At 42.4% G+C, this 72,089-nt stretch overlaps 5 protein-coding genes across 5 annotated transcripts; all 5 read right to left on the reverse strand.

Annotated features, from left to right (window-relative positions):
- Positions 1-11,850: 11,850 nt before the first annotated feature.
- foxc1a (forkhead box C1a) lies at positions 11,851-14,202 on the reverse strand. The gene has a single exon (XM_080777779.1). The coding sequence runs from the start codon at positions 13,871-13,873 to the stop codon at positions 12,335-12,337; it is 1,539 nt and encodes a 512-aa protein (XP_080633905.1). The 5' UTR covers positions 13,874-14,202; the 3' UTR covers positions 11,851-12,334.
- A 4,253-nt stretch (positions 14,203-18,455) lies between these two features.
- Positions 18,456-18,863, reverse strand: LOC308326232 (small ribosomal subunit protein eS17-like; the record flags this gene model as incomplete). Its single annotated transcript, XM_080779040.1, has 1 exon — positions 18,456-18,863. One exon carries the CDS (start codon positions 18,861-18,863, stop codon positions 18,456-18,458), a length of 408 nt encoding a protein of 135 aa, XP_080635166.1.
- A 4,405-nt stretch (positions 18,864-23,268) lies between these two features.
- Positions 23,269-24,114, reverse strand: LOC308326233 (DNA repair protein complementing XP-A cells homolog; the record flags this gene model as incomplete). The annotated part of the gene is made up of 1 exon (XM_080779041.1): positions 23,269-24,114. One exon carries the CDS (start codon positions 24,112-24,114, stop codon positions 23,269-23,271), a length of 846 nt encoding a protein of 281 aa, XP_080635167.1.
- Positions 24,115-35,368: 11,254 nt separating this feature from the next.
- Positions 35,369-37,763, reverse strand: foxf2a (forkhead box F2a; the record flags this gene model as incomplete). Its single annotated transcript, XM_080779042.1, has 2 exons — positions 36,425-37,763; positions 35,369-35,421 (listed from the first exon to the last, which is right to left on the reverse strand). Exons 1-2 carry the CDS (start codon positions 37,377-37,379, stop codon positions 35,369-35,371), a joined length of 1,008 nt encoding a protein of 335 aa, XP_080635168.1. The 5' UTR covers positions 37,380-37,763.
- A 2,460-nt stretch (positions 37,764-40,223) lies between these two features.
- foxq1a (forkhead box Q1a) lies at positions 40,224-42,611 on the reverse strand. The gene has a single exon (XM_080778714.1). The coding sequence runs from the start codon at positions 42,370-42,372 to the stop codon at positions 41,401-41,403; it is 972 nt and encodes a 323-aa protein (XP_080634840.1). The 5' UTR covers positions 42,373-42,611; the 3' UTR covers positions 40,224-41,400.
- Positions 42,612-72,089: the final 29,478 nt, after the last annotated feature.

Genomic DNA, 72,089 nt, shown 5'->3' on the forward strand with positions numbered 1-72,089 from the left:
GTCCACTGACACTGGCTCTGACAGGCGACACTTGAGACTCATCTTGAATCTTCTTTGAAAACCTGCCGTTTCCCACGCTTTAGTGTGTGTGTGTGTGTGTGTGTGTGTGTGTGTGTGTGTGTGTGTGTGTGTGTGTGTGTGTGGCCATGCGTTTGTGCTTGTTTGTGTGTGTTTATAAGAAAGGTTAACACAGGGATTTTGCTGTGTGTGTGTGTGTGTGTGTGTGTGTGTGTGTGTGTGTGTGTGTGTGTGTGTGTGTGTGTGTGTGTGTGTGTGTGTGTGTGTGTGTGTGTGTGTGTGTGTGTGTGTGTGTGCGCGCACAGGGCGTCACACACTTTTCAAGAAGGAAGGTATGGACGTTTCCGTTTTATTGCATTTCTCTTATTATTCTTATTTTCCCCAGTATTTCCATGGTATTATATAAGAACAGGATCTGTATCCACTTGAGGTTAGCGCTACATGGTGAAGCCGGTCCACATGATGATTTAATTCATGCAGTATACCATCTGGTCATAATTCCTGTTGGGTTCTATCAAGCATATTGCTTCAGTGCATGTTCTCTGGTCACTGGCTCGCAAACCGTTCCATGTCAAGGACCCCCAAAATGTGTATGTATTTGGCCACTTGAAGGATTTTTCCAAAATTCTTCAAGATTTTATAACTTTTTCAAAAAATAGCAGATCTACAAGCTCACAACGCAACGGTTTGTGAGCTTGTCGATCAGCTATTGTCGAATAGCCATATACCATAACATTGTGTTAAAGTGCTTAAACTGATTTTAATGCTGTATCAACCAATTTAGGACCCCCTGGAACCGCCCCAAGGACCCCTGGTGGGTCCCCGGACCCTTCTTTGAGAACCACCGTAGCCAGTAGAATGTTCAAATTGTTGTGTTTTTAATGAATGTTATTCTTTTAACCGGGTTTGAGTTTGTGTTTTACCTTGCACCTGAATTCCACCAGGAATCAGTGCGTGCGTGCGTGCGTGCGTGCGTGCGTGTGTGTGTGTGTGTGTGTGTGTGTGTGTGTGTAAACCTCCCAGCTTCAGCAGGTAAATCCCTGCTTCCTGCCATTCCAGTTGCAAGAACTGATCATAATCTGGTTGGAAACACGGAGCATTCATGAGTGCAAGGCTGTCACTCCAGCAAAGCTTCCTCCTTGCTCCTTATAATTTAAGGCCCCATTTAGACTGCAGTCACCTCCAGTCTAATCCCATTCGAATCTGATTCATTTCTCAAATCTGATCTTTTGGCTGGAACGTTCACACTTCATTTGCATGCGACAGATCTCCTGAAATCAGATCTGAGTCCGGATTCCATGTGACTTGTTTGTGTTTAGACTTTTTTAAACAAATCAGATTCAAATCTGGATGTGGCACAAATCTGATTCACTAGGCTGGATTTGGCTGCCTGTGTAAATGGGGCCTTAGTCTCCATGGTCTCTCTCTCCCTCTCTCTCTCTTGTTCTCTTGCATCATCATCATCATCATCATCATCATCATCTCTGATACACACACACACATGCGTGTGCCCGGATCTCCGCTTTGTTCTATATACTTTTACTTTACTGGAGTATCTCCAATTTTCTAAACTTTTACTTCTACTCCACTATACATTTCAGAGTCAAATATTGTACTTTTGCTCCACAACAATTTGAAAACTGTAGTTACTAGTTACTTTGTAGATTTTGTTCATTATTACAAAACATACATTAAACACTTCAGCCCTATAAACATTTGGGACATTTGAAAATAGACGATCGCTTGTAGATCGGCTGTTTTCAAATGATTTCTTTTATACGGGGACGTATATGGGACGTATATAAGTGCAATAACGGGTACTTACTCAATGGCCAGAAAATAGGGACACCAGCGTTATAAAGTGGTTAACATGAACTGGTTCATGTTGTTTAGTTTTCTCCATGCAGAGTTGGAAATGACCGTTGCATTTCATCATTTAGTGAACTACACCTATTACCGCTTGCTCTCGTGAACTCTGTGACGACTCCCTATATAACAGACGTCTGAATGCACCGGAGAGCACATTATTTGGCAGACTGGAACACTTAGCGCTGCGTATAAAGGCAACACGGCGCTGAGGGGGACGTGATCCAGCCAAAAGGGAGCACTGCACGAGACAGAGAGACAGAGAGGGAGGTCCGACTCCGCCGCTGCAGTTCTGGTGGTCTCGCTTATAGTTCCACCATAGTCCCAATGGACCTACAGCTCTGCACGGCCACAGACACAAGAGCAACACAATCCTATACACAAGCATCCTATATATACCACCACAAACACGACATCCCACACATACGCAGCACGCACATGCACGCACATACGCACGCACTGACACACAAACAAACAATGATTTTCATCATTCCTCGTGGCGGTGCAGGCTGTCTTTTGCAATGGATTGATGGAGTGCATCCCACCCGTAACCCACCCCCCCCCCCCCCCCCACACACACACACACACACATACATTACCCCCCCCCCCCCCCCTGCATGCACGTACATGCACACGCACACACAGCACCCGTCACTGTTCAATCAGAGTCCATGTTTGTTTGGTTCACATTGGGCCCACCTCCTCTTCTTCCAGAAACCACTGTTGTACAACATATTATTGTGTCTGTCTTAAGGAAAGATGGTTGTTTACTATGCAGGCCCTATTCATCAATGTCTCTCCCTCACACTGTGCAGTGCTCTCTCTCTCTCTCTCCCCTGCATTCTACCGGTGGTTGACAGTAACAAAGTGCATTTACTTGACTATTGTTGTACTTAAGTACATTTTTGGAGTGTCTGTACTTCAAAAACAAATGTTGTACTTTTGACTACTACATTTTTAGGAAGTAGTAGCCTACATGAACAAAAATAGCGGATTAACAAAAGCTCACAATGCATCGTATCGCTGCTGTTAGCTTTTCAATCAGCTATTTTCACTATATTCTTTTTATATTTTGGTAACAATGTGCCAATGGCTTGATATTCAAAATGTACTTTTTTTAATAGCTGAGTAAGTATTTAGTATGGTAGTTTTAAAGCATGCGTGTACATTTGATTTGAATACTTATAAGTAGGCCTATATATTTTTTTTTAAAGCAAGTACTCCAGTATACAAATTTGATGGAGCAAAACTTTCACTTCCAATCCAATTTATTTATATGGCACTTTTCATAAACACATTTTCGTCACCGCTAAACCGCTTATCCCTAAACTTCTTTGCCTTTTTTTTTTACTATTTTGCAGAACAATAGTTCAAATGCCCATAGTCTACAAGCTCACAACGTGTCAATGTAGAATTGCTGCACAATAGAAAATACATCAAAACAATCAGGAAAAGTGATAACTGTATATAGGCTACATATAGCAATAATAATGGTGCATAGTAATAATGGTACGCATAACATTTTGATAAAGTAATGCAGAATAAATAATATTATGATAAGAACCCATCAAAAAGTGAAACATCAGACTACAGTCATTCTTAATACTTACGTGCGTAATATGTAAGTATCTATACCAGACGCTTCCCAAACTTTTCTTAGATTTTTCCTTTCGTTTCTTCATGACATCACTGAAAGAATCACCGTGGATTTTGTTATTAATTTGTGAAAGGTTTTGCTTTTTTGGGAATGTTTTTGGCTTTTCTGCCTTTATTGATAGTATCAAGTGAAGATAGACAGGAGAGAGAGAGAGAGAGAGAGAGAGAGACATGCAGCAAAGGTCGTCATGAACGGGACTCGAACACGTGACGCACTGTCAGGCCAAAGCCTATATGTAGTGATCAAGGACTACTTGACCAGTGGGCGCCCCTTGGGAATGTTTTCTTGAAAATGTTTTTAAATTATAATTAAGAACAATGAATGTATGAAACAAGAACTATATTACGGACCCATGACAGTGTGTCCGCGACCCACAGATGGGTCCCGACCCACTGTTTGGAAAACAATGATCTAGACCAGTGGTTCCCAAAGTGGGGTCCGGGGACCCCCAGGGGTCATTGAAGGGAGTTCCAGGGGGTCCCCAGCTGAATTATAGTTTGGAACCAAATGGACCATTATGGGCCTGTAACTCACATTTGTACACTCTCAGAGTTAAATTAACATTAATTTTACAATATAAATCGGGGGTCCCAGAGATAAATGCTATATTAAATGGGGGGTCCGTAGACTAATGCATGTCAAACTAGGGGGTCCTTGAGATTTAAACGGGTTGAGATTCTGCTAGAGCCGTACAAATCTTCTCTTATGGTGGTCCCTGGCATATGTTTTCAAACGGGGGTCCGTGAGGTATAATTTGCGTCGATTTGGGGGGTCCTTGACATGAAAAAGTGTGGGAACCATGATCAATACTTTGTCCAGCTGTGAATTTGTGTGTGTGTGTGTGTGTGTGTGTGTGTGTGTGTGTGTGTGTGTGTGTGTGTGTGTGTGTGTGTGTGTGTGTGTGTGTGTGTGTGTGTGTGTGTGTGTGTGTGTGTGTGTGTGTGTGTGTGTGTGTGTGTGTGTGTGTGTGTGTGTGTGTGTGAGGCCTGAGTGTTGTGATGGGTCACTTCCATGGCTGTCTCCTCTATCACTTCTGATGACATCCGCCCCGAGTTAGAAGGTGTGAGGAATACCAGGGAAAGGTCTGGAGATAACAAGGAGCTGTGCGTGTGTGTGCGCGCGCGGTGCACGCATATGTGTGTGCGTGTTGCATCCTTATCTTGTGAGTGTTTATAGGAGTATATATGTTAATATGTATTTGCCACACCCCCATTTGAAAATATATTGTGCCAGTCAGTGATCCCTGTAAGATTTAATCCAAAAGAATATTCCAGGTTTTTTTTCTCCACAATTCTTCAAGATTTATTTTTTTTGTGACAACAGCAGATCTATAAGCCCATCACAGTGAGTTTTTATAGATCAGCTCTTTTCAGTATAAAATATGGTTAAAACTGATTAAGCTGGGGACCCCCCCCCCCCCCCCCCCCAAGGACCCACTTTGAGAACCAGTGTCCTGTATGTATATATTATTATATATGCTCCATGACACAATTATTATTTTGTTTACCCACACATATATTCCATGAGTTATAAATATCACCTGGATTTTGCTATAGCATTTAATGTACAATATTAATACTGAAAATTACTTAACTGTATGTGATTGTGATAATCAGACGTGACTTATAATTGTATATATAGGCTACCGCCGGTATATTATGAAGATGATACTTTGAGAAAAGGGGGGACTTGTAAATGGCATGCATGCAGGAGGAAAAAAAATAAGAAAAAACATTTTAATTACAAAGCAGAATGAAGTCAGAACTTTGTGAACTTTGTGTATACAGTATACCTATACATTTTATTTTTTTTGTTCTGAAAATCATAAAGTGAAGTATATATATAATTATATATATATTATTTTTAGTCGTTTTATGCAAGAAACGAACTTTGTCCCACCGACCATATATGAAATATTATAACATTTCTCACGTTGCTGATTTCAATCAACCTCTGAGTGCCTGCGTCTGACATGTAAAACCATGCAGTTTAGTTCTGTCGTCCTCTCCTCTCTCTGTTGATGTTTTAATAGCTGCAGTCCGTCCGTGGCCTCCTTTTATACACCATAAAATGAGATGAGACCCGCGAAAGACACAGACAACTGCTACTGTGGCTCAAATAGCAGTAGCCGGGAAGCTTTGAAGTTGTCCCGTCCTGGTCCTATCATGTGACATGTGCTGCTGCAGACAGAGTTCAAGTTTGTTCACTTTGAGCCCTCTCTCTATAGCAGGGAACAACTGGAGGCGTCTAAGGTCTATATTCAACTATATATAGGGCGGCTATATAAATTAATTAATTGGATTACGAAATGTATTTATTTATTCATCGTCCAGTAGATATAATAAACAACATATACGGAATTAGCGCCGTTGTTTTCACGAATATTTCGAATGTTTTTTTCTTTTGTTTTTTTAAAGCATGCATCGTCATAAAGTGATGTGGCATTTGATTGTTGCGATTATGCAATTCATCCATCATTTGGCCTTTTAAACTATAACAGTTTAGGCTATACCTGATTAATTTGAGCCCATATAGCCTTATATAATTATACACTATGTCCAAATTAAGTCCAACAGGGTTTGTTGTTCCTTTTCATTCCCTTAATCCCTTGACCCCTTCTCTGCAGAAAGGAGGCCTATACACTGTACATAATAATCGTAAAGTATAAAGCCCTATAACATTTGACTTAAATCATCGAGTGCATCTCGCAATAAGCAGCAGAATATATGACTATCACATTTCTCACTTGAATAACGTTGCAAAGGGTCACGTGCAAATACAAATAATAATAATTATATATATGAGAGAGAGAGGCCTGCCGCCTATATATTTCGCGGTATGGCGTTAATGATGCGTTCACATGCAGCGGCAGACGCAAAGACAATAATGGGAGGATCATTTGAAGCATGCATCATTGCGTTTTGGATCGTCATGTCGCTGGCTTCCATTGACAATGAATGGTAGACTGCGTCTTTGCGTCTGCCCGCGTGTGAACACAGCATAAGCATGACACCAGCTGTGACGTGCTCTATAGTAATAGTGAAAATTGTTGACGTATTCAAGTCTGGGTGCCAGTGGGTGCATGGGTAGGCCTATATATATACACGACACCATCGAAAATAGTAGGCCTTATATCTGTGCTGTACCAAATAAAATCACTATGTCTGCTTCATATAATTGGGACATTCAAGTCCACGGTGCTAAAAAGGTGCTATAATTAGAAGCCATCGGCGTCACACTCTGGAGCAGAGTGCAGAGAAGTAGGTTTTGTGTAGAACTTCTGTTGCTTTGAGGGTTTTCGTGCCAAGGTTCTCGGGTTATCCGTAGGTCGTCGGGCACGGCCGTTTCCCCTCGCTCTGAAATCACACTGGCCCATTATTCCACCGCAGAAAGGCCTACATCATTGCACCGTGCTTCCCAAAGTTCCCAAACTTGATTCATGTCAAGGGAAAAGGACCTTCAAATTAGTATGTCTATTTGCTATATTTATTTGGCCGCGGACCGCTATCTGGAAAATTGCCTAATTGTACCATGCAGGAACCTCCCGATTTGTTAAAATATTCAAAATGTTCACATTTTATCAAGATTTTTTTTAAAGTAGGTCTACACACGATAGGGCCTATATGTTAAGGTGGTTAAACTGATATCAACTAATTTGGTCGGGAACCCTCTGGAACCCTATATATACTCAAGGACCCCTGTGGGTCCCCGGACCCCACTTTGACAAACGCTGGGCGCACGTTTCAATGTATTTGGTCCTCCTTTAATGTATTGGTCATAATACAATATGGTCTGTTTGCATCTAACGGCATTTCCGTTTTTAAGGCGTGTTTTCCAAACACTTAAAATAAAAAATAAAATAAAATAAAATTTGTATAAATGTAGGCCTATATAGCTGCAAATGTTTAACTTACTTGGCGTATTCCAATCATTGATATATGCTCAGCCCTGGAGGCCAGCATTTCTGATCCGATGTTACAATAACAAGAAAAAAAAAGAAAAAGGCTATTTGATCACGGTAATTTAACACTGACATATAATGATGGGACATTGAGAGAGAAGAAGCTATATAGTCTATATATACGGAGGGGTTGTTTTCCTCCTAAACTAAAGACAAGTGCTGGACCTCCAGCCTTTATTTTTTTCTTCTTCTTCTTTTTCTTTTTTCTTTTTACTGCATGTTTGACTGCAAAGCACAGTGTGCGTATGAGGGGCTCCTAATTGGAAACAGATGGCAGTTGGAGTTAAGGCCTTGTAGGCGATACAGTTGTGAGGTAAAACACAGCATTTTTTCCATTGAGCGGAGGCAGTTACACATGGAGCCACACAGGTGCACGGTCCCTAGGGCCACGGCGAGCCGTCGCGGCCCATATCTGCTCTGGTGGAACATGGGGTGATTTAGCTGGAAATTAACAGCAGAGGAGGTTTCTTTTCGGGTATCATTGGAATATATTATTATTTATATATATATATATATATATATATACAGAAGTGCCCCCATAACTCACTCGTCTGGCTGCAAAATATGAGGGCGTTTCGTTTTGTCGTTTGCTTTGTATTTGTATACCGGGATGGAAGAAATATATAGGAATAAATATATAAACAAATCCATTCGCCCATTATAAACATATGCAGCCGAACAAAACAAAATGTCATCCGGTTGTGGACGTATAGAAACAAAAGAATAAAATAAAAAAGTGTTGGTTATTAGTCCTCTCGAGTCCTCTATCTTCATGCGTCTTGATCTGACGCGGTGTATCTATATGGACACGATGCGTTATACGCACAGAGAGGCGCTTCATGCAGACATTAGCCAAATAAACCATTTTCCGTTCACTTTATTTGCTTTGCCGTTCATAAAGGTCTGTTTATATTACAACAACAAAGGTTTATTGTTTATCGTCATGCTTTTTAAAAAGCAGTTAACGTTGTAATCTATATGGCATTGGCACCTCGTGATTTCCACCCTTTCCTTTCTTTTTTCTTGCTGTTGTTTTTACAGTTACGAACTTTGACCTTTATATATTCACAGCATTATTATTCTCTGGTGGTCCTTGTCCTTCTCCATGTCGTTTTCAGTTTGCAATTATTAATAGTATACCAAACCACATGTCGCATTTGTTCTATTTTAGGCCTATATGTTTTTTTTAAATTAGCATAACATATGGATAAACTGAATTATTCCTTCCCATGTATATGTGAATAAAATTAACAGTTTTGTTCACCTATATATAACACGTTCTAATAGTTTGTTTTGCTTCTTTTTTTTTTTTTTTTTTTTTTTACAAATAGCATTCTGATTAGTGATTACTATAGGCTTATATACATGATCTATACGCATGATGAATATCTTGGTGTTGTTTTAAGTTGAATATCAAAGGCATGCAGAACACAGTCACTTTTGTCTTTGGTATTTGACCCAAAGAAATGAGAGAGAGTGTTACAGAGAGGACGGGTGTGTGTGTGTGTGTGTGTGTGTGTGTGTGTGTGTGTGTGTGTGTGTGTGTGTGTTGACGCGCATGCATGCGATCCGTGCATTTTAAGGAATGTAGCGGAACATCTCGGGAAAACAGAAGAAAGGTGACGCGAATGTCGAACATAAAGCACAAGACAGCAGTACCAGACTGCCAGTGCCGATGGCATGCCCTTCTCCCCTGCCCTGAAGAGAAAATACTCAACAAAAGTAATAATACATCACAAATCTAAATAGGAGCAAGCCTGATGTCTATAGACCTACTATTAGCCTATAATAACAAATTGAACCCCATGCAGTATCCCGTGATGTTCTAAACATTAGCCAAAAAAATAGCAGATCTGCTGCATATTGCAAGCTCACGCACGCATAATTGTAGTGTATAGGTTTGTGTAGAAGTAAAAAAGCGGTCCAGTTGAAACTCACGTCGGTTTTTACTATAGAGTTTAAGTGGGGAAGAGTTCAATTCATTTCAATTCATTTATGGATATTTATTTCCTATATAGGTCCTAAACATTTGAAACCATGAATGTCTAGATTTTTATTTTATTTTTTACAGTTGTGCTGTGCTGTTATATAACTCATATTATACAGGGCAAGCTATATACCTATTGGAGTTGCACCGTGTCCTGTTATATTGTTGATGGCGCTCTGGCGCGGCCGACATCCTCCTCATTGACCCCCATCTCAAGTCTCTGCCTTTTCCGTCTCGTGAAAAATGATTCCAGCGCTCTGATTGAATTTTATTCCTTCCTGACCCCGCGAGGACGCCATCAATCTTTGGGCTAACACGACGTTTGTTTATTAGACCTACTTGAGGGGGAAAGGATCTAATGGCTTTTATGAGCCTGATTACACAGTTTGCTGCAGGAGTGAGAGAATCCAGTGAGCCATTTGTACCTCAAAAGCTTAATTGAAAAATGACTGTTTGCCATGTTGGATGATTTTTTTTATGTTTCTTTCTTTGTTTCTGTGACGGGCGTATAATGCGCCTATATAACAACAGAGGCACGTGAACACAAAACGTGTTATTATGAGAGGATAATCGATATCTCGAGCCTCTCCGCTGCTGCTTTTGTTGTAGCCTATATAACTATTAAAATGTATAATATTGCTTTGATTTCATGTTCCAAATGACGCATCCAATGCACGTGCACGGGGCAAATGCCAGTATGGAATCTGTCAATTATGAATTTCACGTTTTTCACCATCCTCTCCTTATTTCTGTAAAAACTAGAAAATGTTGAGAGCAATAATAAATAATATATGCAAGTAAAAATGCATTATTCATTCATAATCCACCATTATGATGTTATTTGGGAGTTTACAAAGCAATTTCCATATATAGGCTAAGCATTTTACGCACACACAATTATAACAAAATCCGCAAAAAACGTTAATATTTGAATATATTCAGCATTAATAGGCCTATATCAAGCCTAATGCGTGCACTGCAGTTTTTGCAAAACGAAGAAATGCTAAAACGGTTATTGTTTGCCTGCATCCAAAAATGAAAGAAAGAAAAGAAAAGAAAGGTAGACTATTTAGAATATTCGAATTTGCATGCAGGAAAGAATCACAACAGTATACCAAAACGTTATTTGGTTAAGTAGTTTGAGTGTTATTACTATTTGAATAAAAGTGAGCAATTTAATTTAAATCAATTGAGGTGACAGAAATGATATAACAATGAAACAATATAGTGTGATGGACCTCAGAAAATTACTTTGATTGCTAGATATTTAGTATATGATATAGATTAATTGCATTTACGTTGCAATCCAATGCAGTTACGTATAAAATAAAATAAATTGTCACATATATTATTGCGCCCATGCGATGTTGTAGCTAGTTTCACGTTAGATCTTTTATGTTTTTACGGTTCTTTTTTTAACAATCCAACCATAGCTATATACTCTCCGGTGACAACAAGACTATGTTTGGCATGCGCGGTATGATATTAACTAAGTAATGGAATGCAGCGGTAAACACACGTGGCTGTCCAAAACAAAGTTTTGTATAGTGTGTGGACTGGACTTCTGCCTCATACTTCAGCAGGACCTGCATGGGGTCGACACGGTGTCAGTCAGCTCGTCTTTCTGCTAATATAGCTGACACAACAGCGGGATATAAACATTTAAATTGTGAATTATATGTCATTATAAATGAAGATGTCCCTGCACACTTTGTTGCATATACGTTTGGAATTGGACGTGCACATTTGCTTATGATCTTGGTTATTATCGGCATCGACAGGGTTCCTTGCATGCTCTCCCCCCCCCCCTTCCTTTACAAGTTGAACAACTAAATTAATTTGCACGGTTTTTTTTTACTTAACGGATGCTGCATGGTTTATTTGATGTGAGTAAATTTCATTTAATTTTCTGTCCTAAATAGCATATATAGCCTGATATTCAATGTTGACAGATTTATGGCGACTGTAAGCGCCAACAGAGCCATTTCTGTTTCCCATGCAGTCTCTTCCCATTCTACCCTGTTGATATAAAATAGAAAAAAAAAAAAAAGAAAGAAGGGGGGCGGGGGTCGCAAATTCACGATATTTTATATTAGGGTGAGCTATAATCTGCTCTAAAATGTTTATCAATAATTGCTAGCCTTTGATTGAGACTTTAACTACTCCTATGTGACATTAGGGAGTTACCAAAGCAGCGGAACACATGCAGGGTCAAATGTGTTTCATAAGAGGCCTATTTGCCTCCCACACACACAGCATTAACTGCAAGGCGCGCACGACGAGCCTCAGCCCATACACACCATAAAAAACATAGGTCTACTAAATTCGATTTTTAAGAAACCAGTCGTATTTAAACTCACATAAAATGAACAATTTATTAAACAAACAATGCAAATCCTTCAGAATACTTTTCAACAAAAGATGAATCTTTGAAATAGTACGGCGATATACAAGTTCCTTTTTTTTTTCTTTTTATAATGGAACAATTTCGGACAATTAAGGCAATTCAATTTAGAAACACTTTTTTGGTGTTTGGTCCATAATATCTGGCTACAGTTTAGAAATAAATTACTATATGCAATTTACACATTATAATATGTCCATGAAAACTGACACATCCCTAAACATAATATAAAGTCACAAAAGCGAGAAGAGACTTACGTGTCGGCAGTAACACTGTTCTGTATAAACCAAGATCAAGTCATGCTGTCTTTTGAGTATTCTGTTTCATATTATGTCCATGGTAGGTAGGCAGGCCCAGGCGAGTGAAACGATTCACTGGGTGTATTCATTGAGAACCACCATGGGGTGGGGGAAATCAAAGCCCCTATAGATGTATTTTTGGTCAGAACTTGCTGCAGTCATACACGAAAGCTCCCGAAGTGCGATAGAGGGACTGGCTCGGCGGGAAGGACATTTGACAGCTGTTATTCCCGTTCACCGGCGAGTTGTTCAAGCCGATCCGCTGAGACTCGAACATCTCTCGCACGGCGTGGAAGTTCTGCTGCTGGCCCGGGTAGGCGGCGCCCAGGTGGCCCAGGGGGTCGCCCGCCTGGTTGAGGTACCACGAGGTGAGCCTCCCCTGGTGCGGGTGGTGCCCTCCCTCCTGGCCCACGACAGAGTTTAGGTTACCGTGGCCGCTCAGAGAGGCCGCCGTGGTCGTGATGGAGTAGTCTGGCAACGTTTCGTCCACGCCGGCGGTGGTGCTCGGAGGAGCGAGGTGACCCGACCTGTCGCCGCCGCCGGCCGCGTATAAACTCATGGCCTGCATGTTACAATGATAGGTCGCGTTCGAGGTAGTGGAGATCGAGTTTTGGTTACAGGGCGAGCTGCTATAGACCGACGACGTCTGGTGGCTGGGGGAATAGTTTAAGGACAACGACGGCGTTATACCTGTCCGGGCGGTGGAGGCTATAAGGCTCGGGGGGAGCTCGCCACCGGCTCCCTGCGGGGACCCGCGCAGAGAGGTCATGATGTTGTCCACGCTGAAGCCTTGCGTCGAGGCCTGGCCGTGGCCGTGGTGCTGCTGCTGCTGCTGGTGCTGCTGCTGGTGCTGCTGCTGGTGGTGGTGGTGGTCGGAGGAGGAGGACCCGTCCATGCCGATGGAGCGGTTGGAGGAGGGGATGCTGTGCGGGCTGCCGCCGCTGCTCGACATGCTGCTGCTGCTGTCCGGACTCTCGATCTTGGGCACGGCGCCCAAGGAGGGCGAGTCGGCCTGCGGCGGCGTCGCGTTGCCGTTCTCCGTCTTAATATCCTGGATCCTCACCGGCTGAGAGGAGCCCTGCACCGGCTGCTCCTCCCGGCCTCCTCCTCCCCGGGTCGGAGTCTCCTTCTGGACCCGGTCCTCCTTTTCTTTCAGCGCGTCCTTCTTTTTAAACCTCCGCCTCCGCCTCAAAAAGCTCCCGTTTTCGAACATGTTGTAAGAGTCCGGGTCCAGGGTCCAGTAGCTCCCCTTGCCCGGCTTCTTGTCGTCCCGGGGCACTTTGACGAAGCACTCGTTCAGAGACAGGTTGTGTCTGATGCTGTTCTGCCAGCCCTGCTTGTTGTCTCTGTAGAACGGGAACCTCTCCATGATGAACTGATAAATCCCATTCAGGGTCACCTTCTTGTCGGGCGAGTTCTGAATAGCCATGGTGATGAGCGCGATGTAACTGTACGGGGGCTTGACCATATCCTTCGGCTGCGGCTGCGGCGTGTACGGTCCATAAGCCCGCGCCATGCTCCCGCCGTACTGGTCGTGCGCCGCGTGAGAGTACATGTTCATGGGCGCCGGCATGCCGGCGTATCCTCCGCCGGCCGCGGCCCGATAGTAGCTCGGGTCGCCGCTGATGTAAGGCACGACGCCCAGCGAGTTGGGACTGGAAACGGAGTAGCGTGCCTGCATGTTCGCCTCCTCCTCCGCCGCTATTCGATCCGCCGAGAAGAAGGAACGCTCCAAAAGACGCAGCCCGGAGAGGTCCACGGTTTCCCCCCCTCTGACTTCACTGGAAGCCCGAGGTGCTTCAAATCACAGTCGCTTTGACTGACTGTCCGCTCAATTTAAAAACAATGGCCTAATAATAACGGTGCAGCTTGATTAGGATCTTAGCAGTGTTTAAGCTGTTGCCATCTCTGTGCGGTTCTGAAGACACACGTTGAAAAAGTTCTGAACTCCACTACACACGGGACTTTTGCTTTGCGCAGTTAAATTCTTTCCTCCTTTTTTGCTGCCCAGTGGAGCTCCCGGTTCTGAAGACACACGTTGAAAAAGTTCTGAACTCCACTACACACGGGACTTTTGCTTTGCGCAGTTAAATTCTTTCCTCCTTTTTTGCTGCCCAGTGGAGCTCCTCCCAAAGAAAAGGATCCACGTCGTCCAATTGGAAGTCAGGCCAGTAATACTAAGAGCAGGAATGGAACCGGCTCCTGGCCACACACAGGGCTGTAGAACAACCAGAGGAGGTGTCGGTAACTCCCAGCCCACTTCCAGCCAACATTTCAGACGTGAGAACGCAGCACATACACACAATCAGACTATGGCATCTTGCATATTGCTGCAGACTGCATGGGATAGGGAGGGAGGGGGGGGGGGGGGGGAGAGAAAAAACTATGACATGCCACTGACTGTATTATTTATTACACATAAAAATATATATGTAAACTTAAAAAGTGGCACACTAATATCAATTGAATTTGATATGTGCAGACAGCTCTCTCTTGTTCTTCAATGCTCTTTGTCAATATAGGGACTTGGGGGGACAGTAGCTAGGCCTGCAATCATTTTAACACACACATGACTCGAGGCGCGTTTGCCACTGATTTAATTGATTGAGCGAAAAGAAAAACATTAGCCGATAAAATTCGATACAATAATGAATTATCGCCTTTCCCCATTTTAGCGACTTGTGCTGCTGCTACTGATGCTGACTGTTATATTTTTCAATCAACGGATCGCAACCGGATCAAAGCACAAGAGTGCTTCACATCATTGGCAGTGGGCGGTATGTGTCGATCTCAGAACAACGAGAATAGGGACAGATAGGCCGAGATTGACCAAAGGTGTTGATCGTTAAGATATTCAGGAAAAGATTAAAAGACAAGGAGCCAAATGGCATTGCAATGACACCTTTAAGGCTTAACGTGTCGTTTTCCACCATAAATAGGCCTAACAGCTATTAAGGTATTCAATACACATAATTATAGGCCTATATATTCCAGTTTTGTTTGGCCTAAGAATTTACGTTAAATTGGGCTATTTATGCTCATGGCTTAATTGATTTAATCAGACAGACGTTCGATTGAATCCGTTTTTCAAATGTGTATTTGTTGATAGGCCTATACCCCTATCTATTTTCAAAGTTTGTGCAGAAATAATATTCGAAATGGTTGGTAAAACAAAAAAATTGGAAGGCTTAATTTGCCCTGCGTTTTGCAGGCCTATTGGGGCTCTACTCGCCCACTGCTTCATGGCAGGCCTTATAGTGCGAAAGAAGCGAGTAGGCATGAAATTGTTAATGTTCATTTTAAGGCAAAGTTACGGTCACATATATAGCTCTAATCCTATGCAGCTCGTCTTAATTAAACGGCCGTGCACTGGCCTGCTGCTCCGCCGGTCTCCTCTTACATGGACCCGGGAATGAACTTTTTCCACAGCCTCGGGGCTGTTTATACAATTCACAACGTCCCTTTTACTTTTAATCCCATGCATGGTCTGTCCACGTATAGTCCCATATAGACATGTTAGGTTATCGACGTTATAAGTGAAAGAAAATCATGCAGTGTTTTTATTTTATTTTATTTTTTAATTTGTATTTGTTTTATTTATAGTTGGGGGGGGGGGGGGGGGGGGTATTGTCCATTATCCATTTTGAACCCCATGATGTCTTAGTGCCTTTTCTGGTTTTATAGGCTATAGACTAGATTTTGAATTGACCTATACTTTCTTTGAAATGTAGGCCTACCCATTCTACAAACTGTACATTTGTACAATACATTTTTCAACCAATCAATTAATATAAGACTATCGCACAAGTGATGAGAACGTTTTTCCTATAGATTGGGTTAACAATTTAAGGTGCATATATTGGGGAATGGGGATACATGCGCCAGCAAAGCCATGCGCACTGTAATGTGGAATATAATATATTTCTGGAAGCAAACACATGATGAAGTTGATGGTCATAGCAAATTAATAGATATTTTTATTTGATAAGACCCATGCATTTATGACGGTTACCATATACCAATAAGGTATTATGTATGTTGACTTTGACCCACTCAGCCTATTATAATAAAGGAGCATAAAATATACGTTTTAGTTTTGTTTCCGTGTGCTTTTGATTGCATTCATTGTTTAATAGAGGCTATCCCCCCCCCCCCCCCCCCCCCCCCCCCCCCCCCACACACACACACACACACACACGTGTGAGAGAGAGAGAGAGGACTAGAGAGAGAGGGGTATGCGAAAGAGAGAAAGAGGGGTGGGCGGGGGTTGTAATGAAGTTAAAAGGTTGGAAGTGAAATGAGACCCTTTGCCCCAGTCACAAAAATAGGCCTCTTCAATGTTCACTGTGCTATTGGCTCTCTCTAGTGGGTAAATAGGGAAACTTTTTAGTAGTTTATATTCCCAAAACGCAAAACGGTGCATGGCCACTGGCCACTTTCCGTGTGATCGTAAATTAAAACCCCCCTGGAAATGTATTGAATTTGAGTATTGAAGGCATCGTAAAAAGTCAGTGGAATATTATGCAAAGTGTGAAAACATGTATTGAGTTGTCTAACTTGTCTCTATTTCGCTGACTTAAAAATCTTCCTTAAACGGCCCAAACCGTGGTAGGTCGGTTCATTGAAAAGACTCTACTGCCATCACGTGTTCAAAGTCAACAATACATGTACGATTAACCTTATAACGGTTAGCAAAGCAATGGGCAATGAACAAATTGGCCATAAATCATGTGAAACACGAATAAGCACAGCCTGGATGTATCCAACGATTCCAACCACATTCAAATGCTTGAAAAATATAAATGTAGTCTCCTGATGCCAGGCAGCTGGACGGTTCTCTATCAAATCAAGAGGTTGAAAACCCAGCTGGGTACCAGGAAGTGCAAGGAAGTTACCTCAGTCTCAGTCCCCAGTTAATTATGCTCTCAGGCTGACTTGACACTCCTACATACAAAGACTAACACAGATGAGTGCGGGATAATGTGTGGAGTGTGCTAGGAGCTGCCAACCACAACAAAACATTTTCTGAAGTAAGTCATAATTTTGCCTAGTATATGAGACCACAAGTCCCAGTCCAGTCAGCATGTGTTCTGCATGATGTGAAGCAGCATCTTTTGCTTGATTTATCCAGCTACGTCCGGCTAACCACTTTAAAGATTTGAAGTCATATTCATTCAGATTACTAGAGTGCATGGGGCACTGGTCTACTTAGTTATATGACTGTGTCCCTTTTATGCCCATATGTGGAGTTATTTGTCATGTATATGCCCAAATATGGAGTCTATATGCAGATGTCAGAACATCAGTGCGATATGTGATGTCAGAACAGGCCGGCTCCATATATGGAGATATTAGGGGTGATGCAGGTCCAGAGCCCGGGCAGAGGCTTTTGTGCTGGTTCCGACGGCCTCGACACCGGGCACTGCACTAATTTTAAGTCGGTGGGGGTTTACGTGGATTACAGACGTAGGCATGTACTGTATGTACTGTACAGACGTACAGAGACTTGGTGCATTTATTTTATACATAGATAGATGTTTTGTTGGGATACTATATCAAATATCTTAGGAAATGTTTTATGTTAACTATTTCAAATAGAGTGAATCTAGAGTCTGGAGCTATTCCCTTTTTTTCTGGTAGATTTTATTTTGTTTTGTTTTGTTTTGTTTTGTTTTATGATCTGTATGATCATGGAATGTGCTCAGCTGATTGGCTGAGCACGGAATGTAATGTATGATGACATTCTCATCATCATATATCAGATATAGAGGCTGCACAATCTTTTTTTTACCAGTTGCAGGCTGGTCAATATCCGCATGCGGTCTATTTGAGAGCTATTTCTTATTGGCTGCCTGAGGTTGATATAAGGTCAATAACGGGTCTAAAGGGTTTAGAACAGCAGTTGTATTAGACGTTAGTAGCAGTAGGCTACTTGTGTGCTCTGCTTGCTCACAAGTAGGCCAGGTATGGCCTAATTGTGAGCTAATTGGCAGCTCGACACTGCATTTCTAGTTTTATTTTTGTTTTGTTCAGTGTACAGTATGTGGCCCATGGTGCACATCGAGGTGCCCTTTTTTCACTTGAGCACCTGCCCCTCAAAATGTCTGGTCTGTGCACGCCACTGATGATGCTGTCAGAGTCATTTGGCACGATGGTCTCGACCATGAAATGTTTCACATCATCCAAGAATCTGCCTTCTTCAGTATTATAGGCTACGAGGCTACTATAGTAAAAATCGCTATAGCCTCGTGACAAAAAGCCCATTAAAAAACGCCTCGTGGCTGCTTGAAGTTCATCCCCACCGTGGGCCGAGTCACCTGCACGTTGGACAGACCACCAAAATCCAACAGGTCGAGCATCTCCTTGGTGTTGGGGTCAACCTTAATGACCTCCTGGGCCAGAGCAGACACCTCTGGCACATAGTTATCTCTCCTCTCTCTCTCCTCCTCCTGCAGTCTGATGGAGATCCCGTTCACCGGTCCCCTCTGAATACGCCCCATCAGGTGGGTCACGTAACCAGCTATCTTGTTGCGGAGCTTCTTGCTGGGGATGATGGCGACCTCGTCGCACACCCTCTTGTTGGTCTGGAAGTCGTTCCCGAGCCGGGTGTAATATTTCTCTGTAATCACACCTGCCGCCTTCTTCACAGTCTTGGTCCTTACACGTCCCATCTTGAATTTCAAAGAAGAATGATTTGCACTGAATACTGGAGCATGTTGAGTATATAAGTGTCTGGACTATGCCCACATATGGACTTGCCTGATGTCACAATACATGAACGCGCTTGTCAGCAATATACCTCAGCAACGGGCAGGCAAGTTTTTTTCAAGTTTACTATATCTATAAATGCACCTTGTCTGTCTGTACGTCTGTCTGTACGTCTGTCTGTACGTACAGTACGTGTGTACGGCTGTAATCCATGTAACTCGAGAGCCGTTCGCCCCACCGACTTCAAATTGGACGCACGCGTTCCCACACCCCCACAGGGAGTGCCCGGTGTCAAGTCGGCCGGACCCACTGTTGTCCGGAACCGCCACAGAAGGCCTCTGCCCGGGCTCTGGACAGGGCCCCTGCCCATGGTCCATATATGGAGCTGGCCTGTTCTTCTGACATCACAACACTCCATATTTGGGCATGCCTGACACAGAACTCCATATATAGGAATAGAGGGACACAGAGAGATGGGTGGAACGGGTACTCTGACCCGGGTACAATGGGTATTGCATAGCCGGGTGGGGCATGGATCTCCAACTTCCATCGTTACTGTTTCAGTGCTCTACAGCCAGTCACCGATCTAGTAGCCTAAATGTTATGTTGTGCGTGTCTGTCTGTCTGTCTGTCTGTCTGTCTGTCTGCGATGGAAGGAGGATTACACAATATGGACGTGTCATGGGGCAGACCGTGCCCTATAGACGAATCCATGGAGCTGTAGGCAATCAATGGTGAGGTGTCAAGCTGGGCTTACTGTGACACCTCATTTATGGCACCGAACATTTCCCACAAAAATAGGGTTACTTAAATCAAAACCATCAAATTATCAGAGTACTTTAACCCCATTAAACAATACAGGTCTATGGCACAAATATTATTCCACCAAAATTAATAAACATAGTCAGCTGAATAAAGTAGCATTTTAAAATCATTATTACTTGCGCACGCAGAGCGCGCAGACAAGACAACCAAGACAATCATTCATTCATTGAGAATGTTAAGATGGCATTTTATGGGATTTGGGGGTTTTCGGGCATGAAGGGGATAATTAATAATGCATTAACCATAAATGAAATACAGTGTGCAAATACACATTCTTAAACAATGTCAATAACTAATAGTTAGTTAGTTAGTTTGTTTTGCATTTGTCGCTGGCTTGGGCCTCACTCACAACTAAAGACACACTTGTGTCCTGTGTCTTCTGTGTGTCATGGCCGCCTCAATGAATTTCCAATGGGCGTCACATGGTTTCATGACACAACCTTGTTGCATGGCTGTCTTCTGCCGTCCTACCATGCAACACGGTTGTGTCTTCAAACCATGTGACTCCCATTGGAAATGCATTGAGGCGGCCATGACACACAGAAGACACAGGATACAAGTGTGTCTTGCGTGTGTCTTAGGTTTGACCGTGTGAGTGAGGCCTTCGAATCGATGTCAGCGCAAATTGGCATTGTTCGGCAAACAGTTTCAGTAGTTTCTGATATCAGGGATCAGAGGGAGACCAGAACAGATGGCAGAGGGAGAGGGATAGTGAAAATAGGGGGAGACTTTTTTAACCATGCAATAACCTAGCCAATGCTTGGTACTGAAACCTAAACACGCTGATCGACATGACCGGCAACTCCAGTCAAGCTGATAATGTGGCACTTTGTTCCGCATTTTATGCTTGTCATCACTAACGTAACGATTTTGATAAATACAAGAATCTTTGAATAGAGTTACTCAATTTGATAGGCGACGTATTGCCATAACGTTTGACATGTTATGTTATTGTAGGTTTCATCCCTGACGTGGACCAAATGTTATTACTGAAGCCAGTCTGCAGAAGCTTGAGTATTCTTGGAAAAATACGACCAGCCCGCATATCCGACTCCAACTGCTGTGTAAGTAAAAAATGTGTCACACAAAAACATAATATACAATACACGATGTTGAAAACGACCTCAAACCAACAAGTTAACTCCAAACGTTTTTAGAAATCACACCTGTGTGAACTGAGCGGTGCAACTATACTGTTACTGTTACTTGCGCAAGCAGAGCACGCAAGTACTGTAGTCGGCTGCGAATGGCGGTGGCGTCGCTTGGCCAATCAGGGACCAAGTATGTATGTATGTCGGTGGCGTCGCTCGGCCAATCAGGGACCAAGGACAGCGATCGGCTGGGTATGTGACGGTACATTCCACTAGTCAATGAGAAACCAGGTGTTCTCGATGACGTAACTAAAGTCGGTTTCAGAATTGGTATAAGGTCAATAGGAGGGAATGTTTCGGCTGGGTACGGAGGTGTACTCCACCGGGCAATGAGGGACCACTGACCGCTGCTGTATTTCAAATCTAGACAACGGCAGAGAGCTTTAGGACTCAGCAGTGGTGGTGAGCGCACCTCATGGCGTGCTCTGCTTGCGCACAAGTTGGCAGCTGGACAGAGTGCATTTCTAGTTAGCATCACTAGCCGCCCAACAGTGCCACCCCAGAGCACTACTGCAGCTGTCCGTGCTGAAATGGACATACATAGGCGAAAAAAGAACACCCTCCCACTCCCAGTATGTCAAAAGTTTAATATTCTGTCGTAGTAGTAATAGTTGCAGGGCAGGAAGGCAGCGTAAACCGGTCTCTCAGTTTTTGTGATTTTCTTATATTGCAGTTAAAGGAGAATTCCATATAGGCTTTCTTACCTTTATTTGTAGTTGTTACGTCCCCAAAGAGGTCCAGGTGTTATTTTGTGCAAAAGCGCATTATTGGCTATTTCCCCTACCATAAGCCCTCATTGAATTGCATTGAATTGAATGGGGCTATGGGGTGTTGTGCTAATTTTCTTATTTCCATTTTTCCTCTTCATAATGTAAATAGTATCCCAAGCGGCACACTTTACTACTTATTTCGATGGAAATAAGCAAATTAGCACAAAAACCCAACCCCCGTTGAGGGCTTATGGTAGGGGAAATAGCCAAAATAACACCTGGACCTCTTTGGTGACGACGTAACAACTACAAATAAAGGTAAGAAAGCCTTCTAGTATGGAATTATCTTTTAAGTGTGTTTATGGATGTGGGAAAGAAACTATTCCTGAATAGACTAACCTATATACCGCCTGCCAGGGGTCAGTATAGGTCAAAGAGGTGGTGGCCGTGCAGGTGCTTGATTATGTTTCGTATTAGTGGCCCTGCTGAGATAGCGAGGTGGCAATGTCCCCCTGGGCCCCCGGGATGGCAGTGCATAGTGGCCCTGCTGAGGTAGCAATGTCCCCCTGGACCCCCGGGATGGCAGTGCATAGTGGCCCTGCTGAGGTAGCGAGGTAGCAATGGCCCCCGGGATGGCAGTGCATAGTGGCCCTGCTGAGATAGCGAGGTAGCAATGTCCCCCTGGACCCCCGGGATGGCAGTGCATAGTGACCCTGCTGAGGTAGCGAGGTAGCAATGTCCCCCTGGACCCCCGGGATGGCAGTGCATAGTGGCCCTGCTGAGGTAGCAATGTCCCCCTGGACCCCCGGGATGGCAGTGCATGGGCAGCCGTTTTCTGTTCTGCACCATATATATATATACCACACTGAGGAGAAAACCAACAGCTTCCACTCTGTGTTGTGTCTCCTAAACTGCAGTGGTTCCCAAACGTTTTCATGTCAAGGACCCCCAAATTGACACTAATTAGCCCGCGGACCCCCCATTTGAAAAGGTATGCCAGGGACCCCCATAAGAGAAGATTTTTATGTCTCGATTTTTAACCCGTTTAATTTCAAGGACCCTCAGTTTCACATGCATTAGTCTACGGTCCCCCATTTAATAGCATTTCTATCTCTGGGACCCCCAATTTATATTGTAAAATCAATGCTAATTTAACTCTGAGAGTGTACAAATGGAACCAAATGGACCCGTTAGGGTCCATTTAGTTCCATTTGTACACTCTCTGAGTTACAGACCCATAAGGGTCCATTTGGTTCCAAACTATCATTTAGCTGGGTCCCCCCTGGAACTCCCTCAAGGACCCCTGGGGATCCCCGGACCCCACTTTGGGAACCACTGTCCTAAACACTCTGATGAAGTAGAGTCTCTGTTGTGTCTTAATGATTGCAGTGGTTGTTGGCCGACCAGGATAATAAGTCCAATAATACGAGGACAACAGGAACTTCCAGAATAATATCCTTGGATTTGTGGTGTTCAGCGACTGAGCACCATTGTGTGTGTGTGTGTGTGTGTGTGTGTGTGTGTGTGTGTGTGTGTGTGTGTGTGTGTGTGTGTGTGTGTGTGTGTGTGTGTGTGTGTGTGTGTGTGTGTGTGTGTGTGTGTGTGTGTGTGTGTGTGTGTGTGTGTGTGTGTGTGTGTGTGTGTGTGTGTGTGTGTGTGTGTGTGTGTGCGCGCGCGTGCGTCTACATCTTCTCATAGGTGAGCTCATGTCCACAGGTGGTGCATGTTTTCTGGTAAAGGTCTTCCTCTTCATCCAGAAGCTCTTCAGGCCCATACTCATGTTGGTGTGCGCTGGCGTCTTTGATCCACATGCTGCTCCGTACGGCCCTGCGGAGCTCTTTGACCTTCTTGTTGAAGCGTCTTTGTTTATTTGCCTCTCTGTTCTCCTCCCTGGTCTCCCTGGCGGCCTCCAGAGCCTCTTCTGAGCCCCACACCTCCATGCACCTCCTCTCTGCCTGCAGCTTGAGGTACAGCTTCATGTCTCCCCAGCGAGGGTTATGAGGGTTCTTCCTCACCGTAAACCTGAGTGGAGGTTCTCTCTTGTCCAGGTCACAGTCTTTGAGCAGGTACAGCTGCTTGGCCTCCGTGCGGGAGATGAGCTTGTGTTTCTCGTCGCTGTCTCTGCAGCCGTCGCACACAGACAGGTCAAAAGTATTGCTGAGGTGGGAGTCCATGAAACGCCTGTCACAGTCGTCACATATCAAGTAGTCCGGTTCCATCACTGGAGCTGGCTGGTGCACCACAGTCGTGACCCTGTGCTCCTCTTCTCCATTCTCCTCTTCGTCAATGAAGAATCCAGCACCGGAGTCAATGATCCTGGACACTTTTGCCGAGGTCGCGCCCTCCACCGCGGCCACAGATCGGCTCGCTAGTCGGGCTTGACGAAGCATCAGCGCCCGCTGCCTGTTACGCTCGATTTTCGCCCGTACTGCGGCAGAGAGCTCAGTGGCGCCGGAGGTACCAATTTTGGAAGCATCTGAGTCAGGGTCAGGTGCATCCAGCACCTCCATTGATTCTGCCGAATCCATCTTTGATCCTTGGAATGACATTGACTATATGTTAAATCAATGTTTTATATATTATGCGCTCATTTGTTTCTTTCTTCACTTCACGTTGTGGTTGTTACACCGTTGCAAGGACAAGTAGCCTATGACAGCTCGCCTCCGGACTTTGACACCAGACCGTTTTGAAGTTGCTTGATACAATATTTAGGTATTTGATATTAATTTGATCATACGCGATTATAAGGAACGGGAAGTCCTTCATTTTTCAGTTACCGGTATAGCTATTAATTTCGCACATGGACTTGCAGGTCTCCTTGATGCAAGATTACAGAAAATATTAACTTGACGTATAGATTGAGGCATCAATTACCCACAGGGTGAGTTAACGGACAAGGCGTTTGGTCAATGTGCATCGCACGTGGATATCGGACTCCTCATGTGGCCAGTCTATATGATGTCAGTCATCTATGACGTATTATGACTCCAAATTTGGGGAAGGTTTCAGCCTGATCTGAGCTCTGTTGCTTCGATATCCCAGTGGTTGTAGTAGGAGGCAAACAGAAAAGAGGGCTCTGGTGTGGCCTTTTCCAGTGCTGATGATGTTAGAAAGGCGTTTGCAGCAGAAGGTTTATTTGTAATGAAAGCTGTTAAAGCATATGTGTGGGAAGATATTAGGCCCTCGATAATGATAATATCACAATATTTGATATATTGATCTATCAGTAGAGTTTAATTTCCCTTACCAAGTGAGGAATATAGTCAAAGAGATTTCATGATGGCTACATGTCAATTTGCCATTTTGGATATTTTTGATAAAATAATGATGATTAATGGTTAATGTTTTAACAATTTGAGTGGTTTATTGGGTCTTTTTTCCACCTCTCATACCAAACGTCTTCTAGCCTACAACTGTAATACAAATAAAGTCAATTTATGTCAATAAACAGTCTAGAAAACAAAGCTAAGTGACAACTGTGTAAGTCAACGCACATGAGCTGCAACTTGCCACGGCCCTCATCAAGTCACCTTTCGCGCAATGCGGCCCTTGCCCCAAAATTAGTTTGACACCCCTGGCCTAAAGGGATGGCCACCCGGAGGAAGATCCCCATGGTGGGAAAACCAGAAGAAAGACAGCCAAATCAGAACCAGCAGAGGCCTCAGAGGAAGAGTGTGCCGCACAACAACCAAAGGTGTCTAGGCTGATAGGCTGTGGCTATGCAGCCTATCAGAGTTATAGCTTAATTAGAGACTAATAGATTTCACCTGTATTTGGGAGTGGTGAACCCTCACCTACACCACCAGGCTGCTGGTGTGTGTGTGTCACTAAACTTTAACTGTGCTTCTTTAAAGCCATGGGACATTTTTTGGGATCAGGGTTTGTAGTTTTATTGTTATCGTTTGCTGGAATTCATATAGGCTAATGTTTGCTTTTATATGTAAAAAATATCTCTCTTTTAGGTGTCTCATTCTCCTGATAATGGTTGTAAGCATACAAACACAAATTATTTTGACTGAACCTGGAGGACAAGGACAAGAATTCAAAGTTGTAATGAGACTTGCTCGGGGTAAGGATCCAATCCATAATATTTACCTAGTAGTATTAGTAATCCTTGTCAGTTCTGATTAATAATGAGATGAGTTTGACGGTAAGTAGGCTTGCAGGCAAATGGAAATTAATTCAAGCCCTTGTTAAACGGAATACTCTAAAACGTAATGAATACATGTATTTTTTTAGATTTATTTTGTGGCTTTTATTCTTTATAATTATTATTTATAGGACAGTAGACTGACAGGAAATGTGGAGTGACACAAAAAAGGACCACCACATCGGCCAGTTCAAGTAATATTGGTTTAATCCTGCTTTTCTCTCTGCTAGATGAGTCCTATGAGTCCTTTCATGATGATCCGTACCCTGTATCAACATACCCGGGTCAACCTCTATATTTTGAAGTGGAGCTAAAACCGCTAAAGTCTGACATACATGCAAAAGTATGGCTGAAGTTGGAGAACGTCTGGGGCCTGGGCAACACTTGGTAATGATGGAGCATCCCTGCCCAGATGGGAGCTCATCATTGGGGGGTAATATACTGTGTATACATGTGTGTACACAGTTATCTTTTTCTTCTTTTTCTACCTGCAGAGCTTCCAGGTTCTCATTCATACTAGTTAAGCAGCACAGCTGACTGAGCTGAGCTATTGTAGTCTGTCAGTGTTCCGCCTTGTCCACCAGAGGGTGCTGGAAATGCCAAAACAAACTCTGTTCGTAGTTTAGTTGCAGCCATTTGGCTCAACTCTGCACACCTCTAGGTTGTCTTGTTTTGGGTAGGCTAATGCTTCTGTAGTTCACTACACTACTGATATAAACCAATTTCCAAAGGGGGGTGGGGATTGTAATTCCACACCTAAAGTTTACTTTTTTTACTTAAAAAAAATGTAATTTTTAAAGAAGAACACACTATAACTGTTATTTCCTCTGTCAGCTGTCCCAACCCAGCAATAGTTGATCCATACCATGTAGTGTTCCAACCTGTCGGGGTTGATGCTCGAGTACAGCATCACTTCAAGCATCACTTCAAGCGCTTTGAAGTGATGTTTCCCTTTTTCACAGAGGAAGATAACATCGAAGGACAGGTAACGTCATTGAACAGTAGAAATGCATTATAGAGTTCAGATGATCCATTGTTAAACTCTTTGATCCATAAGTTCCATGTATTGTACATGCATGATCCATGTGTATTTGTGGAGGCCATACTTTACATTGCATGCTTAAAATGCTTTCCCATACGTTTTTGGAACATGACCATAATGTAAAGTTATTTACATATATTGGTCCCAGCCTTATTGACTTAATAACTGAAATCAGTGTAAGGGAGCAGATGTACACTATGCATTTAGTCAAAAGCCCAAATCTCTACCAAGTCTGTTCTTTTCCAAATCTTGTAGATATATTATGTCCACTCTGATGTGGTGCTCTGTCATGCGGAGGAGCATCCAGGGGGCGGACCATGTGATATGTCACAGTGCACATGACATACAGTGCTCTACCGAAAATAAAAGGTTTGGACTGATTCAATCTGAAATGGTAATTGCATTCATCATGTTATTGATTTTATTTCTCATTTCCTCAATAGGTTGGAAGCGATCGGCTCCAGAGTGTGCTCCAGAGTGAAAGTACACAGAGCTCAGCTGGGTTCGAACTCACAACCTCTGGCTCACATAAACATTGCCTTAACACTGGGAGTCACTGAGCTCTCTGAGATGGCTCATAGTTTGACTTCTGTTTTAGGTTGTTCTTCTGGTTGTCACTTTAAATGGGGCCTTGGGATCATATACAGAGCATCTTAACAGTGTTTGCAGTTCCATTACGTTTTAGTGCCTTGTTATCATTAGCTGGGGAGCCACAGGCCCAATAAACTCAACGGTTAAGGATTAACCTGTGATGTCATGCTGTACTTTTCATTCGTGTTTTCTCTATTCACTTGGTCATTAAGGTCCACAGAATGAGAGGCCTGAAAACATTGCGAAGAAAAGATATGGCCATTTTTGTATACCACACCATATAGAGCGTCGCAGTCCCTCCCCCTTTCAGAACGACGAGTGGCCCAGGAAATGAAATGCAATGCATTTCTCCCATAGGATTTTCTTTAAGTATTTATTTAAAGACGGTTACGCCGTGGACAAAGCCAACTCGGATCGTGACAAATCATGACAATGAACACAATGTTTTGGGCCGATCAAATACTTTATAAGAAGAAATACAAAACAAATAGTGTTGTATCCTGCCTTTAATTTCTTCTTTCTAATGAAAGAAGAATGGGGTCAATGGCAGATTTTGGCACATCAAGAAAATCACTTAGACCTAGAAACTCTGTTCACACGTTTTATCACTGAGCTTACTGTTAATCAGTACTGTCTTGTCTTGTATTGTGTTTGATTTAACCTATGACCTAACTGTAAAGCACTTGATGTATGTCCTGCCTGTGAAGCACTTTGAACTGCAACCCTGTATGAAAGGTGCTATATAAATAAAGCTTATTATTATTACTACAGCCGCAGCACCAGGCAGTAGGCCTACTACAGCCGCAGCACCAGTACCACAGCAGCCTGGCCAAGGCCTCAGACTGCCCTCTTATCGACCCTAAAAACCATAACATTGTATTTGCTGCCATTACTCTTTGGGTTTTCTGATGTTTTTTATAACCATGATGTGTTGAGCAATATGTGATATTTTTGCGAACTGAGTTTTTATATTGTGCAATGTGTATAGTTGCTTGTTTTTTTCTCTTGGTGTGCAGCACTGTGGTCAGCCTTGGCTGTTTTTAAATGTGCTCTATGAATAAAATTGACTTGACGTCTTGACTAAACTGTCTGGCCACCATGGCTGCGCCAGGAGAGGGGGGAGGTAATGTGGCAGCTCACCCTGCCACTGAGACTGAATTGCACAAATGGGGTTAAAGTTTGAATTATCTCGCAGAGTGATTTGTTTGACACTATATATTGTTTGATTGTTGATTGATAATTGATTGACTCCATTGTAGGGAGCAACTACCATGCTGTGGGCTGTGGGGAACATGCCCAACAGTGAGGGTTTGTCTAGAGAATCCAATCCAATCCAATCCACTTTATTTATATAGCACGTTTCAAAACTCAAGAGTTTACAAAGTGCTGTACAGGAGAAAATAAAAACAAATGCACTACAGCTACCACACAGAAAAACAACAGCGAGAAAACAAAGTACAAACAGTGAAAACAAATGAGACAATACAGAAAAACAGCAGAAAAGCATCACAGTGAGACAAACATATACAAGGACCGAAGGAACTCAAGCGGGGTTAAAAGCCAAGGTATAGAGGTGGGTCTTTAGGCGAGATTTAAAAGTCTCGATGGAGGGGGCCGATTTGACGTGGGAGGGGACTCAGGGGAGTGCGTTCCAAAGTTTAGGGGCTACAACGGAAAAGGCTCGGTCGCCTCTGGACTTCAAGCGGGTCTTCTTTGTGACCCTGAGGTTTAGCTGGCCCTCAGACCGCAGTGACCTAGTAGGAGTATAAACCTCACCAGACAAATAAAGAGGAGCCAGACCATTTATAGATTTAAAGACAAATAAAATAATTTTAAAATCCACTCTGAAGCGGACAGGGAGCCAATGAAGGGAGGCCAAGACAGGTGTGATATGCTCACGTCTGCGAGTCCCTGTGAGCAGACGAGCGGCTGAGTTTTGGACTAGCTGGAGTCGAGCAAGGGAGGCTTGGTTTAAACCAGCGTACAAGGCATTACAGTAATCCAACCGCGTAGATATAAAGGCATGTATAACCCGCTCAAAATCACTAAAAGATAGCACAGACTTGATGTTGGCCAGCAGCCTCAGATGATAGAAACTAGAGCTAACTACCGCATTGACTTGTTTGTCAAGTTTAAGGGCATTGTCTAGTTTGACGCCAAGGTTTGAAACCACAGGTTTCACATATGGCTGCAGGGAACCTAGGTCAGTGGGAACGATCCCAGGACCGCTAGGTCCAAACACTAGAGCAGTGATACTCAACCTCAGGCCCGCGGGCCACATCAGGCCCGCGGGACCATTATGACTGGCCCACCAATGGAAATTGCGGAAATTGTAATTGCGGAAATGGTGGAAATGGAAATTGCGGAAAGGCGGAAATGGAAATTGCGGAAATTGCGGAAATGGTGGAAATGGAAATTGCGGAAATTGCGGAAATGGAAATTGAGGAAATTGCGGAAATGGAAATTGCGGAAATTGCGGAAATGGTAATTGCGGAAATTGCTCTTCAGTTATAGCTATCTATTTTCAGGTAGATTGTTTTATTTTACTCAGTCAGCCATATCACACTTTTTTTTTCATGAAAAAATGTCATAGCTGGGTAATCTATTTTCAGGCAAATTGTGGTTATTGTATTTTATTTTACTCAGCCATAACAATTTATTTTCTGTTAACCAACTTGCTGGCTGGCAGGCAGGCAGACAGCTACTCATAGACAGGCAGACAGACAGACAGCTACTCATGGAGAATTGGACAGGCAGGCAGTCAGACAGCTACTCATAGACAGGCAGACAGACAGCTACTCATGGAGAATTGGACAGGCAGGCAGACAGCTACTCATGGACAATTGGACAGGCAGGAAGGCAGACAGCTACTCATAGACAGACAGACAGCTACTCATGGACAATTGGACAGGCAGGAAGGCAGACAGCTACTCATAGACAGACAGACAGCTACTCATAGACAATTGGGCAGGCAGGCAGACAGCTACTCATAGACAGACAGACAGCTACTCATGGACAATTGGACAGGCAGGAAGGCAGACAGCTACGCATAGACAGGCAGAAAGACAGCTACTCATGGAAAATTAGGCAGGCAGACAGCTACTCATAGACAGGCAGACAGACAGCTACTCATGGACAATTAGGCAGGCAGGCAGACAGACAGCTACTCAGACAGGCAGACAGACAGCTACTCATGGACAATTGGACAGGCAGGCAGGCAGACAGACAGCTACTCATAGACAGGCAGGCAGACAGCTACTCATAGACAGGCAGACAGTAAGACAGCTATTGACAGACAGACAAATAACTACTCATGGACAGACAGACAGACAGGCAGGCAGGCAAAGAGCTACTCATGTTATGTTATTATGTTATTATAACAGCTACTCATGTTATGTGCAATAATTTGTGCAGTTATGGAAACAGCTCTTTGTGTTTATGCAAGAAAATGTAACACATTTATTTATTTACATATTGTGTGCATGCACATTGTACTTTGATACATTTTGCGAAAATAAAGCAATTGAAAGAGAGAAGTTATCAAGTATCATTAATGTCGTAATTTTATCTACTGGCCCCTGGCCCCTTGCCATTTTTGTAATGTGGCCCACAGGTAAATCTATTTGAGTATCCCTGCACTAGAGTATGTGACACTAAAATGTGTTAGTGTTATGAATTGTGATGTCTCAGTCTGGACATTGAGAATGCACTGGTTCGATTGTGGAATCAATCCAGGGTTGATTTGGTCCATATGGGAGGGGCCTAACCTTTATAAGAGGACCTGTCATAGGTCCATGGTAGGGGCCTAGCCTTTATAAGAGCACCTGTCATTGGTCCATGGGAGGGGCCTAGCCTTTATAAGAGGAGCACCTGCCACAGCCCAGCAGTCATTACGATTGCACAGGGAGCAGAGCAGACCTAGAAAGAGCCAGTGGGCTGTAAATACTTATTTTTGTGTTTGTTTTGAACACCCATTTCATGTGGACACTGCATAAGGTGAATAAAACATAATTTGATTGTGCAGTAAAGACTCTTTTGGTTGTCAGTCCTTTTCGACTATTTGAGTATTCCTCGAGTCAAAGTGTGACAATACTACTAGTACTAACTAATCAATTTCATGATATTGGGAGGACGATACACATATATATACATATATATATATATATCGCTGGAGGAAGTATTGTTATATTTCACGATATCGATATATTGGCACAGCCCTAGCACCGAAGTCTGACGTCAATATCGGTAGAGGGTGAAAATCCACGGGTTCATGTACTTTTTATTTGCATTGTAATCCCCATAGGGGGATTTTTAGATCGCCTCATAAGAACTGTTTGAAAAATAAACAAATCATCCAGGCCGTTTCACTCATATGGATATGAAGAATCAACATGACTGGGAGAAAACGCTAATGTTACCGCTACTGAATTAGTTACATTTTTTGCTAGAAACTCATATTTGACTGGTGACTGACAGTCGCAAACGATACAGAGACACCTCCCTGACGACTAACGCAGAGACAGCTTGTTTATTATTGGACCACAATGCTTATATGAAACGATTTTAAGATGACCCCATGTTATTCTCCACAGAGAAATCACTTATGTGTCGTGAACCAGTGGAATTGAGGGGATGAGCGAGTGACGTCAGGACTTCGGCGCTCTATTAAGTAAGGACGAATTCACCCATTTTCAACCTGTATATGTTCATATAATTGGTCCTCACTAATGCTCAGGGAAAGAGTTTTCTTTTTTTGGAGGGGAGGCTCGCTCTATCCCCTCCTATGTACAGTTTTTAGTGTGTGTAAACACATGCTTTGTTCTAACACAAATATTAAATGCCAATGATAATGAATGGCCATTTTTACGTCATAGTGTAAACACAAACATTAAAATCTATAGACATAGGATGTGAATGACCGTAATGAGTATGATGATCAGAGCGCCCCCTCACTTCACACGGGTGTGAGTGCCCCTCCTATGCCCAGCTTTGTGTGTTTATGTGTACCACATAGTGGTGACTTGATTGGCTGAGCATGGAATGTGATGTATGACGATGTATGATGATAAGAGTGGCCCTCACTTCACACAAGTGTGATTTGTATAAGAAATAAGTTTGAGTTTGAAATAAGAAAGTGTGTGTGTGTGTGTGTGTGTGTGTGTGTGTGTGTGTGTGTGTGTGTGTGTGTGTGTGTGTGTGTGTGTGTGTGTGTGTGTGTGTGTGTGTGTGTGTGTGTGTGTGTGTGTGTGTGTGTGTGTGTGTGTGTGTGTGTGTGTGTGTGTGTGTGTGTGTGTGTGTGTTTATAATATCATGTATATACTGTTTTTTTTTAAAATATGTATATATACTTTTTCATTCCACAATATAATAATGTTACTATGCGGCACCGTGCAACCTGTGCAAAGTTCCACTAGATGGTGCTACTGTGCTACTAATAGCCTACTATTCAATTGTGTACTTTTGTGGAATTTTACCCTTCTTGCTTTAGACTGAAGTGTGATAGGCTATTTTTATCTGGCATGGGGAGAGAGTAGGTTTTGCACTCCGTTCGAGTCGTCCGACACTAAAGACGGCACTTTCAAGTGATGCTTGAAAAAGTCTAAAAGTAGGGTACAATTATGCAGCAGCAGCAACAACAAACTTGAAATACAAATATGCATTATAATGTCTTCTGCATGCATATATTACCTTATATTTATATATTATATTAACTATTCAATTAATTTGAACATGTATATATTTACAATAATCATGAAGAATTTATATATTTAACATTTGTATAAAACATTAAAATATTGGTAGGGTAGGGTATAGTACTGGCCAATCTGGACCGGAGGGGCACAAAATCCAATCTGGGGGGGGATACCGTTGGCCCGATCCATGCCAAACTGTGCACACACTCCCTGGATGCCAACGACCTCTGCCCCAAATATTCCACAACGGCCTATTATAGCGCCACCATGAGGCCGACTTTGGTCAAACACATTTCTGTAGATTACTCATACACATTTTATCCATACAACAACAAACATCACACAGTTCTGCATATTCCATCTTGATTGGCTATATGGCAAAGCTCACATGATTGGTCCGTTTCGAACAAAATGCCACAAATCACAAACATAAACAAACATAACTGCATCGATCTGTGTACAACTTTAACTTTGTATGCGCACTCCCATGAGGCCGATTTCTGCAAAACACAATCTCAAGCAAATCGGTACACATGTTGATCTATGATGATGATCAAGACAAGAGTGATGATCACGATGATCAGTCTGTTGGATTTCCCAGATTCTACACTGATTGGCTATATTGCCTTCCAAAGTTTTCAGGAGTGACTATACAAAATGCTGCAAATCATAAACGCACATGGCCCGAGTGCAGTGAAACTGTGCAGTCACATCTTTACGTCTGCTGCTCTGCATAAAACCTTGTCTGCCAAACATCACACACACTCCTATATTCTCCTGGTGGAGACCTGTGCCCAGAAGGGCACTTTTTCTAGTTTGCTACTGCTTTAGTTGTTCTCTTCGTATTAACAGGGAGTGCAATAGCATCAGAACTGAATACTTCGAAATCCACTACTGTATAAAAATCCAATATTTCTATCAAATTCTCTTTTTTCTGTATTTCCTAAATGGGCATGAATTGCATGAAATGGCAAATATATTTTTGGTTGGCCTTTCTTTGTTTATATTACCATCCATGCTTAACAACTTGAATGCAATTATTGTAAAAGATCAAATAGTTTAAGGTTTTGCATTAGCCCAGCACCTATACTGAATAATATATAGCAGAGTAGAAAACTGCATAGAATAACCTTCAACAATGACAATTGCAAATTTTTCTTTTTTTAAAAGAGACGTTTACACATGCCTCATTATTGACAAATATTGAAAACAATGCTTTTATTTGACTACAATACTTTTATTTTGGAAAGACAGAAATAAATTATTTCGGATTCAAAACGATACACCTAACGTTACGTTTTTCTAAGTTTTACTGTCACTAACTGTGAGCTATTTCTCAAGGGAAAGTAAAGTTGATGAAACATTATTGTAATGAGTAATGTTGAATTGTTTTGTAACGTTCTGCAACGTTATAAAACAACTTGCCAACTTTTATAATATCCATATAGCCTATGTTAAGAGAGTTCTGTGATATTTCTGCACAATACATTTGACAAAGACAAACAAATAAACGTGCACTCGAATTAATTTATTTTAACGAAATAATTGTTAATTGAGTCAAGAAATGTCATGAAATATTGATCGGTTAGATTAAGAACAAAAAAAAAGCTTTATTGACAACTGAAACAACCCTTTGTAGGAAAGACATAAGTGCATGAATAAAGATTTGGGCAACCATATACATGTGATTTTTCAGTTAACTTCATGTGTTTGGATATGGCATTTATTATCCACAGATATAAGATGTAATCACAATACAAAAATAAACACCATTGTCACATCATGATGTGCTTAGCAGTCAATAAAGTCATATAGGCTATAGCATAGAAAAAGGGCCAGTATATAGCTACAGCAGTATGGGGTTCCTTTTATAGCCAAACATTCCTCCTCATATTAAGAAAAGATTAATTTGCCTTTCAAAACTTTGCTGGAACTGATTCCACCTTTGAGTTTGATTAAGAGAAACTTGGGGAAAAAAAGAGAATGCAAACACCGGTCAGGCCAGTTCTTTCATCGGGTGCACGGCAGCACGGTTCTGAATTGAATACAGCAAAAAGAAAAAAAAAACACCAGCAGCACTTAATTCTTTTTAAGGACCTCTTATTTATTTCATGATCCAGCTTGGGTCATGAAAAAAAAAAAAAAAAACGAGAGAGCCTTAGATTGAAGTGAAAGTGAACACATGGTGTTTTTTGTGTTTGTTTACTGGATTTTAAGAGAACCTCATCAGGCTATATGAGTTGATAACCCTGACTTATTTTTCTTTCACTGCATGGGCCCACTGCTTTATCACATCACGCAAGGCTTTACGTCCTGATATTGGTGATGGTGATGGAGTTGATAGTAAGATCCCCCAGTGCTGGGATGCATAGAGGAGATTCCATTCAGATTGAACACAAAATCCTTCCTGTCACACATAGGCGCCGAGTGGTTTGAATATCGTGATAGTCCCACTGTGAAATAAGTGAGAGAAAATTAATAAGGTCATGTAAAACATGGATTTCAAATGGAAATAATCTTTCGTTGTGATGTTGTTAAATTCCTTGGTATGCCTTCATTTGTCAGTATAGGCCTGGCTATAGGCCTATACTCATTAGTGGCTATAGATTATTTATAGTGGGAGAATTATGATTGTTGCAGCAAGAAACATAAACAGTTTTATTTCCATTTGTAATGTTTAAATTGTCTGAAAGTGCATCTATAACTATCCCAATTAATTATACTAAACAATATTTGGAATTAACTTGTTTATAATTGTGTCAATGTTTTTCAGTGGAAGCTTCTCTTAACAGACCTTGTAAAGCAAACTTGAGTATAGGCATATTAAATCTCCATAATTACCTATGTCCAATTTTGGATGTCATAATAGCGGAATACATGCTTTTTTGACTAGGATATTTGTGACACAAAAATAGTCAAATTAACTTTGTTTCAGAGGTATTACAGCTGGATCGAGTATAGCATTCAATGTGCATGTTTATTTCTTACAGCAGTTGTTCTATAAACATTTCAAAAATAGACCAGATAATAATAATAATAATCCAGAATCGCTCAAATTGAAAATCTAATTTATGCAGATGTGTAGGTCTAATATATTTCTCCCCAAGAATGTGTGTTATATAGCCTAATATAACAAAAATATTGCCTGATTATTATATCAAATTTGGAATCAATTGAAATTTGAAAAGGAAACTGGCCAATAGCATGCGGGTCACTTCCATTACTATTTTTTATGAATTAAACAACTACAAATCCAACAACTATTTCTTATCATTCATCGGCCTCAATAATTTGTTGTATATGAGAGCAACTGTATACATGATTGATAAAATACATCAAAAAGATTTGCTATATAGGCCTACCTGAAATGTCTGAAGAGTCTCGACCGTTATGATGAATATAGCTTTGTTCTAGAGAGTAAGGTGCCATTCCCGAGTGCAAAGTAGAGGACGTGGGGGAGTTTGACTCCAGAGATTGTTTGATGTACGAGGGCACAGCAGATGGAGACCAGTGTGAAGTGGCAGCATTAGCATAAGGCGACTGACAGTCCAAGGCGCCCATCATCACTGGGGACGACTGCAAGGGGCTTCCGCTGCTGTTCGGGCTGCAGTAGTCTGCATTGGAGGCCACCTGGCAAGCGGTCATGTACCCGGAGTTTGGTGACATGTGCGGGGCATGATGATGTCCCCCTCCCCCTAATCCGTCGAAGCCCCCTGGCACAGTGTTGCCCATTAAATCGAGGTTGTAGCCATTGGCGTGGCACGCCAGTGAGGCGTTTGACTGGAAATCAAAGTTTTGGGGCAACATAGAGGCGCCGAATCCGATGCCGTTCATCATCCGATACATGGGTTTCATAGCCTGGCATTTCCGCCGAAACCCCCGAGGTCTGCGACGGAAGGAGCCCTCCTCGAACATGAACTCGCTGCCCGGGTCGATGGTCCAGTAGTGGCCCTTGCCGGGTCTGCCGAGGCCCTTGGGCAGCTTGATGAAGCACTCGTTCAGGGACAGGTTGTGTCTAACGGAGTTCTTCCAGCCGATGTACGCGCCCCGAAAGAAGGGGAAGCGGGCCTGCAGGAACTGGTAGATCTCGGCGAGAGTGAGCCTCTTGGTCGGGGAGCTTTGGATCGCCATCACGATGAGGGCGATGTATGAATACGGGGGCTTTTCGGGTCTCCGCAGGCCAGAGTTCCCCTTCTTCCCCTTCGCGGACTCACTCGAGCCGTTCGTCTCCATCACCCGCTGCTGCTGCTGAGCCGCGGCCGGAGGATTAGCTGCAGGGTCCAGATGTTGCTGCTGCGAGCGCTCAGTCGTCGTCATGATGACCGCACCGTTTGTTTTAACATTTAATCACTGCGAGATTTAAAACAAAAAATATTCCGCCTATTAGGCTATATACCTTCCACAAACTCATTCGAAAAAGGGTCCCTATAATGCGATAATTGGAGCGACCGCCGGTTCAAGAACAACAGCTGTGTGTGTCAGCATGCCATGCGCACTGCTCCCCTGCAGTCCCCTCTCCCTCTTTCTGTCCATAGCTGGAAATAATCCTAGGAGTGGGAAGAAAAGCTCCTCAACTTTGCTCGAGCCGCATATCCAACTTGGCCAAACAAAACTCGACCACCTATCAATTCTTAAATCTCTCTGCCCCCTAGATCCCTTCGAATCTCTCCAAGAAATCTTCAGGAACTGCAGAAAATATTCCCTCCCCATCTGGCCAAACTCCAGGCATCATTCTGGCTTCGAAGTCGGCCACAGGGTGAAAAGAGTGTATAACACAAAATCTCCTCCCACCATCACTCACTTTGGAGTCACTTCCCCAAATCACCTCCGTCTCATTTCATCTAATATTTGGCATGTCTGTATAAAAATCATGGTAAGCAAACGCATGCTTTTCAGAGTGACCATTTGACAATGATAGCAATAAGTTATAACATAACATAACGGTCTATAGTTGCGCTGTTCAGTGTTCAGGGTGAGCATGTTTTTTTCCTTTTTTTCCACCAGGTCCTGCCAACATACCACACACAGCGCACAAGTGTCAGCTTACCGCCTATAGCGCCTGGATAGTAGCCTATCCCTGGAGAAATTAATTGATTGATTAAATAACCTATATTTAGCTTAAGACACAACCGTGCTGTTTTTCATGTTTCCCAACATGCATTGATGTTTATTTTGTGAAAGCTTCCATAAGCCATTTTTGGATAAATTAGTTTGGATAGTTTATAGGCCCACCACACTGACCACAGTATGAATACTTCATCATATATAATTTAAGGAATAGCTCAAATGCCATGCTCAGTGCATATTTTAGGTAAAATAAATAAATATTAATAATAAACATTGCACATTGGTTTATCACGGTAAACGCTTTGGCATTTTTAACCATTGCATGAGGTTACAATCTATATCTAGAATGTATTAGAAAATAAATAAACAATGGAAAAATACAATCATTTTCATTTTTCAACAAGGGATAAATAAATCCCTAACTAATTTTTCCGTTTGCGTGCGTGTGCAACACAAGCAGCTGCATGGGGTCATACTTTATACTTTGACATCGCTTGGGATTGAATTGAACTACAGTCAGTGACATCATGTACTATTTCTTATTTTCCTGCGCATGTGTGGTGAAAGAGGCGACAGCTATTTGTAGAACCAGACACAAAATATAAATATTGGATACCCGTATCCGGTAACAGTGCAGCTTCACGGACGCAGACAAATAAATAATGGGGAGTGAATTTCTCCATATAATCGGTGAGTCCAATTTTACAGAACAGCCACCGACCAAACCAATACCATTTTATAAAAGACAACATTAAACAGGCCATGTCTATATAATATTATACACACAGCAGCACAATGCTGCATGAGTGTTAATTTAACTCTGAGTGTAAATAAATGTAGGCTACCCTTATAGCTATATAGACCTATATATACCTGTAAATTATAATTCATACCGTGATTATATTATACGCCTAATAGTAACGCCTATATGCATATCGTATTTGTATGGGCTTATAGGGCACCGATTAGACCTATTTAGATGATGATTTTATAGGCCCAATATATGGCCTAATCATCATTTTCTTGTTGCTGCTGCATCATGCATGCTGTTGGCACCCAATCAGTCCTGGAAGTGCAGGCCTATACTTGTCTTGTGGAAGTGTATACTTATAGCCTGTATACTTGCATCATGCAGCAGGCGTTATTGCGCAATGCATGTGAATGGTCACTTCCACATTCATACTGTATTTGCCTTTCTACTGAGGCCTGTTATGCTTGAGATAATGACACATTCATTAACGTCATGTTATCTTAATAAATGTTGGAGTTCAACTACTCGCCCCTAGCCCCCGTTTGTATTTCCGAGAGCTGGGAACTCAGATTAATGATTAGCGTATTATTATTATTATTATTAAAATGAATAAATGATAGCTCTATATTCCGATTGCAATCCTTGTGTTCATGCGGGCTCTCCCACCATCAGTTTAGTAAACAGAAAATGCATTTCCAGGACGGCATATATACCAATTTGATCTAAATCAGGACAGGAGAGAGAAAACAGGATAAATGATAAACGGATGCAAATTGGTATAGGCCTATATAGGAAGTGATGAAACAAACAAACAAAACATTAGCAGCAGTCACAATTGCAACTGTTTTACAAGAGTGTGGATGCTCTCTCCTCTCTCCAGTCTCCACCATATAGAGTTATAGGTCTACATCCGTTTTGAACAAAGACCCCATAACCATATAGCAATGATATCATAATAGAGCCCTTGGCTTTAACTTAAACATCATATAAGAAGATTACGCACTATATACTTATACCTTTAAATGTATAGGCTAGTTAATTCTTGACCCACCAACCAACTCTCTCCTCTTTATGATGTTCTGGATAAAGGCAATTAATCACATTCTGTCTTAAATGTTTATGATGAATTGAAAAAGGTGGACCTTCTTGTAAACAATTAAGTGTAATGCTGTATTGGGTCGTCCACTCACAGTTGACAGTTTTTGTATTGAGTTGTGCTTTTGCTTGAAATGTACGTAATTCTGCAAACTTAACAAAATCAATCAATCAATGGCATTCATTTCACAATGTATCTTTACTTATATTGCTTTTTAAATATAAGGAACAAAAAAGTGCAACTGCACTGCATTATAAAACATATCTTTATTGCCATGTGAATTGAAACGTTTGCTTGGGAAAACAGAAGAAATACAGGAAAACATATAGGCTATACAAACTGCTGATTGAACACTTTGTCACTGTAAACAAAATTTCAGACCAAATTCAGTAACATTTAGAATAAACATTCCTGGTTAATCGTGAAACTATAGCGTGCATAAAAATGCCATATATGTTTTAAAAAACAAACAAATATCCTTGTTTTTATTATCACAAAAGAAAAAAGCCTGTCCTAAATGACCGGTTGTCAAAATAATAAAATATAATACAATACAATACAAACTTACAAAGTGCACATGTTGGTAGGCCTACAAATTATTTATTCGCTGTTGCCCCGCCCCCTTTATTGTCCACCATCACAACATGTTGATTTCCAGTCGGTGACTGAGGACAGCAGAATTAACATTGAAACCCATTCTATTAGAGACTAAAGTAGACCTGGTTTGTCTCTGTATAGTTGGTATTGAGCTGCTTTCAACTCTCTATACCAAATATATTCGCTGGAAAAATAGCCAATTCTACAACAAGCTACAAGTTCCAGTGGTGGAAAGTAACTAAGTATTTACTTATAGCCTACACTGCACTTAAGTACAATTCTGAGGTATTTGTACTTCACTTGAGTGCATGTTTCCAATTAACAATACTTTTACTTCTACTCCACTACATCTCGGATCCAAATAGTGTACTTATTATGACAAAACATACAGTAACCACTTCAGCCCTATATACATTTCGGCGATTTGAAAATAGCAGATCAAGTTCACAATGCGTGGCAGTGCGATGCATGCATGGTGAGCTTGTAGATCTGCTATTTTCAAAAGAGGCCTACAGTTGAAAACTTTAAATGGCACATTAATTGTGCATATAGTATACTTTTAGTACTTTAAGTACATTTTGATACCAATACTTTTGCACTTTTACATATTTGAATTCCGGACTTTTACAGTAGGCTAGTTCTAGCCCAAATGTTTAGATTCTCTTAGAGGTTTCTTTTCCGATTCTGACGAATCTACGAGAGATCTCTCGTAGAGATTCGTCATAAGAATCGAAAAAACCCTCTACGAGAATATAAAATTTTGGGCTAGGCTAGTTCTATATATATTGCAGTAGGCTATTAATATACTTTTACTTAAGTGCTTATCGTCACATTCTGCTGTCGCGATCATGCCCATTTGAAAAGAGCCCCCCGCCGTGATGGTATGCGTGCAGCACATGCGCAGTGTACGAGTCCAGCTGGAACACTGTCTTGACGTGGTGGTGGTGTGGGAAGGGGACGGCAGGTGGATGAGGAGGAGGAAGATGAGGAGGAGGTGGCATCATGTACGGCCAGCTGAAGACATGATGGCGGCGAGGAGGAGGAGGGGGGACAACAACTGTCACAACATCATCATCGTCTCTGCACGACGCCGCCTCCGTTTTGAACGGTTTGCTGAGGATGCTGTCTATGGCGAAGGAACTGGTGAATTTGGCACGGCCGGGTTCAACTTTCGAGGCGGTGGTGGTGCTACTAGTAGTGGTCGCGTGCAGCGGCGTGCTGCTATCCTCCTCCTCCTCCTCGGAGATCTCCGGGTCCTTATGGCCGCTGCTTTGCTTCTTGCCGATGCGCTTTCTCCTCCGCCGGAACACGCCGTCGGCGAACGTGTACTCGCTGTGCGGGTTGAGCATCCAGTAGTTGTCCTTCCCCCACGGCCGCGACGCGTCGCGCAGCACCTTGAGGAAGCAGTCGTTGAGCGACAGGTTGTGTCGCACCGAGTTCCTCCAGCCGGTGTAGCCGCCCCTGAAGAACGGGAACTTTTGCATCAGGTAGTCGTTGATCTCCGCCAGGGTCAGACGGCCCGAGGGGGAGTCGCGGATGGCCATGGCGATGAGTGCGATGTAGGAGTACGGAGGCTTGGGTCTCCGCGTGTAGGGCTTGTTTGCCTTGCTGCTGCTGCTGCTGCCGTCGGTGCACGGCGGTGGAGTAACAGGTGGCGGACTGCGCGCCACGCAGCAGTCCCCGTCCGAGCCCAGCTCCTCTTCGCCCGAGAGGGGAGACCGGACGCTGCCTTCAGCATCACTGCACATGTCCACCAAAGGTTGTTTCACATGGTTTCCACAGAACACTTCAAGTTTCATGCTTTCTGATATGTATTGTATATATATATATATCCTCTATTATACTCCAGTCCCGTTAGGATTCTTCTATAGGTCCAGTTTATTTCCAACAACAACAATGACATGTGCTATATACGCGCGCGTGGAGTGCAAAGTCGCCCGCGTGTCCTCTGTCAAAATAACGCCAAGTGCGAGGAATCGGAACGAGCCTGGAATCCAATGGAAGTGCTGCTCCTTGTCATACCTGCAGGAGCTCTGGAGCCCGTCTCTCACCTACAGTCTTGCCAGAGTGCCGTTTATATCAGGCTCACCTCAGAGCCAGCCCTGTAGGGCGGAGCATAGGCTATAGTTTCAAAAGCCTTTATAGTTCAAACAAACATGTTAGTATATTTCGGGGGATGATGTACGATCAATTATAATACTGTACAAGGATTCATGACATGGGTACATGATTTGTTTGTCAATGAAGGCTCATGTAGCATATTCCTTTCATCAGCCCAATAAAAGGCTCACCTGCAGAATTTGATCTGGCAAACAACACAGCCGCGGAGTATTTCACCTGAGACAACCAGGTGGCGTGCGTTTCCTGCACATTAATGTCAAGGTGATGGCGCTATTATAGGATCGCCTTTATTCAAACGTATCCTTTAATGTGTCGCATTGCTGCAAGTGTGGATTTGTTTATTGTGATGTGCAGTTCATCCATGGCAAGTCCCTTTGCTGTGTCTTAAAGATGGATATTCCCATTTGTCAATGTCAATGTTATAAAGGCAGTTAGGGGAATACCCTATAGGCCTATATGCTCTCATCTAAAAGGCTACATCAAAGTGTCTTATCACAACAAATGACAATGGGCTTCATCAGTCATATAGACAATTCTGCCTTTTAAAGACGGTTGTATATTTCAGATATGTTGCATAGTGATGGGATGATGGAATATCATTATAATGAGTAATTACTCCATTATTGCAATATATATTGCATGGGCTTTTGATGAGTTTAAGGAACGGGGCATGTTTTGATACCAAGGTTTCAATCAACAGTGAAAATAGGGGATGGGCAAATGTCCATGTAACAAATAAGGTTATACAAAGATAGTCTGGATATAAATGCAGACAGGATAAGGTTCATGATTGGGGAATAGCTCCCTGTTCCCTAAGTGCCGTGATTTTGGTTGTGGGATTTTGTCAATAGCTCATGCAAAGTAGAAATATTTACAAAATAGCATTTGTTTATATTATTTGCTATATTGCTGGGGCTATAACTTATAGTTCCCTATAGTGAATAATGTGTTGGATGAAGGCAGGTCCATCCATGGATGTCAGTAATGGTTATTACTTGGCATTCTATAGACAAAATATGCATCAGTCTTTAGTTAAGAATGCCCATGCACAAAATATCCATCAGTCTTTAGTTAAGAATGCACAAAATATGCATCAGTCTTTGGTTAAGAATGCACAAAATATGCATCAGTCTTTAGTTAAGAATGCACAAAATATGCATCAGTCTTTGGTTAAGAACGCATAATGAATTATCCATGCTCTTTGTCTGTCTTCCTGACACATCTTTCTAAAGTTCTCAAAGTGCATAATATACGGGAAGCCTGTGAGACTTCTGATCTTGAGTAATGATGCGATTTCGTCTTTGTCTCCTAATGCCAATGTTTCATTGCAATAAGTGCCACTCCTAAGTTCAGAATCTCTGCTATGTTTACTCCAGTTGTGTGTGAACGTTTCTCCTCCCACACACACACACACACACACACACACACACACACACACACACTGCATGGCAGGTTCACCTGGCAGTCATGATAAACTGAGTAACCCATCGCTGTGTTGTTGTTATAGAGCCTGATAATAAGGTGTAAACAGCAGATAGTCAGATTCAGGGGTCACCAACATGTCCGTACGCGGGCTTGTCCGTGGAAAATTCTAGATTTTCTGTTTGACACACCATTATAATGTTCTTATTTTTTACATAACACCAACATACTGAATGTCAATCTCCAGGTTTTCTTTAGAATGAGTATGACAATTATTTATTATGACACAGACACTATGCGGCACATTAGGAGTCCACTAGTACTAGTGGTTCTCAAATGTTGTATTTGCTAGGACCCCCTTAACTCTGAGAGTGTTTGGTTCCATTTGAACACTCTCAGAGTTATAGACCTGTTGTGGTCATTCAGTGTTATCTATTTATGTGTTTCTGGTAATATTATTGTCCACTCATTTTGTATGTCTGTGGCAAAAATGGAATGTTGACAAAAATGTCCAACACAAGCCAACATGGCCATGACCCCTGGTCAGATTCCATAAGGTTGAGTGGTTTCTCTAAATGTTCTCTAACTGAACCATTATACCATATATATTGCATCAGAGTGGGTCAAATGGACCAACACACAGCTAGTCCCTTAGTGTGTTGAGAAACTAAATGCCATTAGTGTATATAGTATATCGATACTGAATCTAGACATTGCACCAATTTCACAGGCTTCAGCTTTTGTTTATCCAAATGTCCCTTCAAATGGCATGGAGAACCTTTGTTGTGTGTGTGTGTGTGTGTGTGTGTGTGTGTGTGTGTGTGTGTGTGTGTGTGTGTGTGTGTGTGTGTGTGTGTGTGTGTGTGTGTGTGTGTGTGTGTGTGTGTGTGTGTGTGTGTGTGTGTGTGTGTGTGTGTGTGTGTGTGTGTGTGTGTGTGTGTGTGTGTGTGTGTGTGTGTGTGTGTGTGTGTGTGTGTGTGTGTGTGTGTGTGTGTGTGTGTGTGTGTGTGTGTGTGTGTGTGTGTGTGTGTGTGTGTGTGTGTGTGTGTGTGTGTGTGTGTGTGTGTGTGTGTGTGTGTGCATGCTTGTTTTGATAGTCTTCAGAGTGATAATCTGTTTGTGCTGTATGTGACACCCAATCCAAGGTGAAGTCACTGTTTTTGAAAGGCAGCTCATCCTGGATGGATTCCTGTAAGCTAACCACACAAAGACAAGAGCTCAAATAGCATATAGGTATTTTGCGCCGTGCATGTAGCAGCTTGTGAGTATACGTGCACCGGTGCCCTCGTATATAGGTCCTGATCTGCTTAATGATAGTTTATCTGACGGAGATCAACAGGTTGGTCCATAGTGAAGGAACGCGCCTGCATAAGCCCCTCATCCAAAATTATAGGTGCATGCACATTGGGACAGTGTTATAGACTTTTTTTAACTAAGTCGGTGAGACAAAGTCATACGATTTGTCACACACCGGAGTGAAATTTGTTCTCCGTATTTGACCCATCTCTTGGAGCGGTGAGCCGCAGATATGCCGCGCTCGGGAATAATTTGATTAGTTGATTTGACCCCCACCCAATCCAATCCAACCCATTGATGCTGAGTGCCAAGCGGGGAGGCATTGGGTCCCATTTTTACAGTATTTGGTATGACCTAACCTTGCGTCACCAGTCTTTCCACCTCGGAGGACAGCCTGGTCTGTGTTCCAAAATCGCTGTGTGAACCAGTCTGGAGCGGATGGTAATTTACGTCATATTGTAGTCTTGTTTTGTAGTCATCAGGCAGGAATAAGAAGTACATTCATAGTACTGATTCTGTCTTGTGGTTTCCTGCCAGATGACTACAAATCATTGACTACAACATGACGAAAGTTACCATCTAGTACGTTGGCAACCATCATAAACCCCAAATGGAATGCTGCCCAGGCTAGGTATAACCAAGCCGGGATCAAACCCCAACCTCCCAGTTTCAGTTCGGACACTGTAACCACAAGGCCACTGTCTGTCGCTGATAGGTTGCTATGTGCTTTTCAGATTATTCATGAAAATTAACAAATAAAATGCTGCGGCCACCGAAACATGGACAAACATTGATTTATCTACTCTTCACTTAGGAGGTCAACCACACTTAAGCAACCTAGTGCCTCTATATTTTGGGGGCGAACATTTTGTTCAAAATAACAGATCCGTGAGCTTATAGATGGGCTCTTTTCGGTAAAGATAATTGGTTTAAGGGGGACCCTGATCGAAGAAGTACATAGGGCTTAAATGGTTAATGCTACAAATGGTGTGTGTGTGTGCGTGTGTGTGTGTGTGTGTGTGTGTGTGTGTGTGTGTGTGTGCGCGTGCGCGTGTTTTATGAAGCAATTGATTGACAGTTATTGCTCACTCTGTCTCAGTCTTCCCTGCCGTCTCGCCTCTTGTCAGCTAGTTTTCAGTATAATGAGATTTATGAAGACATTAGATTACATTCGGGGCCTCACGAGAAGCCTTAGATCAGATAAGGCCCTCCAGTTAATGAAAAAAGTCAGGTTTTAACATATGCACACAGACCGATAGACACACACACAAACCCACGTCCACCACACACACACACACACACACACACACACACACACACATACGCGCCCGCGTGCGCATACACCTTTGAGCACCTGACCTGTGAACTACAGTATATGCATACAGACACATTTCAATGAGCAGTGTGAATAAATTCCAGAGCGTTGCGTTGCGTTCTGTGGGGGAAGCGAGAGGGCACAGACTGTAAAAGTACCTACCCTCTGCTATGGTTGACATTGATCCAGAAATTTGCATACCTAGACAAAATTGTCTAGGTATGCTGTCAATGTAGTTCTCATCAGCACGCAGCCTCTAAAAGCCTCATTTGCATGAGGAACTGCTATTGCAGGTCAGCTCACATTTTAGCAGCATTCAACAAAGGCGAATACACTGTCAAATCCACAGTTATTAGAACTCTGACAATGCACCAGTCTAGGTTACATTCGTACTTGAATAAATTAGCACAGATGTTACTGGTGTAGAAACTACAAACTCAATATACACCTGCACTGCCTGTAATGACTGTTGAAATAGCTGCATGAATAAAGTATGGTTAGCTTCATTAATCCACATTGACGTGCATGAAACAGATGATGTTACATTTCTCTGCTTAAATCAACGTTTTCAGGTCTATATAGCACTGTCCATTGGACTGATATTAGCCCTAACAACAGTTAATCCTAAATGAAATGCAGGCATATGCTTGGTATTTCCTTCCCTCTGTTTGTTTCTAAAGGAAAATCATTTGGTCGGAGGGCCCCAGGCATAAGTATAAACAATAATTTTCTTAGTGGACTGCAGCAGGTGCTTGACTAAAGAATGAAGTAATGGCCATGGCATACTATATATAGGCTTTTATGTGTCACATTTGCGTTGAGTTGTGTGTATTGTGTGTTTGCTTGTAATGAATGTTTTTCATTTTTCTGTAGCTTAGTTTCTCTAATGTTTTAACGAGGTGGATGATGCTTCACCCATCCTTGTATTTGTTTAGCTGAGGAGTTTGTGGTTTGTTTTGTCAAGGTAGTATTGTCATGAAGGAATGACAACACCAAGTATAAACCCACAGCGGTGGTGTAAAAAGTATTACATTGTTTTACTTAAGTAATGTAAAAGTACTCTGTTACAAGTCCAGAATTCTAAATGTACTTGAATAAAAGTACAAAAGTATTGGCATCAAAATGTACCAAAAGTAGAAATACTCACTGTGCCATTTCAAGTTTTCAAATATATATATATATGCATCTTTTGCATCTATATATGCAAATAGCTGATCTGAGTAAGTAAATGTATTTAGCTACAGTAGGCTACTTTACACTGTCCCACAGTCTTTATTCTTTACTTACTTGAATATAATGCAATCCCAAAGGGTGCCAAATGTGTAAAGCGAATACTGTAAGTATTAAATGTTAATGTAAAGAATAAAGACCCAATCAATGATAAATGAGTACCCCCCCGGCCCCACCACAAATAAGCCAGGGCCGTTTTTATTATCTCTATAGTAATAGTGACTGACTCTTGATTAAAGAGCTACACACCAACCAATGTCCCTCAAATAGGAAACTGTAGCCTCCAGCCAGGTAGTAGTAGGAGGTATCTGATATCCACATGTATGCTTCTCTAACAAATAATCCATGTAATTGTATTAATTGTGTTATGGTGACTGTAGGTTTGGTAAAGCTAAATGTCATTTCGAAGATATAAGCTTGTTTAAGTAATATTTCAGTATGTTTTTGTGAAAACACAATCATTGAAGACAAAAGTGATGACGCAAATTGTGATTGGCCGGAATGCGATGATGTACGATGATAAGAGCGCCCCTCACTTCACACGGGTGTGATTTTTATATTATATTCTATGAATATAACTTTGAGGTTTTTGTCAAATATATAGTAGTGCGTTACAAACCAAATGTATTATTATTATGATGGTTAGAGTTGAGATTTTGAAACATCAGGGGGGAGGGAATAATCTTGACTTCTTCGTATTCCTGTTATGTAAACTGTTGCACCTACTTGCGCAAGCTGTCTAAAAATATCCAGCCGAAGATGTCAACCTGCCATGCATTAAGTCTGCATAACTTCAGCCTAAGGGTCATGTCTGTCGTTCCGTGCTGACATAAAGCATTTGCGTGCGAGGCAGCACATAATTCGAGATGTTCAGAATGTTTTGCCGAAGATTATGCTGTTGAGAGCGTAAAGATCATTGAGCCCCTTCAACTGAGTGGGACATGGACTGAATGGTTTAAAATAGACAAGGAATTCCATGCTGATTCCAGACATTCCTCCTTGTTATTCATGACAGCAGTGTGTTTATTCTTATTGTACAATACATTCCACCTCAACGTATTTCATCAGGCAATAATTATAGTATTTTGACAGCTTTGTTTTCAAACCACTTTTCCAGTGCCTCAGTGCCCAACTGGAGCTTTATGGTTTTGCACAAACATGTGAGTGCTCTTGGTAATCATAGTACAGCTTACAATAGGGACTGTTTCTTCATGTATATTTAGTCACACCCAAACGCTGTACTTTAATACCAGATAAGAGTTAGCGTTTGGATGAATTTGGTATTAAGTTTGAACTTCAGGATCAGTTTTGCTGCTTGGGCAAGCTCCAATAAAGCAGCATGAGCCAAAATGGTAAAGATGACAGTAAACAAAGCTCAAGTTCACTGTGTGTGGCTGACTTAAGAAGTTTGTATTTTACTCTCCACTTCAGAGGGAAAACACTTACAATGTTCAGAAGAAATGTGAACAAAAAGCAGGACAGTTACAGGTGAGGACAATCAGTGTAGACAGAGCATACTATTTCAGGTGTCCTACGTCTTTATCCCTGATAAATATACCAATCCAGAATCATGCGTCGATCACTAAACTAAACCGTCTCAGCTCTTCCCTCTTTATAACTCTGCCTGTCATTAAACAATGGGTGGTGTAACGTGGTTAATAGTGCTTCCACTTGCCCAGGCATTATATTGTATTGTGATCCAATGTTCTGTCACTTTAAGAGTTCAGGCGGTTGACGTAACCTATGACCTAATGACGTAACCTACCGCACTTCCCATTTCATACTGGCTTTGGAAGCGGTAGGTTGTGTTTATTTTGCTCTGCAGATTATTTTATTTTATGTACCCAAAGTTGTAAAGAGTAAGACACATACTGTGTTCTCATGTTACTGCATCTGTTTATTTCCAGCAACTGGTATTGTGGAAAACGTACACAAGAGCAGAGCAGTGATTGTCTCGTTGTCTTTTTGTACAGGTACATATTGTATTTATTGTCTTGCCCCATTTCATACTGGCTTTGGAAGCGCAACTGGTATTGTGGAAAACGTACACAAGAGCAGAGCAGTGATTGTCTCGTTGTCTTTTTGTACAGAGAATAAATCTACTCACTGCTGAGATCCTGGTCTATGGTGCTTCTTCATATAACACAACGCAAGATCACGTCTGTTACAGTGGCATAAACCTTGAAAATGTACACCCATGTCACACTGCAATAGATAAGAGCCTTCAATCTGTCACACCCTATGATGCATGATGGAGATTGCAAGCTAGGAACATTATGGGCAGCGAATTGAACATGAAGAACGCCCTATCTGGGAATACTTCAAATCTTGTATATACTCAATCATAATTTATAATACAGTACATCATATGAATTGAAGTTCAAGTCTGCATTGTCCCAAAAGCATTAATAATTTATAAATGTGATAAATTGTATTGCAGTTGATTTAACGTTAACCCACGTTTGAGAGAACTTCCACCCCGAAGGGAAGACTTGGACCCTGTATTTAATGCTTAAATGCCATTACACATCCAAAAAACGGTATTATGTGCTTGGTTGACGTTACTAATAAACGAGTGGGGGAAGAAAAAAAGATGCACTGATAAGGAATAATCATTGTGTGTTGTATATACAGGTGATACAGTAACGGGTATGAAAAAAATAATACACTTTGACTGACGGGATGGCATTCTTCTATACGCTTCTCTACACAGCTCATTACCCTTTTAGCACACGGTTCCAGGGTTCTCTGATTTGATTCCAGCCTAGAGAAAGAAACCGGTCTTCCTGTGCCTGACTGGGAGGAAGCCTGAGCAAAGGGAAAAGGGGGAGGCATTTATAGCAGAGAGATGCAGGCTGGAGGGCAATGTGGTACAGTGGTTAGGATGTGCATTTCGTGCAAGCGTTCTCTCTGAGAACACCTCTTATAGCTCCTCTCTCGTGTTTGGACAAAAAAAGGAGGAAGGGGGTGAACTGTGCCAAGAAAGGAGCAGAGAGGGCGAGGCTCTGTGCCAGCGTATATTGAGATGCAGCTCACGAATGCCGAAACAAATGTAAAGCGTTGAGCGGGGGCTGCTCGTTGCTTCGTAAGTCCATAACAGCCCGAGTGATAACAGACACTGGAGGCATTTAGAAGCAGAAGCAGCCGTCTCTCTGTTTGTACTCCTTTGGGTTTCTGGGTGGTGTAGTCCGTACCGAGGGGGGGCTAGCGTGTAAGCAGCCGCCTCAGACAGACAGATGTGCATAAGCTGTTACTGACAAGCAGCGGTTACATTCGCAGCTGGACTGGAATACTACTCGGCAGTGGTGCGTAGAGAAAGGCCAGAGATACATTTCAATCACGCCAACCAGTAATATAATACTGGGGGGGACTTGATGATTGTTTTAGGAGAAATTCAGACCGTTGCAATTTTACTCCACAATGTTCTTCAGCTGCATTCAGACCTGGATAGTTGGATTGGTGCGATTACATACAAAGTCAATGCAAAGGCGAGAAGATGACTTTCTTTTTGAAAACCTTAACATCTCCAACTCGAGACAGGACATTATATCACGAAGCCACTGACGGAGCACGGGCGGGGCAGCATCCTTCCATTTGAGCAGAATAGCACGCCTAGCGAGCAACAAGGCAAAGTCGACCATACGACACTCTATGCGTGTTAGAGGAAGGTCATCCCTTCCAGCAGTGCCAAGGAGAGCCATGCACTAAGGGATCTGGGTCTAGATTTTGCTGTAGAATGTTGTATAGAGTATTGAACACATTCCCCCAAAATGGTCACAGCTTTATACTTGTATACGTCTGCTCAGTAAAATTGTCATTGATTTAACTTTCTCTAATGTTTAGCTCTGAATTGAATGGATAAGAGAAATGGTTTGATTCTACCATAGCACTGTCCCTTTAAGGGTATAGGTCCAAAGGGGTGCATGTTTGAGGCCTAATGTTTGGCCAGAAGCCTGATTTGAGTGTTTGTTGGGGACCTGGAGGCATGAGGTGTATATATAGCCTACTACTTTGGTAAGAAAGCGTCAAGCAAAAATGTTGATGCTTTGATAATGAATTTGTATTATATGGGGACACATTTTAATTAGTGACTTTTAATATTCCATTTACAGAGTTCGGCAGGTGTGATGTTTTGTGACTGGGATCTAGCTGGGACGTTGCCGGAGCCGCAGTAAAGGGTAGGAAAATGGGCTTTAAGAGGGTTTTGACATTGGGACATTGTTAGTCAACTGTTTAGTCTAATTTATCCTCTGTACTTCCAGAGGCTCCAGGTCCTTTCCTGGTTGAACCACATTCACAGCCACTCAGGATCACATCCCCAACAAAGTAGATGGCTGTGAACACGTAAGTAATACCTACAGTACACGGTATACTTGTAGTAGGCTATTTATTGTAGGCCAACACCAATGCATATTGTGTATAGCGCCTTGTGGGCATTTTATTTAGCAACAACAGACCGCTCTTTTATGGATTTTATGCATCCTATCTCTGTACACTGAAAAAACAAAAACTTATCGAAGTGAAGTATTCTCCAAACTCTCTTCTCTGACCACCCACAGGCTACTCCTTTAAACGCCAGACTTTGCATGAAATCTTCCAATACATTCCAAGCCATCTTATCTAATCTATAGTCCATGATTCTTATCCAATATATCACCAGACATAAACCTCTGCACATCTTTTATCATGCTTTATCTCTTACTATACACTATTACACGGTGTCTCATAAACTGAGTTTGTAGAAAGTAATACATCTTGTACAGAGTTTGTACATTCACTTAGCAGATACATGCTGTGCTGAAATCAGTTGAAGGTAACTGCAAACATTTATTGAGTTTAGTGCAAAAGAGATTCTTAGCCTTTGTAACTATAGGAGAGCATGCTGTATATAGCCCCATATCTAACAAACTTGTTACCCGTATAAACTGTTAAATGAATCCTGTAGCCAAATAGGCAGTTTGTGTGCTGTGACTGCTGTCCTTATATTAGGAATATATTCTTTTAAATAATACCCACATTTTCACAGATTTTGACCCCCATGACCATCATATTAAGTCAATCTATGTTTTTGTGAAAAGTCATGATGAAATATTAAAGAAGAGTATACCTCAATTTGCCATGAGAGTGAAGAGTGGGAGGCGGGTTCAATGGAATTTAGAATTTTGGAGCTGCAGCCATATTGCACCACTCTGCTCCAGCTTCCAAACCTGCTCTCAAGGTCTAAAACTCGATCCATAAGGACTTTCACAGGGCGTGTTCTAAAGTGGTTCGAGCGAGGATTCCAGGGGGGCTCAGAGCTGTGTTGTAGTGACAAGAAGTTAATCATTTTAAATGTGTACACACCATATGAATGCTATAATAATGAGGATGAGTATCTCAGCAGAATGGCATTTATTATGTCTTTTTTGTTGTTGTTGACCTCAGCAGCCGAGGCAGCAGCAGTGTCCAGGGTGTATAGTGGCAGGGTTTCATGCTGTATAGCTTCACCTCAGCCGAGGGACTGGCGTGCACGTTGCCTATAGTGCTATAGCAGGCCCAGAATCAGGAACATGTCAGTGTGAGGCTCTCTCTCTCTCTCTCTCGCTCTCTCTCTCTCTCTCTCTCTCTCTCTCTCTCTCTCTCTCTCTCTCTCTCTCTCTGTGTGTGGAGCTTGAATTGGAGTCTTCTTGATGTCTGTGTGGATGTCTGTATCTTGCAGACGTTAGACTGCTCATATTTACTGTATATCTGCTCCACGGAAGTGACTGCACTCTGCACAGCTGACGTAATATGATTGGTTGTAAATGCTGTTGGCACACTGTCAGTACTGAGGTAGGAGTAATTGATTACGAACTGCCAACAGAAGAGATAAAAGAAAGGGAAACAGGTGGAACAGGGAAGACAATTATGATAAAGACAATAAGGATGTGAAAATCAATAAAACTAAACGGTAACTGATAAAAATGATAAAGCAAAAAAAACGTATGCAACCCAGGGGTTGATTGGATGTTGTGTTTATGACATGGAATCTTTTTTGTAAGAAATGGACCCCTTCCACAATTTGGAAGCCATTGACAGGCAAACAGTTTATGGAACATCAAATGCACATTGTCACATACATCTTGAGATGTTGTGTACTTAATTTGGCAGAAAGTGAAATTTGTAGCATATGTGGTGCTGATATTGACTCCATGCTGCTATAGGGGAAAGCTGAAATTGAAATCAATGATTTGATGAATTGTTGTGGCCTTGTTGTGGAATTGTTGTGGCCTTGGATGAATACCAAACGACTCGCCCCCTTTACCAACTCGCCCCCGTGAAATGTTTTAATGTGGTTAACAGTTAATTTATGCCCGTGGATATACAGAGTGAACTTAACAATTAATATGATAATACCTTTTATAAAATCACCAACATGAAGTTTGTTATTTACAGCTAGGAAGAGTAGTGGGGCGAGATGGAAAAGGGGCGACCATACCTGTTACCCCTTGGGGTCATGACATGCATGTATTCTTTTTGCGAAGGATGTGATTGATAAGTATGTGGAATCTATTGATCTATGACTATAATACGGATGTTGTCATTGATAAAGATTGATTTCATTTGACTAATTACTCTAATATGTAGCGTCGCAGTCCCGTCCCCTGCGAGGGCACCAGAAGATAATCTTCCATAGACATTTAAAATATTTATTTAAATACCTTTAAACTCGGCTCCTGACAAATCATGACACTAAATACATTTTGGGGGCCAAACAAATAATTAGAAAGAAGAAAAAAAGGGGAGGGCGAATTATTCGTTTGGCCCAAAATGTTTTGTTCATAGTCATGATTTGTCAGGAGCCGAGTTAGCTTTGTCCGTATAGTGTGTGTCGACCACGTTCTACCCACCCATCCAGTCCTGACGTGTGCATGTATGCATTTTAACAACGCAAATCTGGTGTGGAGGGGGGGGGGCACAGGCACAAAATACTTTCTTATGGGGGTCTGATTTGGGGGTCCTTGACGTGAAAAAGGTTGAGAACCAAGTCGCTACATGTAAGTCCACACAAGGCCTATGACACTGTCACTGAGCAACAGATGAAACAATTAGCCGAGGAGCACCTTTATAGATTTTCAACATGACTGCACGCCTTTCATGACATCTCCTCAGATGCCCTTCCAACTAGTCACTCTTGTTTAGAGTAGCTTATAGCTAGGCATTGCAACAGTTTGGGCTTCCCTGTTTATAGTTAGCTTTACGGCTCAATAGCAATGGCATACCAAATGGGCTTTGGATTACTTAATTTAAGTTTAGGGTCAGAATGCAATTATTGGATTTATGTTTGATTTCATGATTTCTAATACATTGAGGAGAAAAGTAGCTTGGTAGAAGCTAGTAATTAGCTAATAAGATTTTCAACACATCAAAACGTGTGCCTGTGTTATAAATGTGTATGTTAGAGTAAAGGTGGTTGCACACTGGACACGTTTTTCGGGAAACCGATGGCGAAACGCAGCTAGAAATCCGAAAAACGCGCTCGGTGTGTGGGGACCTTAACTAGAAAGCATAATGTGAACATCTCAAGCTGCTTTGGATCCAGCTCACAGGAATATAGTTAACATGTTGTACACACTACATTTAGTCGGTTATAATCTGTCGTTTTATTTCTCTCTCTCATAAACTCTAATCTAATGGTAATTGCCTTTGCGCCGCAGCGCGCAAGGCAATTACCCAGAGGAGGTACACCGTGGGTTCATCATCACCTGTGGGTAACCTTACACCATAGTTCTTTTAATTGACAGTCCTGATACAGTTCGGTTGCCATCTGTTTGGCACCCTGTGTGCCCATGCAGGCCTTGAGGCGTTGAGACATAACCGAAATAGAAACAACTCTGAGCCATAAACAGGCTAAGACCTGTTCCCTCTGTGCTACTTTCTGCGCATAACCTGCAGTGGCATGTTATTGGTGAACATGTGAACTGAATCTTGAATCCAAAAGTTACTGCAAGTGCCAAGTCATGCCACCACAGTGGGAGTGAGTGCTGTGGTCAATGTTTAAACCGTAGTCATGGTCCTATGTAATTTTCTCTCTATGCCCCTGACTTTTTCACCTGCCAGAGGACATTTTTATTGGTCATTAGGCTTTATTTATTTGGCATTAACTTGTATTGCATCCTTTTTTTTTTATTGTCAAGGGCACCACAAGTCATGTGAGCCCTTCTTGTTTTTAGATTCTGACTTGTTTGCATGTTACTGGTCAGATGTCAATAGCCTTGTTGGCAGTTCCGGGGAATATATATCCATGAAGCTCAACTGTTGTTAGCCTTCCACAATAAACAAATAAGCCTTTATTTTCATCTCCAATTGTGACCACATTATATAGTTTTATTCCAACTGACACTCCAGAAGAACAAATGCAAAAACAGATAGCAGCCATGACCTCTTTATTCTTTGTCTACTCAAACGAACCCTATAGGCTACTTGAATGCAAAATGTACTAAATTAATACAAATCCGTAAATTGAGATTGTAGAACACCAGGTAAACAATTAACCATAGCATCCGGTTAAATTGCATGGTATCTAAATTGGGCTACATTCTTAACATTGTGAAGAAGGACCTATAAAGTGACAAAAACGTGAGAACAAGTGAGATGTGTAGTCATATCTTGGTCAATTGAGATACAAGATATAGGCATATCGACCAAGATTCAACATATGCATACACTGTAGCCCCAACCATTGCAGATCCCGTAATACTGCATCATTTTGTCAAGAGATGTCTTGTGAGCTTGTAGGTTTGCTATTTTTGTATAGTATAAAATACAGCTTAAGTGGTTAAGGTATGTTTTGTAGTAGCCTAATAATCTAAATCCGAAAAGTAACCACTGTTAAAATAATTGTATAAAAGTGCTGTAGTGGAGTGGAAGTATACTGTTAAGTTTTTTTTTTTTTAAGAATAACGTAAAAGCACCTCCAAATTGTCCTTAAATGCAGTACTTGAGTAAATGCACTTAGCTACTTTCCACCGCTGGCACTATAACACTCAATTAATTTCCATGGCACACATTCAGGTGAACCTTTCTCACCTGTGTTTGTGTAACTCGGTTATTTTCCCTTTGTCTCAAGTGTCTGGATGGAAGCCATGGAATGTTGGGCTTTTGCTGTTAAGCTTTGCACAATATATCGTTAGTTTGTAGTCGGTTAAGTGTAAGAGGTTTTATTTGGCTGTTCGCCAGCAGACAGACAGACAGCTGACCAACCAAATGATCAGAACCAATCTGTGAGGTGAACAGTAGCATGGTCTGATGCCTAAACATTTTAGACCGGTCTCTACATTTATTTTTCAAACATCAAAATACTGGTACTTAACGATGGAGTGCTGTGAATTCTGTTTTGTATCTTATGGAGTTTAACATTACTCAAGTCTAATAGACCCCCAGGTGGGGTTAAAATATTGAAATATGTCTTCCCTGTGTATTTTTGGTTTCTCAAAAGGCCCAATCGAGATGACAGTGATATAGTGGCATCACAATATCATCCCCTCCCCTAACGCCTCCCCCTTTATCATACAACAATAGTTGATTCAGTTTAAGTTGATCACACATAAATACATGATTTTAACACTTACTGTACACTTTTAATAAAGTATAATATAAATAGTATAATCATAGTACCTGATTGTGTACACTACACACACACTTACACTGACTGTACATACACACACACACACACACACACACACACACACACACACGTAACCAAATAGACCTGCAGACTAAATGTCCATTAGGTTACATTTACACTGAGTTTTCAAATGGATAAATGATCTTATTTGAACGTTGCTCTTCAGATATTAACCCCTAAAAGTTATGATACAAGAAGCATCACATCAAGCTTGCATAGCTATTTTTGATACAGTATAACGTTGCATGATTTGTTAAAAACCACACATGTGCACGCACACACGCACACGCACACCTGTCACCTTTGACCCTCGTCAGCATTGCCATTTACTGTGGGTCTTTGAAAAAGGCTGTTTATTTAAATGCCTACGAAATCCAAAAGGTCCCGACCTTGACTAGAAAATGACTATTTTTACGGTAAATCCAGTGAGGGGAGAAAAAAAAGAGTTCGAATTGGGGGCTTTGCCTCATGTCCCGACGGTGCTCGACTTGTTTCTCGCGTGTAAAAAAAAAAAAAGAAAGAAGGAAGGAAAAAAAGGAAAGGAAAAAAAAAGTAGTTCTGCTCCGGGCCTCATTCGTGCAGACGAGGAGGAGGAGGAGGAGGTGAGGGGGAAAGAAACCCTGTGTGACGGGATCCCCCTTCAGGTGTAGTGTGCTTAGATAATATCACCCTTTACTACGTCCACACAGAACCGGTTTGGGTTATTTTCGAATGAGAGAGAAAGACGTGAGGGGGGGGGGGGGGGGAGGCTCACAACGTGTAGAGTAGACAACAAAAGGGCCCTGCGTGCAAGCACGGAGGAGGAACTCCCTTCAGGTGAGTGAGTGCCTGCGAAACACGGGCTTTGCACGAAACCTCAACGCACGTTCACCGGAGCACACCTCGTTTCTTGTACGCACACTTATGAACACTCACGCGCATGCACAGGTGTCAATTGGAGGGCAATTACTGATTGCCGATTACATTTCACTGTATTGTAAGTTGCGAAGTTTATAGGTTTGTTGCTGTTTCTGTCATCATGTACTCTGTTGCACTTGCTCCCTGTAACCATGGTGTCAGGAATAATTAGATACCCTTTGTGTGTGTGTGTGTGTGTGTGTGTGTGTGTGTGACAGTGTGCGCCATATATGGAGTATATGCACAGACACGTGGTGCATTTTTAGATGGATTTTAGATATAATTACCGTAGATGCTATTCAAAAATAGCCAATCTACAAAGTCACAACACGTCCTGGGCATCTAAATATCCAAAGCTGTCAAATACTGTAAATGTACCAGAGGGGGCGCCCGCTGGCCTAGTGGTCCAGGCCCATGCCACATATAGGCTTTGGCCTGACAGCGCGTTGCGTGTTCGAGTCCCGCTCATGACGTGCTTCACTGCATGTCTCTCCCCTTCTCCCTCTCTCCTGTCCCACTGGAGCAAAAAGTGCATTTGGTAATTTTGACTTTGAGATGTAGTAGAAATCTGTATACAAATCTAAGGTAGCAAGAAATTACTACTACAGTACTTTTGTGTAATTGTATACCGCATAGTATTTATTTCTACCAGTGCCACGTACTGCCTTTAACTATGAGATGACACAAGGGACTTTAAAAGGCTTGTAAGCCATGCTATATGGACTGTCACGTAGACCTACAGTATATAGCTAAAGACGCCGCCTGTTGTTTATATAACCAGGTCTGTTCTACGTATATATCTTTATAATCCTTCTTTCCGTTGACAACCGCATATTTAGATATTTGTGCTTAAAATGAAATAAAAGTCAGTTTCTCTGTGCGGTCTCTGTTGGCCACCGTAAACAGAACTCCCAGGTGGTCTGTCTGTGTGTGTGTGTGATGTGCATGCGCGCGTATATGCGCACGACGTGTCTGTGTATAAGAGAAAAGAGGGAGAAACAGAAAAGCAGGCCGGCCCGTATGGAAGACAGCCAAAACTCTTCTGGATGGCGGGGCACTCCGCGGAGCCAAATGCAAGCTGACAGCTGAGTTTAATGATATTTATTTCCAGTTCCACACGCTGCCAGACTTGTTCTGGATCCGCTCTGTTGAGTCGTCCCGCGCTCCGCACAATGCCCCGAGTCTGGTGTGTGTTTGCCCCGCCATGTCTGTGCTTGGGGGGGGAGGGGGTGTTTATTTATTTTTTTATTTTTTTGCGTGTGGCATTTTTATGCCTTGTTTCAATGTAGACCAGGGGTGGGCTAACTTTGAAGATGGAGAGGCGGGCCCCTATATTTGCACACTCACTCCAGAGGGCCACGTTGCATATTATACTGTCGTAGGAAAAGTATAGCCGATCTACTTGTAGATAAGCAATTTTTGCTGTTTGAATTTAAATGCAGATTTTTTTGTTGTTGTTGCTATTTTTGAATTGGAATCCTGAAAAGTTACATGTTTATTTAATTTCAAATGCCTTTCAAATGCCTTTTAATAGTTATGTTAACTTTATAAACTAAATACAAATACATTGGACATAAAACAGACACATTTTACTTTAGACTGAAGTAATTAAAGCGGGTCATGTTTGCAAATCAGTAATATACTGTATCAGTATTGTGATATTAACCTGAGGTTAAGTGAAGGTTGCCCATGTAGACTATAGAGAGACAGGGAAGGAAGGGCAGAGAAAGAGGAGAGATCCATACAAGGCCAGAGTTGTGATTTGAACGCATGCAGGTCCTCGCACTCACAAGGAGCATTATAGGAGCAGAGCATATAGTCCGTGCACAAACGAACTGGCTGATCCAGCAGGAACACATGCTTGGGAAAAGTATGTGCTTGTGCGTGTGTGTGTGCGTGAATGCGTGCGTGGCGTTCCCATTGGTATGTTCACTGTCTTCCCCACCTGCCTTGTAAAGAGTGTGTGTGTGTGTGTGCAAGTGCATGCGCTGCTGACAGAATTCATGGGACGTTTATTGCAACATGGATATACACAAGGCTCTCCTCCGGGTGAATTAGCCTGCTCCTACCCGTCACGCTGGGCAAGATTTACAACATGGGCAGCCATGTCTGTCATGTCTGTTCTGTTCCCTATAGCTGGGCCCCAAACACAGTGCTCTGCATGAGCAAGGCTCTGCTGAGTCTGCTCAACATCAGCTGAAGGCTAGGCCGCTTCCAGCAGGCAACACTGCAGCCGTATACGTAGGCCCTATCTCAGTGCAACCCGCGGCCTGTGGCGGCCCGGCCACATGCGGCCCGTCACATGGTATTATACCAATAACCATTTAATGAGTTGTTTTCATTGTTTTGAACAGGATTGTAGGTATTGTCAAGTGATATGGTCTGATGCAGTATTAACCACTTATTTATTGGCCTGTGATAATTGAATGTGTTCTCTTCACATTTTGTGAATGAAGACTCATTTTGTAACTTCATTGTTAATTGAGGTTTGACCGTATAGATGGAAATGTGGCTTTTCACTGCCTGTTTCCTTAATTTTTAGACTATTCGTGTAGTCTGTTGCAAAATGTATTTGTAAACGTTTCAAAAATAATACAGACATTTTTGTTTGTAGCCCTTTGGGACTTTTGGATTGGCCCCTGAGCCATCTTAAGTTGAGTAGCCCTGCCCTATCTCAAAGTGAGACCATCTTAAATTGAGAAGGCCTGCCCTATCTCAAAGTGAGACCATCTTAAATTGAGAAGCCCTGCCCTATCTCAAAGTGAGACCATCTTAAGTTGAGAAGCCCTGCCCTATTCAAAGTGAGACCATCTTAAATTGAGAAGCCCTGCCCTATCTCAAAGTGAGACCATCTTAAGTTGAGAAGGCCTGCCCTATCTCAAAGTGAGACCATCTTAAATTGAGAAGCCCTGCCCTATCTCAAAGTGAGACCATCTTAAGTTGAGAAGGCCTGCCCTATCTCAAAGTGAGACCATCTTAAGTTGAGAAGGCCTGCCCTATCTCAAAGTGAGACCATCTTAAGTTGAGAAGGCCTGCCCTATCTCAAAGTGAGACCATCTTAAGTTGAGAAGGCCTGCCCTATCTCAAAGTGAGACCATCTTAAGTTGAGAAGGCCTGCCCTATCTCAAAGTGAGACCATCTTAAGTTGAGAAGGCCTGCCCTATCTCAAAGTGAGACCATCTTAAGTTGAGAAGGCCTGCCCTATCTCAAAGTGAGACGACACTGACTGACTAGTAGTCCTTCAGTTCTTGTGCGTTCGGCTTCAGGATTGGATTTAGATTTGTCTGCTTTCAAATGTAGCAATCCCCGGAAGTGAGGTCTCTCTGAAACCTATAGCGTGTTTCCTCCTCCGCGTCATCAGTGCCCATACCCGAAGGCGGGGTTGGCGAAAGGGCCTTTCTGTGTGTAGTTTGCATGTTCTCCCCGTGTCCCATAGGGTAGGTAGGTACCCTCACAAAAAACATGCAGTAATCCTGGTCACTAAACTGCCTCCCCCTGGCCAGCCGGGGATGGAGGGGAAAGGAACTGGTTGGAATAACGTGTTCCTTCCACGCGCTACGTCCAACCAGGGAAACTCCCCCCTGTCAGGTGTAAAGGAGCAACTTGGACACTCAGGCATGAAGGAAGCATGAGTTCAAGTCCGTTGCTCTCCCCATGTCCCCCATACATAGGGACTAGGTTGGTGGAGGGTGTGTAGAGCCCAGGATCACATTAGATGATTGACACGGGTGAAAAATGGGTTACAAAATCTTGGGATAAAAAAAAAATATATATAAAAATAGCAGATCTACAAGCTCATAGCACCGAGTGGCGTGCTATACGAGCTTGTAGGTCTGCTATTTTTGAAAAGTCGTGAAAATGTGGTGCAAATCTTTGAATATATATTCTTTCAGAGTGAACGTTTGTAACTCAAATATTTGCTTCTGGGGGAGATCAAACTACATATTTTCACATGGGGGTCGGCAGGCACATACAGATAATTCTGGGGGTCCTTTGTATACCACTTCATGTAGTGTTTTATAGGATTTAATTCTCATCCAGTTATAAGTATAACCTACTGTATGCTTTGAAGGAACACACTGGGATCAATACATATCACTCTACTCACATCTATGGCCATTATATATGGCCATATGGCCTAAATATAGAATAAATTAAATGCCTAATTGCTTAGATTTCGTGTTTGTTTACACCAGTGGACAATTTCTGTTAAGTAAAGTAGTAAGTCTCTGCAAGTTGTTTTTCATACTGTACTGAAATGAAAGTCATTTAACACAGCTTCCTTGAAAAGCAACCAAACCACAGTATGCATTGGAAATATGGTCGGCGGTAATGTATATCAAGTATACCATGAGTCAGGCTAATAAGGTCAGACCACCGATATGGGTCGCTTAAAATAACTATAATCACCTCCGCTTAATTGAGGGATCCATGCAGTCTTGTAAGCATTAAATAGAAAGGACATACTCTATAGAGCTAACATTTGAGCCAAATTTGTACCTTGGCTTAAGGGTAATCCTTACAGTACCCTCTTAGCTTTCTGTTCAGCCCATTGTCTGCATAGAGAGTATCGCTGTCAGACCTGTCCGTCTTTCTAAAGACGGAGTGATGTCAGTCACAGTAAACCGGACACAGGCGGTGCACCCTGGCACCATTACCTCATGGCCTCAGAGCACTTTAAGGGCCATTATGGCCGTGCAGGTTTACACAGACCTCGGCGCTCAGCCTGCGACTCTCAGTGGATTGTTACACCTCGTAACAAAAGGCAATCGCAGCTCACGTAATGCGATATGGAACAAACAATCCTCTGGGCGTGTAGCTGTTTTAAGAGTGTAATCTTGTATCAACAGAAAGTGGATTTCAAACCTCATCTATCGCACCTTTATCTCCTTTTCATGCTGTTGGGAATTGTTTCGTTTGTTTGATCTGAATGGCACGCAATTCTTTGGAGAGACTGATAGCATTTTATGCCATACGGCGGTGGTTCTCAAACCGCTTTGACTCGGGGCACCCCCTGTAAAATAACGGCAAATAATGGATATTCATCTACGGCACCCCTTGAATTACACTATACATTTTTTTAATCTTGTGTCATATTACTTACGGTACGTAAATATGCAAATCATTCCCCCTAAGATACAGTAGCCTGTGTCAAGAGGAAAACGCGAGAGAATGTCTGTTTCCATTATACAGTAGGACAGATTGAACATAACTTGACGTTTAACCACTTGGGGGCAGTGTTGCCAACTCTCCAGTGACGGAAGTAGCTAGTGGCTCCTCGAAAAGTAGCTAAAAGTCGCCAGGGGTGGGATATGCGCGCGCGTAGCGCGCGCCGCCCCTAGCGACTTTTTTGCGTCCCTAGCGACTTTTAGGCGCCCCTAGCAACGAAAATATGTAGCCAGCCCAGAAAAACATTTGTCATTTATGTGCACTTAGTTTGTATCATCTCTTCATTTTATAACACATCGTTTAAACTCATTGTAATATAAAAAAAAACATACCTCAATTCAACTAATGTTTAGAACGCTATTTTGTTCCGATCCATACAGGAATTAGAAGGTTAATACTTTATGCATCCGAGTGTGTATTTTATTTTTACTAGCAGACTATAAACTGAGCTGCCAGTGCTTCCTCCTTTCTTGCTCTGTCGAGCTCGAGGGGCGCGTTCGGAAATACCGCACCGGAGCGCACTCGCCTAGGCAGAGCAAGAAAGGAGGAAGCACTGGTACAGACAGTCTGTGCAGTGTGCACATATAATAACCGAGCCGAGGAAGCCACTGAGCCTGCTGTGACCTGTGAGCCAGACCAGACGCGCCGACCACTTTTAGTTTTGCCAATTTAGCGGAGTTGAGGCTGAGAAAAAAAAAAAATGATTTTATCTCTGGCGCATATCTGGCGCCTGTCAACACGATTTGTCCCCAATTCACCAGGGGAAAAAAGCTAGATTTCTCGCCAGAAGCTTTTCACTAATTCAGTCGCTAGGGGGGTCTGGAAAGAAGCTAAATATGACGACAAATCCGCTAAGTTGGCAACACTGCTTGGGGGGGGGGGGGGGGGGGGGGGGGGGGGGGGGGCGTTAAAGTACTGGTCTAGATGGGTCTAAGTTGGGGGTTTTCAACTGATTGAACCAGGGACCACCACCCTGACTAAGAATCAACCTGGGGACCCCCACCCTGACTAAGAATTGTGTTGGGTGGGCGTGGTGTTGAGGAAAAAAGTCTGAAATAATTCAATATTGACAGTTAATTAAGGGCTTTGTTTAATCTGTTAATTTGAGGTGAATTAAATCAAGCCCTTATAACAGTCTGTAATTTAACTGGCATATGCTAGTCGTTCCGGAGCTATTCGTTTCCCATGGTTGCCCTTATACTCTGTTCTCTTAACCTTTCCATATTAAACTCATTGTATGGTTGGAGGATTTCGAGAGCGCCTGTGTCAAAAGTACACCTTTTCATTTGCCTCATTTCTTGAAAAGGCCTGGTCAATGAGGAGGAGGTCCATTTACATGTAAAATGGCCTTGTTATGTTTTATTTTTGTTTTCTTTCTTTTTTTTTTTTACAAATATGTATGAACAGGAAGGACTGACGTGTCAGTTGTATTCAGTTTACTCTGTGAAACGTGTCATATAATCCCATATGGGATGGGCCTAAGTGGCATGACACGGAAATAAATATTTCATTCATTCATTCATGTAATTTTGATTAGATTCTGTGGATTCTATCTCATTATAATGCTTGTGGTTCGTTTTTAAGGTTATATATATTAACATTAACTCGGTGTTTAGATTATTATAAATGGACAAAACAACTGTGCATGGAACCAATTCACTAAGAGCATCAATATCCCAACATATAAACATGTATAAATGAGTATTTTTTTGAATGTGCTACCTATATATATATATTTTTTTTAACATATAAATGTATGTGAGCAGCACAACCCACTTCACAGGGACATCAGTGATCACAGCTGCGTTTGCATGCGAGGCTTCAAAAGACACCCCTCTGACCCTGTTGATCTCTGTAATGACAGCCCAGGGATGTCTGTCTACACTGAGGTTGGCTGGAGAGTCTGCCTGACGTCACACACACAGAGTTTCACTGTGTTTGTGATGGCTGCAAAGGGCTTCTCCAGTGCAAATTATATGTTAGTGCCAAAGTCCTGATGTCACTCGCTCATCCCCTGGTTCGCGGAAGGTTTTCTCTATGGAGAATTTGCCTCGTAGTGGCCAGACGCAAACCTGCCAGTAGCAAAAAAATATTACGTATTACGTTTACGTATAGCCAAGCCAGGCTAATGGAGAATAACATTATAGGCCATCTTAAAATCGTCTCGTATAAGAATTGTGGTCCAAAAAATGAACAAACTGTCTCTGCGATATTGTCGGGGAGGTGTCTCTGTATCGCTTACGACAGTCAGTCACGCATATTTGATACAGTCTGTCGCTAGAGAAAATGTAACCAATTCGGCAGCAGTAACATTAGCGTTTTCTTGCAGTCGGTTGATTCTTCATATCAGGGGAAATGGGGATTATAATACAAATAAAAAAACACGCGAACCCGTGGCATAGCGCCCTCTATAGCGATATTGGTGTCAGACTTTGGTGCTCTATAGATCCTGACTCCTGCATGAGAGAGAGAGAGAGAGAGAGAGAGAGAGAGAGAGCAATAAAGAGACAGGAACAAAGAGAGGTTATGACTGACAAATTGATGATGTCAATTATGTCTCAGTTGGTGTTGCTTTGAGTTTCACCACTAGAGCAACGTTTTAAACATTGCTTTGTCTGCTTTGTCTTGAGGATTTATACGACATTACCGTTGCCATCTATAAATAGCTGTCAATTGTGTGTGTGTTTGTGTGTGTGTGTGTGTGTGTGTGTGTGTACGAGGGAGCCCTCCTCCCACTCCTCCCTTAAGCGCCTTGATTATCTCTGAAAATGTATGCCACGCTGGTTGGATGAGAGACGTCATTTTATGGAATGCCACCACGCTGGAAAATATTGTCCCCGTGAAGGCAGGTAGTACGGCACCATGATCATACAGGCAGCCATGAATAATCTGATGTATCACTAGGAGCCGTCAGTATGGGAGCCTATACTGTACCTTGCCAGTGATAAAAGACTCACATACTGTAGTTTGGCCGGTATATATAACTATATGCTCCGATGTCCCAATCAGTGGCCTGTTTAGCCCATTTTGACCTGAGATCAGATTCTAAAAATGTCTCCTAAATCCTGACAGTTTTCTGAAAAAGCCATGTTTTTATGTCAGTCGTTCTTTGATTTTTCAAAAATAGCAGACCTACAAGCTCGTAGCGCGCCACTTGGTGGCGCGCTATGAGCTTGTAGATCTGCTAGTTTTCAATAGCTAAAGTGTAACATAATTCTAACACCCGCCCAAAATGGGCTTTAGACTACTAATAATTAGTATGCCACAATTCTCATGACAAAACTGGAAAACGTTATTATTATTAATTACAATTCTTGTTTCCTGTAACGCAGTTCTGGGACTGTTTTTAATAATGTGTAAAGGTATAACTGAGTTTTGTACACATGCAGAGAAGAAGTCTGTCATTGGAACCACATTGCTTGCCAGTGGTGGAAAGTATAAGTCATAATACGTCAAGTGCATTTACTTAAGCACTGTACTTATGTACAGTTTGGAGATAGTTTTACTTTACTTGAGTACTTCCAAATTCCACTTAGTACTTTTGGTACTTTAAGTACAGTTTGATGCCAATACTCTAATACTTACAAGCACATTTTGTATTCCGGACTTCCGGAGTATAGTTCTACAGTGCAGAATTTATATAAATACTTTTAATTAAGTAAAAAACTTTGGGTACTTTTTCCACCACTGCCTTTCGGCACCGCAGAGGTTCTCTCGCTCCACTCCTCTGTGTGTGTGTGTGTGCGTGTGCGTGTGTGTGTGTGGTATGTGTACTATGTGCAGAATGTAAACTGTGCCTGCAACACGATCCTCTGCTTCTCCAGCAGTCTGCGTGGATGTTCAGATCTGAGATAGATTAACGTACTGTACTTCAGATCTGAGATAGATTAACATACTGTACTCTGCACGCTGTTTGAAGTCACCTTGCAGAAGTTGGTTTCACTTCACCGTACTCGTATATAATCTGTTGTTGTTGTTGGTGGGAATAAACACATAGACATACATTTTATAACCCGGCGATCATATCGTTTATGGAAATGAGCCGCAAAATCAAGCTTGTTTTGATTTAAAAAAAAAAACAAGAAGAATCCGAGATATTAGGATTCTAAAAACTGCATTCCCATATAGACGGCATAAGCCAGCGGACGTCGTTTTTTTGTTTTTTCTCTTTGCACCGGAAGCTGAGTTTTACGAGCGCGTACAGAACAGAGTTGTGAACCGTAATAAACGTATTTAAAAAGCGTTATAAGACGATCTCAGCGGCGAGTGAGATATAGGGTTCTCATGACTGCCAACTTTAAATTGAATCAACAGTCTTCTTCTTAACCCATTCTGACCGGGCACCCATTTTGGTGTTGGCATCATGTTATGCTTTAGCTATTGAAAAATAGCAGATCTACAAGCTCATATCGCGCCACCGAGTGGCGCGATACGAGCTTGTAGGTCTGCTATTTTTGAAAAATTCGAAGAGCGACTGACATTTTTAGAATCTGATCTCAGGTCAGAATGGGTTCATCAGACCAGTGTGTGTCCAGTATGAATCTGATCTCAGGTCAGAATGGGTTAACCACTTGAACACTATTAGCTAGCGTCCCTATTCTGGGCATGCCATAATAGAGGAGGAGGGTCCCAAGGATAGGCCTCTGGGGGACCCCGGTCAGAGGAGGAGGGTCCCAAGGATAGGCCTCTGGGGGACCCCGGTCAATGTAATATATATGGTTAAAGTGTTTGAGCTATGGTAATTAACTATCATGCCTTAGAATTATTTGTTGCAAGGATGGGCAGCATTTCCTAATCAGCCCTCCATGAGGTGCGTGAGAGACTCTGTTGGTTTCATGAATCATTCCCCAATTATCAGATCAGCGTCACAGGTCTGACAAAAGCACATAAATCATTTGTCTATATAAACATTATACTGATAAGGATTGGCCAGAGTGATTGATAAAGGAGCCTTTGTATGATTCATCTGGATAAAAACCTAACCAGCTAGTCCACAGCGAGTCTTGGGTTGCACCCAGAATCTGTTTCCTGGTGTAGATACTAGAAATGTCAAGTTTCATATATCCCCTCCCAGGCTGTGATGCAATGTAGTGTCATTTATTTTTAATGCCACTTTATTATAGGAATTATGGGGGTTTATCAGGTGCTATAGTTTCTCGAGTCAGACTATTTGCTACGTTCTCAGATTGATCAGGGGCAAATACCCTCCTGATAAATGCAGGGAATCTCTGTGGTAGGCTACTGTATGTACGTATATGTCGTATATGTACGTCTGTAATCCACAAATCTCGAGAACCGTTCAACCGACCGACCGACTTCACATGCGAACTCGCAGATAACCTGAGGGAGTGCATGCCTGCCTGGCCCTGGCATCAAGTATAGGTCGGATAGTCGGTTGTTCAGAACCACCACAGAACAGACGGACTGATGCACACACGCAAATGCCAAAACAAATTCCTATGCGTTTTACACAATGGCAAATGAGCCAATTGATTGCCATGGCAAGTTAACCCCAGTCTAAGCTTGATTTGGCAAAAGTCCCCACACCAGTCTAATTCCCCCACACATGCCATTTTGATTAAGTCCACTTTTCACAGGCACTCTCTCTCCACACATTCTACAAAGAGATTTACCATTGCATATATGGGCACTACAGACAGACAGACAGACAGACAGACAGACAGACAGACAGACAGACAATGGGTAAACATACCACGTTGTTTTGTTTGCTACGTTATCAGCCATTGCCTTATTAATTAATTATCAGTACTAAAAATCCGTAATGCTTTTGTTTCCCCCAAAATATTCTGCGCTGACATTTGAGATGCTGCTACATGATTGTGTTTCATCTGATGTGGCTGATGGGCTACACCTGTCAGAGCCCCGCCTCCTGCTTTGGGGACATGGGGGGGGGGGGGAGACCAAATGGACCCGTTGGTGTCCATTTGGTTCCATTTGAGTTAAATTGCATTTGAGTTGAATTAACATTGATTTTACAATATGAATTGGGGGTCCCAGAGATGGAAATGCCATTAAATGGGGGGGTCCGTAGACTAATGCATGTCAAACTGGGGGTCCTTGGAATTCATCTCTGCTAGAGCCGTAAAACTCTTCTCTCATGGGGGTCCCTGGCATGTATTTCCAAAGTCCGCTGGCTAATGGATGTCAATGTGGGGGTCCTTGACATGAAAAACCACTGCATTCGTGGCAACCATAATGAGATGGAACAGGCTATTCCGGAGACTAAACACGTGCTCCGTTGTTTGGTCTCTGGCATTTTATGAACCGGATCACCCCGATCACTTTGGCCAAAAAAGCGTATATATTCTCCACACCGCACAATCTGTCATTTTTGTTGCATTAACGGAGACAGTGACGGTAAATAAGACCCCTGCGGTGGCTGGGTTGTGACCCGCTGTCTATAAACAGGGAAGTTCAATGTTCTGAGACAGCCTTGCAGGAGACCATGCTCTCTACCTTTTTCTCAGGAAGCTGGCAGTGGGACAACTTGTGAAAGGATGTTTGCTTTACTACACCCAGTGTTTGTCGAATCCGAAGAGGGAAGGTGGGCTACGTCGGGGTCGAAAGAGGAGGGGGATTGTAGCTAAACGTTGTTTTTCTATTTCGGTCTCTTTGAGTGAGGGGAGGGTCTCTCTCATGTTGGAGGTCTTTTGGTCCGTCTCTTACCTTTTGACCTGGCCAGCGTGACATCAGAGCGAGGAAGGCAAGAGGAGAGGAAGTGTGTGAACCTTGGGATGGTGATGTTGTGATCGCTGATTCTTTGTATACGCTGACCTTCACCTAAAATCTAACCTCTAACGTCACCAACTGCATGGCTTTTCCTACCTAAAATCACACGCATGCATGCACACAAATAAGCACACGTATACCCACGGCGCGCTTTTGTGATTCATCAGACTTGCAAAAAGCTGCTGCTGTGCACTTTTCTAGGTTTTCCTGTGTGAATGTTTCTGATCATTTTGCCTATTCCTTATAGTGTCATCAGTCGGGGTGTTTACCTCTGAGGCAAAACGCGTAAACTATAATCTTGCTTTTGAAGCATCGCAACAAACGGCTAGTGCCTCTCAGAATGGCAGCCATGTTCTCCATCAAGTTAGGACCTCTACTATATAACTATAGCATGACATATATAACTATTTATATCTGTATAATCCCCTTTTTTCTTTTTGGTCTATGTTGAAATCTTTGCTCGTTTATTTATCTTTTCAGGCCCATGACGGGGTGGGTTGGGAGGGATTCTTTTTTATTTACAATTAGTTAATTAATTTGAAAAAATCAAGCTTTATGTTGTATTTAATTGTTATCATCATTATTATATTTTTCTCTTTTTTTTTGTCAAAGGTGGTTGCTGCTGGGGTTTGGGGGGTAGGATTTTTAAAAATGAGGCAGTAGTTGGCAAAGAATTAGAATTATGTTTTATGTGCATTTCTTTTGTATGCCTGTATACCTGTGCCTTTCATAAAAAAAAAAAAAAAACAGAATGGCAGCCATACGTTACATTATGCCTAATGATTATCTGAGATCTCGGTCCAGGACTAACGAAGTGCCCGCCATATAGAGAGACACAATGGAGGGTCAGAGTCAAAGAGCTGGGCACGATGAAAGGGCTTCCCGTTGGCTGACCTCACGTCATTCCGAGCCTGTCATGTTATGCCGTGAGATCAAAACAAAGTCTTTGTAATCTGATCCCCATTCAGCATCAAACAACCGCAGCCAACGAAACAACAAACAACGAGGCACAAGGGCAGAAAAACACAAGGGGGAAAGCACAATGCCAATGTAGCCGTATAGAGAGAGAGAGAGATAGGAGACATGTTTTGGGCCAGTGTTCTTTATTGGACACACCTTTCCATTTTCAATACAGGATTAATTGTTAATATCTATATGCAGGCTGCAATAATGTAAGATGAGCTCAGTTCTGATTTATAGTAAAGACCACAATACTAATACAATATAGTGAAACATTTGTGCAGGGTTGGCTTTACCAGATTACCCTCACATTTTCAAGAAAGGTATAGAAAGATGGTTGTCATTTGATAACCACCCTAAAAAGCTGGTACGGTACTGTATGTGTGTGTGTGTGTGTCTGTGAAAATACCACAATTAAATAGGAGTGACACATAAAACCACTATGAGGCATGTGTACATGCTCTACCTTTTGAAACGAGACTTAAAAAAGAAATCCTCCATGGCTTCCTTCAACAAACAAGCCTTTATTACAGAACAATTGGGAATGGGAGGTGTGTGTGTGTGTGTGTGTGTGTTTTCTTTTTCTTTTTTTGAGAGACACACTGAGCAACAGAATGAGGAGAGCTTTGAAAACACATGCTATATAGGTTCAAAGTGCACACTATCATTGCCACCATCGCATAACAACATGTAGTATTGTCTGGCATGCA

This window comes from Protomyctophum bolini, assembly GCF_963924005.1.
Source record: "Protomyctophum bolini genome assembly, chromosome: 12".
Classification (NCBI taxonomy): Eukaryota; Metazoa; Chordata; class Actinopteri; order Myctophiformes; family Myctophidae; genus Protomyctophum; species Protomyctophum bolini.

What these genes read in the sequence shown, in the direction of transcription:
- foxq1a (XM_080778714.1), bottom strand. Translation starts at nt 42,372, where the DNA reads ATGAAACTTGAAGTGTTCTGTGGAAACCATGTGAAACAACCTTTGGTG.
- foxc1a (XM_080777779.1), bottom strand. Translation starts at nt 13,873, where the DNA reads ATGCAGGCACGCTACTCCGTTTCCAGTCCCAACTCGCTGGGCGTCGTG.